Source organism: Cajanus cajan, chromosome 1 (assembly GCF_000230855.2).
Source record: "Cajanus cajan strain Asha chromosome 1, NIPB_CcT2T_4, whole genome shotgun sequence".
NCBI lineage: Eukaryota > Viridiplantae > Streptophyta > Magnoliopsida > Fabales > Fabaceae > Cajanus > Cajanus cajan.
In genome coordinates, this window is record NC_138517.1 from 76,862,846 (window position 1) to 76,934,934 (window position 72,089).

General features: G+C 33.6%; 6 protein-coding genes across 7 annotated transcripts; 1 reads left to right on the forward strand and 5 right to left on the reverse strand.

Annotated features, from left to right (window-relative positions):
* Positions 1-65: 65 nt before the first annotated feature.
* On the reverse strand, positions 66-3,195 carry LOC109809692 (pectinesterase/pectinesterase inhibitor). Its single transcript, XM_020373067.3, has 2 exons — positions 1,992-3,195; positions 66-1,088 (listed from the first exon to the last, which is right to left on the reverse strand). Exons 1-2 carry the CDS (start codon positions 3,010-3,012, stop codon positions 376-378), a joined length of 1,734 nt encoding a protein of 577 aa, XP_020228656.1. The 5' UTR covers positions 3,013-3,195; the 3' UTR covers positions 66-375.
* A 9,496-nt stretch (positions 3,196-12,691) lies between these two features.
* Positions 12,692-20,300, reverse strand: IBR3 (acyl-CoA dehydrogenase-like protein). Its single transcript, XM_020370258.3, has 17 exons — positions 20,041-20,300; positions 19,773-19,910; positions 19,524-19,664; positions 19,128-19,259; positions 18,514-18,699; positions 18,142-18,219; positions 17,791-17,904; positions 16,784-16,882; positions 16,589-16,706; positions 16,185-16,447; positions 15,241-15,435; positions 14,947-15,089; positions 14,682-14,766; positions 14,381-14,590; positions 13,587-13,739; positions 13,182-13,286; positions 12,692-13,085 (listed from the first exon to the last, which is right to left on the reverse strand). Exons 1-17 carry the CDS (start codon positions 20,173-20,175, stop codon positions 12,894-12,896), a joined length of 2,487 nt encoding a protein of 828 aa, XP_020225847.1. The 5' UTR covers positions 20,176-20,300; the 3' UTR covers positions 12,692-12,893.
* Positions 20,301-24,897: 4,597 nt separating this feature from the next.
* LOC109807682 (glutamate decarboxylase 1) lies at positions 24,898-26,456 on the reverse strand. Of its 2 annotated transcripts, none has more exons than XM_083062983.1 (4): positions 26,161-26,456; positions 25,702-25,910; positions 25,295-25,509; positions 24,898-25,179 (listed from the first exon to the last, which is right to left on the reverse strand). In XM_083062983.1, the coding sequence occupies exons 2-4, from the start codon at positions 25,801-25,803 to the stop codon at positions 25,038-25,040; spliced, it is 459 nt and encodes a 152-aa protein (XP_082919109.1). In that variant the 5' UTR covers positions 25,804-25,910; positions 26,161-26,456; the 3' UTR covers positions 24,898-25,037. The 2 variants fall into 2 exon arrangements, with proteins under 2 accessions (XP_082919109.1, XP_082919110.1); XM_083062984.1 differs by having other exon boundaries at positions 25,038-25,179; positions 26,107-26,456.
* Positions 26,457-41,795: 15,339 nt separating this feature from the next.
* LOC109807001 (uncharacterized) lies at positions 41,796-42,272 on the reverse strand. Its single transcript, XM_020369528.2, has one exon. The coding sequence runs from the start codon at positions 42,270-42,272 to the stop codon at positions 41,796-41,798; it is 477 nt and encodes a 158-aa protein (XP_020225117.2).
* Positions 42,273-46,114: 3,842 nt separating this feature from the next.
* Positions 46,115-53,222, reverse strand: LOC109807766 (sucrose synthase 2). The gene is made up of 15 exons (XM_020370382.3): positions 52,966-53,222; positions 52,730-52,862; positions 52,457-52,608; positions 52,090-52,282; positions 51,682-51,800; positions 51,326-51,542; positions 51,082-51,177; positions 50,818-50,991; positions 50,605-50,721; positions 50,287-50,453; positions 49,451-49,675; positions 48,152-48,473; positions 47,405-47,649; positions 47,181-47,319; positions 46,115-46,332 (listed from the first exon to the last, which is right to left on the reverse strand). Exons 1-15 carry the CDS (start codon positions 53,061-53,063, stop codon positions 46,303-46,305), a joined length of 2,427 nt encoding a protein of 808 aa, XP_020225971.3. The 5' UTR covers positions 53,064-53,222; the 3' UTR covers positions 46,115-46,302.
* A 12,992-nt stretch (positions 53,223-66,214) lies between these two features.
* On the forward strand, positions 66,215-69,945 carry LOC109807003 (uncharacterized). The gene is made up of 3 exons (XM_083070825.1): positions 66,215-66,739; positions 66,797-67,769; positions 69,731-69,945. Exons 1-3 carry the CDS (start codon positions 66,215-66,217, stop codon positions 69,943-69,945), a joined length of 1,713 nt encoding a protein of 570 aa, XP_082926951.1.
* The last annotated feature ends 2,144 nt before the right edge of the window (positions 69,946-72,089 follow it).

The window sequence follows — 72,089 nt, forward strand, 5'->3', positions numbered from 1 at the left end:
TTAGTTCGTTTTACTTCTTGCATATTTGATACACTTGTCAAATTTCTAACAAAAGAAAATTAAGATATATAAAATATTAAATGAGGAAATATATCTCATGAATATGTAAAATTGGGTTAGAAGGAATTTTGCTACTCTTCTCTTCCCTCCTAATAAGTGAACCAAACAAAAAAAATTACAAAAAACTCCACCTCCCTACTTTTTATTCTCTCCAATCAAACATTATGTAAGATGGAGATGCACAAAGTAATAATGTATGATCATAATTTTTGTGTAGCTAAGTAGCATGGCTCCTCACTTTTTTTTTTTTTTTTTTTTTCTCTTTCTCATTTATCAAATTCTTACCCTTTAACATTTTCCTATGGGTGTAGAATTTTAGGATCCCATAGAACCAAGAGAGTAGGGTATCTTAGCATCAATAATCCAAGTATCACGGTCAGTTGAATTAGCAAGTTCGAAGAACTTTCCAGGGTAATATTTATTTGCTTCACCAGAGGTTATGCTCTGAACACCTGGCCATTTAACTCTCATAGATGTGTCAGCACAAGGACCCTTATTGTTATACTCGTAATATACACATGTCTCCTTGAATTGAGTTCCCATCCAAGCCATGTACCCTTCTGGCAGAAAGATGTTGTCAATTTGAGATTCCATGATCACCACCTTTGAATATGATTTCCATGGCCTTCCAAGATATGATATCCTGGGTTGCATGTTAACCAATTCGGGTTCCCCTGTGAAGTGGCATTTCTGGAACACTAGGGCACTAGGGCTATCAGATTTGGTTCTGCCACCAGCTGTCACCATGCACTTTTGGTTGGTTAAGGGCTTTCTCACCACTAGTTTGCAGTTTTGGAACATTCCAAATGCATCTCCGAAGACAAAGTCGATGGTGCCACTAACGGTGCAATCACGATAGAATTGGCGTTGGGATTGGACATAAAGGGTGTCTTGGTAACCGTCCATTTGGCAATTGTAGAACACTGCTTGATCTGCTGTTACTCGAAGTGCCACTGCTTGATGTTTCTCGGACCCTGCTGTGTTCTCAAATCCAATATCCTTGGCCATGAAGTTGGCACCATTCACAGCTGTCAATTAATTATTAACTTACAATAAGTTAATCAAATATTAGTCTCACACCCTCAGATGTGTAGAGAGGGGTGATCAAGTAAATCGTACATAGTATATTAATATCAGTATAATTATGGATGAAGAGCCATGGCATTCTTTTTAGGTTACATTTTATCTACGTGTGTTACTTGGATTAAAAAACTCAAGACGAGGCATAAATTGAAAATGAAAACAATAGATGAAGAGAAACATGAAAGGAATATTGAAATGTGAGTGTAAAAAAACATAACTTTATTTGAACATATTGTTGTAATAACAGATATTTAGGATGTCTTTTGGATTATAATATTATATGGTTTAATTCAATGAAAAATTAATTTTTTTAACTTTTACTAATACCATGGGTTAATATGTAAAAACAATGATAATTTTGCGAAACATCAATTACATAAAATAGCTTATAAACCCTAAAATAAAGATAATATAAATTATAATCCAAACATGCAAATTAAATTTCTTGTGTAAAGTGACAAAAGGACTAGCAGAATAATAATAGGTGAACTTTGAATTCAATTCTTTTAGTTGAATAATTTTCAACTACAAATACTTCGTCAGGATAAAAAAAGTCTTAAATTCTCTTTCCCACTTTCTTTACAAACAAACATATCCCTTAAGTAATGGTGTCTTTATTTTTCATGGTTTAGGGTTGATGCATGTTAACTTAAATTTAAAACTTTCAAGGTTATACTCTAATTGTTGGCACAGAGTAGAGGTCTTTTAATCAAAATTCATCTTTTAATCAAAATTCATCAAAAAATTACGAGCAAGGAAGGATGCATGTAATTTATAATGTTTGATTGTATTCCTCTTATTAAGAACACACCTTACTAAATACACAAAAGGGTTTCTGCAACACTTACCAAAGGTAGCAGTTTTGTAAGTTTGCACGCCATCGACAAAGTTCAAATTGCCAGTGAACTTGGTCTTTGTAGGACCATCTCCAACAACTGTGACATGGGTCATCTGCTTGGTCACATCCACATATTCCTTGTACACACCAGCTTTGACATGAATCACAAAAGTTTCAGCATTGTTAGGGGGAACAGTCTTAAGAGCCTCTTGGAGAGAATTAAACTGGCCAGACCCATCTTGTGACACAATTGCATCAATCTTGTTACCTCCAGACCCAGCCTGGAGAAGACGTCTTTGCCCTTCACACATCCACGAAGGTAAACCATCCTTAACTGCTGCATCATCAGAGAGAAGCCTCCTATTGCCAATAGTGCTCATGTTAAGATCCTTGAGTATGTTGGATATCACATTGATCATGTCCAAAGCATTGCTACTAAGCTCCAACGAGGTGTTCATAACCTTGAGCATTGTATCACCAGCTTTTGTGTTCGAGTTCGCGAAACCATCCAAGCATGTATGTTGGTGAGAGAGACTCCCCGCGAACCACACCTTTAGGTCATAAACATATTCACCCAACTTCTTCATATCAAACCTGTCCATTGTGTCAGCAGATTTGTGGATACCATCAACAGCATAGTCAAACACTTCCTTGCAAATATCCATGGCTTGTCTTGTCATGTTGTCTTTTGCCAACTCATGATAAAGGGTGGAGTTGTTAATGTGGTTTATGAGTTCCACCGCTGTGGCGTTGAACGCAGCTTTTATGAGTTCCATTGTGTCTGTGGTTCCGTTTGAGGTTTCCCCTGAGAGGCTTTTTTTGCAGGTTTCTCGGTATTCTGTTGAGCGGCAAAGTACGTCTACGTTGGTCCTTTGAGCACTCGTGATGCGACCTCCGTCATCACTTTCTCCGTCGCGGTTTAAGGTAACACCAACCGCAGCCACCATTGCCACAAGGAGGATTGAAGAGATGCCAAGAAGGGCAAACCTTCTTTGTTGTCCATCTTGGCCATTGTTACGTTCATCACCCATGTCCCTATACTCGCATGTGATTCTACACTTAGGGTTTCCTTTATTCCCCTAACAAGATGAAAAAGAATCAGAAATGCTAAATTTTTTTTGGTTTTTTTTGTTTTTTTTTATTACTTTTTTCCCCTCTAATTCCGAGGAGTGCTTTTGAAAGTTGTAAGGCACTTATTCTTTCCATTTAATTTGAGACCGAGATTTTATTTATACATGCATGCTCTAAATTCTCGGTGAAATCCCTTCATTTGTTAAAATGGAAGGTGGGAATCCCTTGTGAAACGGAGGTTACTTGTAATGTGTGTTCAATACATAAGGCATGTCACGTAATTCCTAAACTTGATGCAGAACATCAATTAAAATATACTACCGATTATTGTCTAATTTTGGGTTGTAGTTGCTGAGAAAATGCTTGTTAAAAAAGGTATATAGTTTAGACTTCAGAGGATCTCCTTGAATCAAGAACTTTAGTGCCAATATCAGATTTTGACGTGTATATATGCTTGCATGGTTTGAAGTTTGTTGTTATTTTGCCATAGTAATATCAACCCTGATTTTTTTAAAAAAATTCTAATTTTACACCTAATATTTCTTTTATTATCATCGTATCTATTATTTTCCTCCCCAGGAGTGGATAATATATTTCCCATGGAAGTATTATAAAAACTTTTATAGTTATTGTACTGGAGAGACCGTATCGGTCACGTGGGTCAACACGTGCCATTTCGTCAGACACTCATGCATAGTAAGCCACGTACAAGCATCACCATCAACGTCGGCTCGGCATGAGGCCGAGAACCGACATCAGTCTGGTTAATGCCAATATGGACCATCGTCACTCATCGAGTCGGTTCGGTCAAGTACCGTTTTGACATAGATCATACCGGAAGTATACAAGCTGCCGTATACGGACTAGACGGTTCGGTCATTTGCCGTTCCGACTAGTATTGAATAGTCGGCTCGGCCTCTTGCCGAAGGGTTAAACAAGTCATAACGGTAATCACAATTAAGAAATGTAAGTACATGATTAAAGCCTAACAACCAATTAGTACCGTATTACCTAATTTGGTAAATATCTGAGAGGGCCCATCACGCTCAGGCCCATGTCAGATGCTATAAATAGGTCACACATAACAAGGTATGTGACTGTTCATTAATTATCCTAGAATATCGTGCTTATCCTGACTTGAGCGTTGGAGTGCCTTTTGCAGGTACCTCCCCCCTCTGAAGAATCCGTTTGAAGTATCCGTTCGGCCCTTCTTACCAAGAAGACTACGAGTGTATCCTTAAGCAGGTACAGTTATTAATTAGCAATTAATTATATAATATTTCACGCAGAAAATGTCAACATATATACTTCATTCCCTTTCCATGTACATAAAATTAGTAGAACATGACAAAATGCTTATTTTATTTTATTTTATTTTTACTTCGTCTAGCTAACCCATCTGATGCCACACCACGCCCTATTCTTCCTTCCCTCCTAGTCTCAGTATTTTACTATTTTTCTATCTTTTTCTCAATGAACTCTGCTATAGAGCAGTAGAAATATAAATTTCCCACCGTTATTTTAGTGTCCAAACATTTTGGTGTCTCATCATTCCTAAGTTAATCAATCCATAATAAGGTTATGGGTGAAAAACATGCGATATCCCTTATACCCATTGGTATATAAATGACATTAATTATCACTTTATTTGGCCGATAAGAAATGAAATTGAAAGGAAAAAACCAGGAAGGAAAGAAATAAAAAAAGATACAATTAAAATGAATTTTAAGTAAATTTTTGTATTGTTTGGTTATATGAAAAGTGGAAGAATAAAAAAGAGAAATATTATAAAAAGACAATTTTATCTCAAATTATTAAATTCAATTTTAAATCAAATATATATATATATATATATATATATATTTAATTCAATAATCTAACAAATATACATAATAATTGCTATATATCCTACATATAAGATCCAAATATATAATTTATCAAGATTTAAAAAAGTAGTTAATCTAATTGATAATACTCTTGTACTATCTTTCTTAATTAATATTTTGTTCTCTTTTAACTAATTAAAGTGTATGTTTTATATTTTTTCTCTCTCATAATTAATACTACTTATTCACGTAATCAATTATAATATATATTTTTTAAAGAGTTTATAATATTTCATTAAACTAAGAGAATATGTTTTAATAAGGAGTATTTTACTCTAAAAATAATAAATATATCAAATATAATGAATTGAGTCTTACATAAGAAATAAATAATTATTATAAATTGAGTCTTATAAATAAGAATGACAATAGTATTTAATCAAGTTTTTAATTCAAATATCTATAAAAAAAATTATTTAAAAACTAATTATTTAACCAAATAAAAATATTTTCACCCCCCAATAGATTCAGTGGCTCTGAATGTGAATGAGAGTAGGATTGGCACACCTAGTAGAGGAGGCTTTGGTGGCTTGTGTCGGGACCATGAAGGACAGTTCCTTTTTGGCTTTTATGACTTTTTGGGGGAGGCTTCTGTTCTTCATACAGAGATCTTAGCTCTTCTCCACGACCTTCGTCTTTGTTGGGATAAAGGGTTTTGAAAGATTGTTTGTTATTCAGACTCTACTTTGGTGGTATCTCTCTTCCAGGGACCTATTCCAATGTTTCATCGCTACGGAAATCAGCTCATGGAGATTCATCAGTTACTCAATTGTGACTAGACTTGCACTGTTGTTCACACTTTACGTGAGGGTAATAGTTGCGTAGATGCTCTAGCTCGAATGGGAGCTTTAAGAAATGATAAGCTAGTTATTTTACAAGAACATCCTATGACTCTTTCTAATTTGTTACTAGCTGACTCTCTGGAGACTGTGTTTCAGAGATGCTAAGTTTTATTTGTATTTTTGTTAGTTTCTTCTTTTTATTTCTCATTCCAATATCAAAAATAAAAAATAATTTTTTTTTCATATATACTCTGATTATATTTTATTTAAATTAAATTCAATCACAAATAAAAATATTATATAACGGAGTTTTATTAAATCTAGAAAGCGTCAACATCAACGTGTTCGGCTCCTCTCCACTTCCTTAAAAAAGTTTGACATTTCCATTTTATTAAACATGTGCCTGACACGTGAATGACATTACTTTCATGCATAGTTTATAAGAATCGGATTCGCCATCAAATAGTTAGGATATTGGATAGTAGATCAAATATTGAATTAATGAATCACTAATTAATTATATGAATCAAATTATTATTATTATTTTTAAAATATTTATTTTAAATATATTTTATATTTATAAATTTTAATAAATTTATATCTTATTTTAAATTTTCATTTTCATTTTATTTAAAATTATTTTTACTTTTATTTTGTATAAAAAAATATATAAAAAAATTACATGTTAAATTATATATTAATATAAATAAAAATATAAAAAATATGTTATATATAATATACTTGCAATTAATATCACAAAATAATATATGTAATATCTACATAGATATTATATTATTAAATATATAATTTAAAATTAATATATTATAAAAGTTATTTAAGTTATATATATTATAAACAAAGACATTAAAACAAGTGGTCATTCCAAGCTAATTTTTAAAACTTTGCTTCTATGGTCCTAATTTAATTTTAATTAATCTATTTAATTTAAGAAATGAAACTAATTTCACATGAATATATAACAAGGTTATTCATGTCATTTACACATCAATTAAAAAAAATTATGTGCTCTCTTTAGTGAAACACGATGTCTTTTATGCAACAAGTAAAAATATTTATTTTACAATTTTCATTTCATTTTTTGGGGGACGTGCAAGTCTTCTCCATTTTTATATTGCTAGTACTTCGTCCAGTTCTCCATAGATGGAAAAACTTTTTTTTGTATTTGATCAATATGATATCTACTCCTTTTTCTTTTACACAAAACATTAAAATTTAATTTTTTTAAAAAACTTTTATGATAATTTCTTACAAGAATGTAAAACATCTTCATCATTTTTACATTACAGGTGCTTTGCTTTTCATAGGTGTTCTACTCTTCGTAACTATAAAGGCTCTTTTACATTTAGAGTAATGTGTATCCATTTTTCTTTAAATTAATTTTAAGTTAACTGAAACATATTTACACTTCTATGGATTCATTTTGACTAAAAATTCATTTCTTCTTTACTTAATAATAGAACATGCATTTGGGATTACATGTTTTTCTTTTTCTTTTTCTATGATATTTAAGATGTTGATTGTATTCTATTTTAGAAAATATAAATGTGTCATCTATTTTGGTAGTTGAAGGTATAGAGAAATGGATCAATAATATTCATGAAAATATTGTGTAAAATGGCCAAGAGTGTGTTGTTGACTATACACCTCACTTGAAAATGAATTTTGAATGAGGTAGCGGCTTATGAGTTTTATAATGAATATAGTAAGAAAGTAGGGTTTGTCGACATTCATCGTGAATATGAAAATAAAAGCAAAAATGATGAAATTTTGACTTCAAGAAAATTTTCTTGCTTCAAAGAGGTAAACAAAGTGTTGACAAATGAGACCATTTGACAAAAGAGGTAAGAGTAGACACTAGAACAAATTGTGGAGCACGTATGGTTAATATTTTAGTTGATTAGGAGATTGAAAAATACAAGGTTATTGACTTTGTAGCTCAACATAATCATCATCTTCAATTGCCATAATATATTCATTTGATTCGCTCTCATTGATGCATTTTTGAGTCACAAGCATCACAAATTATATTAGATGAAGAATCGAGATTAAAACCAAAAGATTTCCTTAAATATGTGTCCAAATAGGCTGGTGAAATAAACACACTTGGTTATACAATGCAAGATCATAAGAATAATCTTCGGACTAAGAGGATGCAATCATTAAGATATGGTGAAGTAGGTGCTTTGTTAATGTATTTTAGACAACAAAGTGAGAATCATTTGTTCTTTTATGACTTTCAAATGGATGTTGAAGAGTGAATAACAAATATATTTTGGGTAGATACACAAATGCTAAATGATTATGGGTACTTCAATGCTGTCATCCCTTTTGACACCACATACAAGACAAATAAGAATTATCGACCATTGAGAGTGTTTGTTGGACTTAATGATCATAGGTAAACAATTGTTGTTGGGGGCTGATAAGTGTCTAATTAGTCTGATGAAATATAAATTTGAGACACTTATCTAGCACAATTTTTGTATATATTGATATAATTTTGGCCAATACACTTAGAATCAAAAAGGGGCTCTTAATTGAAGTCATTATATGGAGTGATGATTTTTCTTATCAAAATTTCCCTTTATTTTGCAGATTTTGAAGATTGGAACAAGAAAAACAATCTAGAGGCAAACGGCTCAGCCATTCTAAAGGGCTGAGCGCTTTCAAGCCAGAGAGCTTAGCAAGTGCAACAGAGGAGAGGCGCTCAGCCGTCCCTAAGCGCTGAGTAGTTTTGGCCCTGGAAAAATGAGTACTCTCTGCTTCCTAGGCGCTCAGCGGATTTCAAGCGTTCAACCCCTTTGCTTGCTTAAGGATGAAGGAGTCTCCCAGGCGCTCAGCCGTTAAAAAGGGCTCAGCCCTTTAGGTTACTTCATGATGAAGGATTCTCCAATCCGCTCAGCCGTTTCCAAGCGCTGAGCGGTTTCTTCTCTTTCTTGCCTACTTTGTTTTAATTCCAGCAACTATAAAAGGGGCAGAGGAGAGAGAAAGCAGGAGGAGAAGTTGCACGAGAGAAAGAACAAAGCGGAGAAAAGGAAACAGAGCACCCTAGAGCTTGTGGGAACGCAGTTCTTCGGATGATCTTGTTCTTCTACCTTTCTTCTTGTTATTTTGTGCTTTCTTCTTCTATGGAGAGCTAAAGCTCTAGGGTTGGGATTAATGTAGTCATCAAACTCCTGAGTATTCCTTTTTGATTCATATATATATATTACATCTATTATTCAGTGCTAGTGATTTGTATTCTGTTCTTAATGCTTAGATAAACTAATCATTTATCTTTGATCTTGAATTTAGAATTTGGTTGGAAAACGTTTTCTGAATCTAGATTTGAAACAAATCACCTATTAATTTTGAAAGTCAGGGATGGTTTTGAAATTAATAGTTGCAACAAGTTCTGATTCTTAATGCGGGATATTTAACTAAATGAAGTGAGGAATCATTCATTGAGTTAAATATCTTAGAAATTCTTATGCCAAGGAATTGGGTTTGAACGAATATAGAGAACTCAATGGCAATGAGTAATAGAATCATTTGCAAGAATCAATAGGAATACATAGGAGGGAGATTGATGAAATTTAATCCCAACTGTTTATCATATCTATTTTCTTAAATTTAATATAACTTTGGTTACTTAAGTTTAAATCACTGCTCATATCAAATATTTAACATGTGTGATTATTCAAGCTTTGAATTTACAAATAACAATTAGTATAATAGAAATCAAAATCTACTTCACAAGTCTCTGAGGACCGAAAACCTTTTTACTATACTACAGAGACTTGGGTGAGCTTACTTAGAGAATCAACAGGGGCAACATTGCTTTATGATGAAACAATCTCTTCTTTTCAATGGTTATTTGAAACTTTTCTAATGGGTGGAAAAAAGCCTCAAACTATTCTAACCAATCAAGATGCAACAATGGCCAAGGCTATTTCTTTAGTCATGCTTGAAACATTTCATGGATTATGCACTTGACATATTAGAGAAAATGCCTTGAGGCATGTAAACTATCTTTATCAAATGAGTTCACAATTTTGCTTAGACTTTGAAGCATGCATTGATCTACATGAAGAGGAAGTTGAATTCCTAAAGGCATGGAAGACTTTACTTGTTGAGCATGATGTTTTTGATGACTTATGGCTACATACAATTTTTCTTGTGAAGGAAAAATAGCCATGGGCATATGTTAGAAAAACTTTATTGCAAGAATGAGATCGACTCAATGAAGTGAGAGCTTTAATGTGATTTGAAGAATCATTTGAAGTCAAATTTCAATTTGGGACAATTTTTTGCACAGTTTGAAAGAGTAGTCAATGGGAAATGGAACAATGAGTCAGTCAAAAGCTGAATATGAGTCAATACATAAGTTCCCTAGGTTGAAATTGAAGAAGGCCCTAATGCTTGTACAAGCTAGAAACATTTACACGCCAAAAATCTTTGAGGAATTTCAAGAGGAATATGAGGAATATTACTTGCATAAAAGAATTGAAAGAAGGGTTGTATGTTGTTACAAATTATGACAATTGTAAGGAGCAACTAGTAACGGGGAATCTTGTTGAATAAAAGGTAAAACACAAAAAAAAATAATAAAAAAAAACAGAGTAAAGGATAGAGTGCAAGACAAACAAACAGTTGACACATGGGCCTATATTATAAAAATGTACTCAATCAACACGTGATTGGTGTAAGGTCAAAGCTAGAAATTTGATTTGAGTAATCAATTTTTTTTAACACTTACATATAAATATTCTAACATCATAAATAATTCAATATCATTTATATTTTTTTGTTTCTTTTTCTATCACATTATATATCAATATTACATATATTTCTCTATTTTTCTTTTTTTAAGTATAAATTAACATGACAAATTTCATCTATCAATCTATAATATTTTTTTTAATAAATTTTAGGGGGCCAAAAAAAATTTTCAAAGTAGTTTTGATATATTTTTGAAAAAAATGGAGGGGACCATGGTCCCTAAAAGTTCCCCCCTCCCTCTTCCCCTGGGTCGGTGGTTGGATGGTTTTTATAATATTATTGACTATTGACAAAATCAAGTACTTAGGTATGCATCTCACTCTCATAACTCCTTATTTTGAGTATTTACTTATGTGTTGAATTTTGATCTCATCCATCCAAAAAATTCCAACACCAATAATGTTACTAGGTATTTAACAAATTACCAATAATATATCAAAATAATGTATATAAGTAAAAAATAAATTTTACATCATGAATTAACGTTTGAAGTTGAATTAGACTTGTACCAAACTTCTGAGTTAGAAACAAAATTTATCTTAATAATTATTGTTGAACTTATTAAGTAATTTACTATAAGTCCTTATCAAATATTTACAAATTTTATTTTCACAAACTTGATCGAGAGAAATGTATGTTGGAATTTCATATTAACAAATGATATAGACATATAGTCAAGATGTTGTATATAAGTAGGGGTGAATCTTTACTCTTGAACGAGTTTTTGAGACTGATCATACTCAAATTCTAAGATGGAGAGCACGTGGAGTCACTACCAATAGAAGCATTTTGGTTCATCAAAATTCTAATCCTCTTGATTTCAAGTAAAGAATAGATAGGAAGTAAGAAAATCACTCCAAACTTAGCTAACTCCAAATTTTCGCTAGTCACCTTAAGTGTATTTAATTATGTTCATTATAACGAGCTAAATCCTACATATAATACGTGCATTTTTTTGTTGATAATTCATAGTTGAAATGCATGCTAGTGTACTATATCCGAATTATAAAATTTGAGTGCCTTATACCAAATCACAGGATTTTCAGTTTTTACTTATAGCTGACCAGACAAAAGTACGAAGGTGGAGCTCGTATTTTTTTTTTTTTATTATTTTTTTTTATGCTGTTTGAAACAGTACACAATCATGGCCTAGTCTATGTTCAATATAGCATAGATATATTTAACCAAATAGTATGAAGCTGATGCTCTCATACATTGCAAATTCAACCAAAATAGTTTAAATGTGTTTGAAAGCACATCCAAAGCTTATAGACATACGTAAATTGTGTTCATTGATGCAAAAATTACAATAGTTTGTGTTCTTACTGTATTCTGTGAATTTCTGGAACTTCTGTCAAGGGTTAGAGACCTTTTCCTCTCAACCTCTTGGGATGGGGTACCTGGCTACCTGCAAAAGGACTACCATGCTCAAGTATGAGGGAGTCTTCAAAGTGTAAATTTTGGACATTTCTTTGTTGAAGATCTTCTATTAATGAGAAGATAATAATTAGTAGATACGATAGACTTTGTTACATACGTGAGATAATTTAGAGAAATATTTGTACAGTTACATGTTGGCAATGATGGATCATCCACCAACATGGGTAAGCCGAGCTAGTTAAAGACATGTTAGCTTCTGAATGTGATTTGTGTTTACCTCGACTGAGGGCAAAGTGAGTTAGTTGGGGGTAACCTGATATCTTAACTAACTTCATGTCAAGGTTGGCCTAGCCAAGCTGTTATTTATCTTGGTCAATTTAAATTGTATAAACTCAAATGCGCATAAAGGGCACAATAGATGTTCCAAACATGCTATAAATTGTTAGGCTATAACGTTGTCACGTGAATATGAAAAGCAAGAAAGATGTCCCTAAGATGCATGCTTTGTATTTAGGTACAAAATTAGAATAAAAGTCTTAATATTTCATTGGAAATTGAAAGTGTAAATTAATAAGTTGTTTTTAAATGCTAAACCTTCAATCACTTGAGTATATATATGCATATTCAAACTTCTTTACTCCCTACATTGGATATCTTAGTATGTGACTCCGTTTACTGTTTATGTTTGTACATGGGAAAAGAATACCGCATCTATTTTTTATGCTCTATACATGCTTATTAAGCTATATGTGCATGCTTTTCCTCACTACTATTTAATAAGGAATTCAAAGTTGCAACTTTCAACCCTGTAATACACAATGAGAAAGCTTATTTTGAATAACCTCATATGCTACATAATGCTTCCAAAAGCATTTTGAAATACAGTTATTTTCATAAGAGTTTTTGTTTTTTTTCCTTGGAACATTTTGTCGATGGAATTTCAATTTCCTGTTTGGCTCAACTTTATTTGATGACTTTTATTTAGCCCTGTGGAGAAAAATGTTCAGGTTCTCAAAGCTTGGCTCTCTGTAGTTCTAACTTGGCTATGGTGCCCAAGTGGACTTCATCTGGACCATCTGCAATTCTTAGTGTCCTTGCAGTAGCCCAGAGATGTGCCAGGACTGTGTCAGATGATACACCAGCTGCTCCATGCACTTGCATTGCCATGTCAAGCACCTTCAGTGCCATGTTTGGGGCGGCTACCTGCTCCCATACCAAGCATAGTTGTGAAAGAAATCAGCATCACAAGTGAAGGATAGGAACTTAATATTGGAAAAGTATGCTGTTACAAACAATTACCTTTGCCATTGCTAATATCCCTCGAGCTTTTTTGTTCCCATGCCTATCGAGTTGGTCAGCTGCTTCCAACACTAACAATCTGGTCCTCTCTAGCTCTATTCGGCACTGAACGACACATGCTATGTTAAAATCTTTGAGTTGTGTTTAGATAACTTTTTCTATAAACACTAAAGAAAATAAGAAGGTAAAATAAATTAAATTTTTCATACAAGTCAAAAGGATGCACTTCAACGTTTATAGAAACTTTCTTATCTAACTTCTCCAAAAGCTGAGGTGCTTAGTTGATTTTGACTTATGGAAGAATTTTAAGTAATTTTGCTTTCTATTTTCTTTTTCTATAAGGATTTATGGAGAAATTTATCTAAATAAGACTTAAATAAAGTCAAACTGAAAGAATCCTAATACCTTGGCCATATCTGAAAGAAATGAACCATGTTGAGCAATCAGCTTCCCAAATGTTCTTCTACTAACAGCTCTTTGAACCATCAAATGCATGCCTCGCTCAGCTGCACCTATCAGTCTCATACAATGGTGCAGCCTTCCAGGACCAAGCCTACCCTGCAAGAATGCAAGTTATCAGCATGCGAAAAGTATACTTTTCAGTACTTCAGCAAACATCTCAAAAAATATAGGAAAGATATAGTGTTTTCTGCTAGAAAGCCCAAATAACTCACACGTATGATAGTGGAATATATTGAAACTATTATAAAAGCGTCCACTTTAAATGATAATTTACACTCAAAGTTGGGCTCATCTAAAATTATTGGGCTGCTAGCTAGATATTTGCCAAAGACAGTGTCAAAGTATGTTGTCCATCAATAATTATGGGTTGACGTAAGGAATAGTCCTCTCTAGACTATTGCCATTGGAATGAGCCTCATGGTTTTGCCCTTATAAGGGTGCCTCATATGGGAAACAGGAACATCTTAATTTACTCATTTCGGGACTCTTGAGTGCTTTAGTATATATGGTGTCAGCATTATTAGTCGCTATGAAAAAAATTAACAATGAAACTTTAAGCAGGCATTACTCTTTAAGGCATTATTATTAACACATGAAAATTGAAGCTATGCAACTATGTAAGCTTTAAAGAAAAATTCAAATTTAATTGTACAAAAGATGTGTAAGCTGGTGGATGTCAGGGTTCAAACCAACATCACATCCCAATATTCAACCTAAGGAAATATTTTTCAACTTACTTGAGCAATCTCAAATCCACGTCCTTCCCCCAGTATTATGTTTTTCGCTGGCACACGAACATTTTCAAATGTTACTTCTGCATGCCCATGAGGAGCATCATCAAAGCCAAACACTGTCAATGGTCTCTTTATACGAACACCAGGAGTTTGGACATCCACTAAGATCATAGATTGCTGTTTATGCTTCGCTGCATTGAAGTCAGTTTTTCCCTGTCCATATATGTTTTGATTACTCTCTGATCTCTACTGACACGAATAGCACATTGACTGTTAGTGCAATAACTTTCAATCAAATACTCACCATGACTATAAGAATTCTACATCTTGGATCCATAGCACCGCTTGTCCACCATTTCGTCCCATTGATAATATATGAATCTCCTTGCCTATAAAAGGAAGAAAAATTAAGAAAATAAGTCATCTATAGTCTCATAAATGTCAAATTGGCTTCTATGAAGAAGCTTCACTCAAACCTATGCATTTTTGGGTAATTTGCTAATGCATTTACACCAGCTAAATGAAAAGACTGAAGGCATGAATTGCTTTAAAATTATGGATAATCCCACCTTTTGATAGAACACTCAATATTGGTTGCATCGGAAGATGCAACACTAGGTTCTGTCATTGCAAATCCAGACCTAATCTCCCCTTGAAGCAAAGGTATTAGCCATTTGTGTAGTTGTTCTTTGTTTCCATAGCGAAGCAACACCTAATACGCAAAGTAATGCTACAACCAGATTAGACAAAAATTCAAGGTAGACAGATAAAGTGAAATGCTAAATATGATCAATCCAGAAGAGAATCCAATTAAATTTGATCAGTTATTGATCAACACAGCATATCTATAAGTTCCATCTTACCTCCATATTACCTGTGTCAGGTGCACCACAATTAAACACTTGAGGAGCCCAAACCGAACGACCCATGATCTCACAAAGGTATCCATATTCGAGATTTGTTAGACCAGCACCCAGCAACAAGTCATTCGCATCACTAGAGAGACCATTATTGCTCCCATCAAAGATAAGATTTTTCGCTCTGGCAGCACTATCAAGCTGCATAAAAGAGACACGTCCAGGGAACTTTATCTCAAAAAAGCAAAGTAATGTTGAGAGGTAATAAAAAAAAGAAGTTAAAAAACAACCATAGATGACAAATGTTTAATAATGCAATATTCCAATTAGCTCTTCAAGCAGAAAATTTTTTAGTTTAGGAGTTATTTCCTATTCCTTATTATATTTCTTGATTCAATACCTTGTTTAATTAGGGTTAGTAGTGTTATTAGTGAGCATAGGCTTGACTATGCAACACCGGCATTGGGTTTGTAAAACTGCAAATAAGACCATTGAGTTTGTATTTGTATCATATTATCACACAAGCCAAATTTCTACATCGGCATTGTAATATTTTAATGAGCAATTTACAAAGCTTGAGCTAAGGTCTATAATATGCAATAACCTGTCTTAAAAAATCCTAAAACCATGAATGTCACATAAGATTGAGTACTTCACAGTGGAAACCTTAAATACAACCTATTCCGAATAGTTTCACTGAAAAAGTGGGTCATAAAAAAATTAGTTAAGAGATTAAGAAAAATCTTGTATAATAGAGTGAACTTTGATGATAGAAAGTAGAAAACAGTGAAAATCCTTATATACAAAGGTCAATAACAAATAAATTCATATCAATTATTGAAGATCAGGAGAAAGCAGTTAAATATCAAAACCTGATGGATGGATAAGCTTCTGAAACCAAAAAAATACAGATAAAATAAAGTACAGAAGAACAGAGCTAAGATGCATACAGGAATCCATAAGTTCCACAAGCCTTCTTTCTTTGCTAGCTCCTTTAACTTTTCCTCTGCTGGGTGAACAGTCCAACGAGATTCTGATTGGGCAAGTTTAGAAAATTCATTTTCCATGGGGTAAATGTGTTCCTCCATGAACTTAATTAATTTGTTCCTCAATGCCAAAACCTTTTGACTAGGAACAAACTTTCCCTGAGTTGGGAGGCCCTGTATATCATTCCCATTCACCAACTCTTTTGAATAGTCTCGTGTATGTGCATCTGATTTGTTAGAGTAAAAATGCCTCAGCTGTTAGTGTAGTATTAACAATCTAGTATTATGATTAGCTTAAAGAATAGAAACAAATTATATTTGAGATACATTACATACGAGAGCCAATAATGTTTAAATGTTATAGCTACCAGAGGGAGGGTGCTGAGGAAGCACGGATTTGCGTTCAATAAATTCCCAGGCAACATCTATAAGGCCATTAGCAAGTACTTCTGTGTATCGAGCACGCTCACCTCCTGATGCATTACCCTATAGCACATAAAGAAGCCACAAAATATAAATCTTAAAATTTTAATGACAACAGCATCTCTAACAAATTTATATACCTTAACCCATCTATTATACACTCCTGCATAAATTGAAGCCGCACGGAAAAAAGAAAAGGCAATATAAAACTTCCATTCAGCAACTGGCCATTTTCTTCCCTGGCATCCAAAACTCCTTTGTTAGATCTTTAATAATAGACAAAAGATATGATACAAAGCAACTGATATAAAGCTACCACTATTTCACTTGACCATTTCTAAAGGCTAGAAGTTGTATATAAGTTGCAAATTTTAGCTACAAACTAAACGATAGATCAACATATCATACAGATGTCAGAAATATGCCAAAAGCATCCCCAGCAAATGTTAATGACCATCAAATACAAAGTTAATAAAAATTTCAAAAAAAAAATCCAAATCTCCATTTATGAGATTAAATGCTGTTAGATATTTTAATCCTAGGTAGACTATAAATTTATAATTGTCACACATTCCTAAAAACTAGTAGGATGTTGAATATTATGGAGCATATATTGGTATAACCCTTTTGTAAATTGTAATTACATTTGTTATTGGGCTGTTACAACTTGCAAGCACTTAACCCATGCGGATTGTGCTGGGTTTTGTGTGCCCTGTGATATGTTTTTCATAATGAATAGGTTCGTTGCATTGATTGACACAAGGAGAAGCCCTTATTGAGCTATGTGATCTTCCACATATATAGAAATGAAGATAGTTTCTCTCCTTCCTATACATGAATCCTTCTTTGTTGTTGCTTTTAGAAACAATTATGGTTTTCATCTCAACTTTCTAGGCAACCCTTTATCCTAATATCTAGATAGATATTATTGTGCGGCCATAATTAGAATGTAATGGATTAGGAATTTCAAATTGTTGCTCATTTTTATTTTGCTTGGATTCTAAATTCCCAAATACCTAATAGTGGAATTTCCAATCCTCAAGAAGTTTTCAGGCAAAGGTAATACATAAATTTCTTTGATGTATATCAGCATATCTAATAAATAATACAAAAACCCAGTTGAGGTATATATAATGACAATACTTACTGACAAAGAGCAGTAATCAGCCAAATATTCTGGTAGTGAAGGAATTCCTTTAGGTAATCCAGCACGTTCCATACCTTCTTGTATTTTATCAAGCCCAATATCTGCAATATAAGGCTTCCAGGAAAAAAAAAATCATGAATTGCACTGGTATCTCAATTAATCAACAGCTTAGGTGATCTGACACAATGATTCTATTTTAACATGAGTTTAAGAAGCCAAAAGAATAAATGAAAATACAAAACATCCCTATCATATAATTAAAATGCATATTCAAAACAACTATGTTGTGTAATAGAACACATCTTTATGTACCTAGATCTCGATTCAGAAAAGTGATTATATACTACATACCAAACAGCTATATGCAACATCACACATTTGGTTACCAAGGGTAGACAGTTCCCAGTCAAGGATTCCAATTACTCGATCCTGCAGCAGAAAGAAAACTTATCAGGCATAACTACTGGGTTCTAAGATGCCAATGAATTATTACACGTCCTAAATACTAATCTTGAGTATTGACACTGTCCAAACTCTAGAGTAAACTAAACATGGCATTGAGAACATAAATTTTTTTCTCTTTTAGCACAACAGTTGCGATACTCTAATTTTGATCATAACCACATAAACAATATATGCATTAATACCAGAACAAAGAAAAAGACTTTCTTTTCATCCAATGGAACTTTAGGAAAGTGAATAATCTTACTATATGCATCTTACCTCTGTGGGATGGAACACGAGATTGTCAATGCGAAAATCTCCATGAACAAGACCTCCTGTTGCTCCTGAAGAATCTTCGGGAGGGATTTGATGTCGTAGCCAATCAATCAGGGCAAACATTTTTGGGTTGCTTGCAGGTTTACCCTCACTGGTTGAGGCAACATATTGCTTAGCCCACCTTTCAATCTAAAACAAACTATCCATCAGTGCTATAGGGTTGACAAAAATAAAACTATTTTGATCCCAACCCCTCTTTAGTGTCATGGTATAATAGCAGGGGTGGTGATAGCCGATAGGACATGGAGGAATGGAACACAAAAATGGGCATGGTGAAAGGAAGGGGTAAGTGCCCCCAATCTAGGATAGATCCTAGGCAACCTGATAGGCTCAAACTTCTCAAAGAACCAAACGGAGCGCTCAAACTTTTGGTCTCCACAACATTCACTTTCACGAATTTATTGTACTTTAATAACTGTTTAATGCATCCGTCTGTGTTCAGCTTTTTGTCCTTATACTATATGTCTCTATGAATCAAAAATAAAAACCATTTCAAGGCATAACACTGACCAAAAACAAGCAGGCAGTTTAACTGTTATTTGTATACAACAATTTACCTGTCTTTTGCAATAATCATTGCGTCGCCCATAATTTCCCAGACCAATCGAATCCACATTAGCAGAATGTAAGGAAGCTAAGGCTTTAGCCGTTCCCCGGTAAATTGCCCTCCTCTTCTCTGGTGCCACACCCTGACTCATTTACACAACACATGTCACCAACCAAACCAATGCAACAAGTAATGATTTCCTCACCCCCTAAACAGTATTCGCACCTGATACACATCTCTCCTTTCTCTCTATCTTTTTCTTTTTGTTTCATCACATTATCAATTATTTATCTTTTCTCTCTTCCTATACGGGGTGTCTACACCCCTTGAGTGTCAACAATCTTTTTCCTTTAACAATCACGAATTTCAGTTGAGAAAACAGAAGCTAACTAGAAACAAATCATACCGGTAACTTGGGGTCAATAAATATGCGCCCCTCCAAATATTCCATGATGTAAAACGCGGTTCCAATAACAGATGGATCATTGCACAAACAGAAAACCTTAGGAACCGGAACATCGGTATGAGCGCCCAATGCCTGGAGAACCTGAGGTTATAAGGGGTGAAAAAAATCAATTTTGTTCTCACTATTATGATTTTTCAAATCCAAAACAAATCAGCATTCAATATCCATGAATGTAACTAAATGAGAAACCTGAAACTCTCTATCGACAGCATGAGCTGAAGCGAGCAATTTCCCCGGAGGCTTCTTTCTGAGAACATAGCGCTTCAGCACAGAGCCATGAGAACCCACTTCCAACAAGTAGGTGGGGTTGGACTGTCCATGCCCAAACTAGAAGAAAAATTCACCACATAACAAATCACACAGAATTTAAATAAAAAAAACCAAAAACAAAAACAAATTTTGATGCAAACCCAGGTGACCCAGAAACAAAAAGTGGCAAAAAAAAGAAGACAAAAACCTGGGAAACGACGAAATGGGTGGGAGGATGAGGGAAGCCAGAAATGTTGGAAGAACAATAGCGGAGGAGAGAGTCAAGGGGGAAGTGCTGAGTCACGTTGAGTTGCGTAACGAGTTCGGCGTTGTTCCTCGCCATATCCGAATTCGATCTGTAAGACTATGACCGATGAAGAAGAGGATTTGCTTTTACAGTTTCTAACCTCACGGCTTTTTCGATAAGTGTCACACCCGAACCCTGTGGGATTCTTGTCTATGATGATAACTACGACGTTGTCGAGTTGCGTGAGAATTTAACCTTTTTTTTTTGGAGAAAATAACGTTGAAAAATAGAGTGAATAGAAATACAAGGAGAAAAATAAGTAAATAAAAATAAAATAAAAAAATTAATTATTTAATTGAAAAAAATAAGTAAAACATATATATAATATATATATATATATATAAAGTAAAGCCTATTGTTTTTTTTAATTTTCAGTTTTTAATTTTTTATCAATTAATTTTTACTATTCTATTTATATATATTTTTTGTTTTCTTTATTTATTTCATCTCAATCAAATAAAATAAAAAGAAAAAAATTATATGAAGAATTAGTTTCATGATGGGGCTTTGGATTAATTTTCCTCTCACAACGAACTGATATGATATCTTCTGATTTATGTATAGAAGTGACACTGACATCCAGGGATGGCAAAAATACCTGCATCCGCAGGTATCTGTGGATAAAATTCGTTACAGATAATAAATGAATAGGTTAATTGGATACCCGCGGATAATGGGGACAGATAATTATTTTACCCGTTTCTAAACGAGGCGAGGGCGAGTATGATGATATCCATACCGCAGGTACCCGTTTAATAATATTTCTTAAATATCATAATTATCCTTGTACCACATAACCCTAAAACTACACTCTTTTATCTTATTTTCTTTTCATAGAATTATGTTGGATGTAATTCGATTAATTTTTTAACTTTGATTGGACCAATAAAATTTATGTATTTTAAGTTGTCTACTTTCATTTGAAATTATGATATTGAATTATTGTAGCTTTGGAGACTTTCACTTACTTGTGTGAGATTGATGTATTTTAAGTTATTAATTATCTTGCATTTTTATTATTATTTCAACAAAATTAACGTTAAATAGAAGTTCAAAATTAACATTAAATTTTTATTTTTAATATTTCAATGACATTAAATATAAACTTAAAATTATTTGTAATATAATTTTTTTTAATTTCTTAAAAATTATAAATATCCACGAATATTTGTGGATATTCAAGAAATTCATAGATACCCGCGCGGATATGAGATGGGTATAGGGCCAAATTTCATCCAACGGGACGGGGACGAGTTTACTATTACCAGCCTTCATGAGGCCCCATTGTCATCCCTACTGACACTTATGGTAACATGCACTGATATATGTGCAAACGTAAGGATTAAAGTTATATATAGTTGTAATATTTTATAATTAAATTTACATAATTATGATATTTTAGACACAAAAATTACATAATTAATTTGTCTCAATTTTTTGTTTTGTAATGATTTTTAATTATCATTTTAAAATTTCAAAATTAAAAATTCACATGCATAACTAAATTTTACAATAAATAATATATACAAATAGTACTATATTTAAAAATATAAATTATAATTAAAATTTGTATCAATAAAAGTTTTAAACATATAAAATTATATTTTTTATTTAATATAAATAATTTATATTATAATATTAAGAAATTATTTATTTATAATTTATTTTGAAAATATTAAATTTTAATTTATAAATAAATATAATAGATAAAATTTCAAATAGTTAAAAATGATGAAAAAAATTAAAAATAATTTCATCAAATTTCTAAAAATATTAATTTATATTTAATATATAACAATTTATTTAGTGTTATTCTTTTATTTATTTATATTTTGTCTTTTTAATTAGTTCAGAGATGGACTAATGTGTAGGGATGGCAACGGGGCCCCATTAGGGCGGGTAATAGTAAATCTGCCCCGTCCCGCTAGATGAAAATTGTCTTCATACCCACCTCATATCCGCGCGGGTATCCATTGAGCGGGTATCCATGAATTCCTTGAATACCCATAGATATCCATGGATATTTATAAAATTTTTAAGAAATTAAAAAAACTATATTACAAATAAGTTTAAGTCTATATTTAATGTCATTGAAATATTAAAAATAAAAATTTAATGTTAATTTTAAAGTTGTATTTAACGTTAATTTTGTTAAAATAATAATAAAAATGTAAGATAATCAATGATTTAAAATACATCAATCTCACTAATTTAAAGTCTCAAAGCTACAATAATTCAATATCATAATTCTAAACGAAAGTAAATAACTTAAAATACATAAATTTTATTGGTCCAATCAAAGCTAGAAAATTAATCAAATTATATCTAACATAATTCTATAACATGCTTAACACATGTTGGTAACTTCATCAACCTCACTTTTGTAAGAAAATAAGACGAGAAAGTGTAATTTTAGGGTTATGTGGTACAAAGATAATTAGGATATTTAAGAAATATTATTAAACGAGTACCCACGGGTATTGATATCATCATACCCGCTCCCGCCCCATTTATAAACGGGTAAAAAATTATCTGTTCACATTATCCGCGGGTACCTAATTAGCTTATTTATTTATTATCTGTAGCAGATTTTACCCGCAGATACCTGCGAGTGCGGGTATTTTTGCCATTCCTACTAATGTGAAATACTAGCATATATTGATGCAGGATGTCAATGTTTCACGTATCAATTATTCGGACTTCCTATTCTATACTTGTTATAAAGGAAATATGTTTTAGTAATCACTCTTTTGGTCTTCACTTTTTAATGGACCTTTATACCCTTAAATATAAAAAAAAATTATATCTTTTACAATTTCTGATATTTATCTGTATATAATTATTAGAGGCATGAAGTGCCTTAGCCCCTCTAGTTAACAATAGTAGAAATTCATTTCGTCCCAAATCATGGTATGTTAATTTTTTTTGGTAAAATATTTAATATAACATTTTTATTTATCTGATTATTTATTATAATTTAAAATTCTTTTTTTTTCTTACTAGTAAATTTTGTTGTATAATTTATTATATAATTATTATCATTCACCAATAAAAATAACAAGACTCACAAGTCACAAAATTTTAAGAATTTTTTCCTTCTCAATTTCCTTTCAAACAAAATAGAGAAGAAAAATGTTAATAACATATTCTCTAAAACACTATTTTAACACACTTTTTAATTTAGTTAAAATTTATTAGAATTATAAAATTTAATAGATCTCACACTTTATTTAATGATGATTCTTTCCTGATATTGTAGTTTAGTTTTTAATAAATTTTAACAAATAAAAATAAATATGTTAAAAAGAATGAATTAAAAATATGTTACTACTTACCGGCACTCTTCAGCAATAGAATACCTAACATCTTTCTTAAATTCCTCCCACCAAAATCATCCAAAACATATGTTAGTAATATATTACTCTCTACGCTCTATTTTAATTATTGGTTTTTTTAGAAAAAAAAATAATTTTATTTATTTATCAGTTTCAAAGTTTAAAACAATATACCAATTATTTTATTTTTGTTAATTATTCATTCTATTGTCAATTATAAGAAAAAGAAAAAAAATCAGATTTAACACATATTAAGAAAATTAAGTCTACATTAAAATTTACTAATCAATATTTTTTTTAAAATTATTTTTGTTATAAATGTCAAAAAAAAATATTATAACTAAAATGTCATGCATTAAAAAAGGAAAGTTATTTTAGGGAGAATATTATTAAATGAGATAAAAGTGGTTGAAGTTTATTTATATTTAAGAATAAAAGATATTTTTTTTCTTTGTTGCTTATAATAGAGAGAAAAAAGTGTATCATATTTAGAAAAAGAAAACAAAAAGAGTATATCCTAGCACCTCCCCCAACTTTAATTAATATGCATTTATTATAAAAATAAAAATAAAAAATAAAAGAAGATATAGTAAAAAATAAAAAAAAAATATTTTATGAAAAATATATAAAACAAAATTGTTATGTTTATTAGTTTACGACTTGAAGGATTATTAAAAGAGAATAGAGGTGATAATAACTAAAATTTGAGCATTTTTAATTACTATAATTTATTATCTTTCTCAACATATACAAACAGAAAAAATATATCAATTGAACTAAAAAAAATGTGTGATTTGTAACAGTTATTTTGACAGTTTCTGATGATTAAAAACTGCCACAAATGGTATTACCGGCGCGTCGGACCCACAGACGCAAAAAATGGTTTGTAGCGTATATTTTGTAAACCCTAATTTTGTGTCAGAAAATTTAATCACTTTACTACCACAAAATGTATCTAAATTTTGTTTGACTCATTATTTCTAGCGGTTTATTTTTTTTTTATTTATTTACACTTTTTCACAGTTTTAAATCGTAAAAAAATATATTTTTTTTACTTTCTCAGGTTTTCTGACAGTTTTAAACCGTTAATTAATGTAGTTTATTCTAAACTATATCGATGCATTTTTATTATTTAAAAAATAGATTTAAAATTATTTTTATTATTATAAATTGAGAAATGATAATCTATATATTATAAGTATTTATCAAATTATTACTTAAAATAATTACTAATTATATGAATTGCTTAAAAGTTGCACATTGGCCTACACATAACAAAAAAATTGGGGAAGCGGGGGCCCCAAAAAAATGAATGCAATGACTTTAACGTATAAATAAAAACTAACTGAGCAAAAATTAAAGACTCAAGGTTCAAGAATTTAAAACATTGACCATGCATGTACTAAATTGGACGTGTAGAAAAGAGACAAGAAACAAAATATTATTCAAATTCTATATCATGAAAAATTTTAAAGGCCTCCAAATGCACATTACCTTAGCCAAGAAAGCACTATGGGCTTCAATATGACAATCAACAGATAGATATAAACAGAGTCCATACCTCTAATTCATCACGTACTTGTGGCCACTAACAATATTTATGCTCTTCACCAATGGGAGTCTGAAATCCCATTCTAGTTCTGGATAAAGGAATGGAGCAATAAAGCCACCACTAGCAGCGTCAACATGGATAGGTGTATCCCATCTATGTAATATGACAAGTAAATTAAGCAAATTAATTAGTTAAGATTCAGGTAAAGGAAAGCAATGTAAAAGAATTTGAATAGGTCAAAAGAGCTAATTAGTGCAATATTACTCACCCAGTTTGCTTGTTTTTCTCTAGAAGTAGATCATTTAGGAGCTTCACATCTTCGAACTCTCCATTGTAAGTTGAACCCAAGATTGCAGCCACACAAATAGTGTTCTCATCAACCAGCTCAACGGCTTTGGCAGGGTCCATCACGTAGTACCCTTCTCTCACCTCCACTTCCCTTAACTCCACCTCAAAATACCTTGCAAACTTCTCCCAACATACCTACATAATATACATTATCATGCAAAACGCATGAGTTATAAATATGTGGCATAAAATAATTATAATTTAAAGGTGGCTGAATATAAGTAGTAGACGCGTAATTAATCCATGTGACATAATATTACGTTCTAAAATATGTGACAATGATAAATGTTTAACAAAGGGAACTAGAAATGAAATATAAATATATACCTGGAAATTGGAACCAGTGACCAAATTGGGCTTATCATAAGGCTTTCCCTCTGCCTTGCGTTTGTTCTGCCACTTCTTCTCGAATGCAAGCCCTGCCAGCATTATGGCCTCTGAATCTCTGATGATCCAACAGTTCCTGCTCCAATTGCATTCTCATTTTCTCCAACTTCAGCATGGAACAAACGTGCTATCATGTTCACGCACCGATTCTGTTAATTTCATAAATTAAAGTACAGCATCAGTGATGAAAAAAAAAAAATTAGGCAGGGATCAAACAGAACAAAAATAATAACATCTCTTTGATATCTCAAAATTCTAAAGAAGATTGAAAAGGAAAATTCATTGTTTCATAAATAGATATATATGAGAAGAAGATGAGGATGAAGGTCAGTGGTGGCAGCATACTATAAAAATAGAGTTGAGAATTGAGACCACAGTCAATCAGTCACATAACAATACCTTGAAGCCACACGAACATTGTATTCCTTTCCAGGATGATAAAATTCAGCAAGACCCCAATCTATCAAGCGAAGTTTACGCAATTCATGATCTATCATAACATTATGAGGCTTGACATCTCTATGCATTATGCCTTGTGAATGGCAGTAATTAAAAGAAGAAGAATCAAATGCAGCAACTTCAGCCCAATTGTACAATGATACATAAGCTCATATTGTGCAGATATTTGTTTAGAGGGTTCTAGATAGGAATGAGGTGTACCACCCTCTGAGTTGTATTTTTTTCTATTATTCTTTTTGTCTTTATCCTTTCGTACATGATAGGTTGTATATATTCAACATTGCTTTCAACAATACAGTGTGAATCATTTTCTCAATCATTTTCCTGAGCCTATTCTCTGCCATTTGTCTTTTTCTCTTTTATGGTATCAGAGCTCTTGGAGCTCTGCTAATACCTTCCTTCACTCATCATGTCCGAAGTTCATTCTCACACTAGTCTTGATGGTGGTGTCCCTAACATCGATCTTAGTCTCAATCCCTCCAGCCCATATCACATTCATCCTAGTGAAGGGCAAAGTTCCGTCACAATCACCCCTGTTCTTACCGGCTCCAACTATCCTAGAGTCTGGATCCCTTGCCTTCTGTTTCCCGTATTTTCTCCATGGTTGTGCAATAGGAGCGTCAACACTCTCCTTCTTTTGTCCAAGAAGAACCAAACGCATTCATCAACTCAAACTTCACCTCTTCCGGCAAGGGACGCATTGTTGGCGATCCTCCTGGCACTCCTTCTGGTAGCAACACACGAAATGCTTCCAACAAAAAGTGCACCTACTACCATCGCAACGAACACACCATCGAAGCTTGCTATGCCAAGCATGGATACCCACCGGGTCATCCACGTTACCTGGGTCGCCCTCGATTTAACCCACGTGATGGCACTGCTTCTGTCAACAATGCAACTCAAGAAACCAACAATAATGGATCCAACACTCCTGTTGAAGGATCTTCTTCTAATGGGTCTGGGTTTCATTTGACCCAAGCCCAATACTAAACCCTAATCAGTCTCCTCCAGCAACAACCTCTTGATACTCATGGTACAAGTTCAGCTCAGTCCTCACGGGCCAACATCACTCAAGTGTCTCCACCAACAGACCCAATACGTTTTTCTAATCCTAATCTTGGTATTTCGTTTATTTTTTACACCACCTCACTTGTGCAGCCCAATAACACTCATTGTTTGTCCAACACACACACTTTCCTTGTCACACACTCACAAAAAGAAATTCCTTGGATTATTGATTCTGGGCAACTGATCATACTGCCTCCTCTTTAGATTTTTTTCTTCATTACTCAAAAAATCAAGCCCGTTCAAATTAATTTGCCCAATGGTGCTATTGTCTTTGCTCACTTTTCAGGTTCTGTCCAATTCTCCCCGTCCTTTATAATTCATGATGTTCTCTATGTACCCAATTTTAATTTTAATTTACTTTCTGTTTCTAAACTTATTTCTTCCCTAAATTAATTTTTAACTTTTTCAAATGCTCACTGTTACATACAAGAAATGGGGTCATTGAAGACGATTGTTTTGGGTTAATTGAAGCAAGGCCTTTATCACTTGGACATCAACAAACATGTGAGTTTATCACCACCCAAAGCCTCCTCTATCAATAACTTCACCACCCCTCCCATTACCACCTCTAACCTTTGGCATTTTCGACTAGGACACCTTTCCGGAAAGCATCTTAATGTTTTGCTCATGAATTTTCCTCTTATTTCTAAACATGTTGATGATAATTGTGATATTTGTCATTTGGCTAAACAAAAACGTTTGTCACACTCTCCAAGTATGAATAGATCTTCCAATTTATTTGACTTAGTCCATATGGATATTTGGGGACCTTTTTCTAAATCCTTTATTCATGGTCATAAATATTTCTTAACTATGTGGATGATTTTAGCCGCTATACATGGATAGTTTTATTAAAATCTAAAGGGGAAGTTCGAACACATGTCCAAAATTTTATTGCTTTAATTGAAAATCAATTTCATTCCACCATTAAGTGTCTTCGATCTGATAATGGGCCTGAATTTTTTCAAAAAGATTATTTTTCATCAAAAGGCATTTTACACCAAACAAGTTGGGTTTATACCCCACAACAAAATGAACATGTGGAGCGAAAACATCAACACATTCTCAATGTGGCTAGGGCACTCATGTTTCAATCTAATCTTCCAAAACACTTTTGGTCTCATGCTATTAAACATGCAGTCTTCTTAATAAATCATGTTCCTTCTCCAATTATTAAAAATAAAACCCCTTTTGAGTTATTGTATAACAAACCTCCATATTTTTCCATAATTAAAATTTTTAGTTGTCTTTGTTATGCCTCCACAAATCCATCTCGCCAAAAATTTGATGCCCGCTCCAGACGTGGGATTTTTTTGGGTTTTCAAGCACGAACTAAAGGCTATGTCATTTTTGATATCAATAACAAAGAAATTTTTGTATCAAGCAATGTTTAATTCAATTGGACGGTTTTTCCTTTTCTACCACCCAATCCAACTTCCCAAACCCACATACACTCCCAACATGATTCTAATACTAGCCCAATCCACATTCAATCAAGCCCAATCCACATTCAATCCCTTCCAGAAACTGAAACAGATTACTTACACCAACCCTCTTCTGAGCCACCCATCTCCCATCAACCCTTTCACATATCTCAACCCACCCTTAGTCCTAATTCATCTTCTCCAAATACCACCACTCCTCCTTCCTCACCCTCTTCGCGCTATCAATCCTCTCCCACACATAGCCATTCCATTACTCCGGTGCCAACTCCAGATCCACCCCCACCACCACATTCCAAACGCATCACAACTCGTCCAAGCTACCTTAATGATTATTACTGTCACACTCTTTCCAGTGATTTGGCTCTTGTTCCAAAGGACTCCAACCAATCTTCTTCAAAGGTCCTGTATCCTATTTAATCTGTCCTTGATTACACTTTTGTGTCTCCCTCTCACTCTCATTTCCTAATGTGTCTCCATTCTAAGCAAGAACCAAAATCGTATCATGAGGCCATCAATAAGCCTTGCTAGCAGGAGGCGATGCAAGTTGAAATGACATCTTTAATGAAGAACCAAACTTGGGACATCATAGCCACACCTCCCACTGTCAAACCCATCGGTTGCAAATGGGTTTTCAAGATCAAACGAAGGCCTAAAAAATCTGTTGAACGCTACAAAGCTCGCCTAGTAGCGAAAGGTTACTCGCAAATTGAAGGCATTGACTACCTTGAAACTTTCTCTCCCATTGTAAATGGCTACAGTTCGAGTCGTTCTTGCTTTGGCATCCATTCACAATTGGGACTTGCAACAACTTGATGTTAGTAATGCTTTCCTCCACGGAGACATTTCAAAAGATGTTTATATGATGATACCTCCAGAACTCACTAGCCATCCCTCCAACCATTGCTGTAAACTCAAAAAGTCACTCTACGGCTTGAAGCAAGCAAGCCGAAAATGGTATGAGAAATTATCCCTTTTACTGTTGTCTTGTGGATATGTTCAAGCACATGCTGATCATAGTTTATTCATCAAAGTCACTGAATATGCCTTCACTGCTCTCATTGTTTATGTTGATGATATCGTGCTTACTGGAAACTGTGTTTCTGAGATTACTATAATTAAAATCACTCTTCACTCTCATTTCCACATAAAAGATCTTGGTCAATTAAAATATTTTTTGGGCATAGAAGTGGCTCATTCAAACAAAGGAATATCCATATGTCAACGCAAATACTGTCTGGATTTGATCAAAGATTTTGGACTCATGGGGTGTAAACCCTCTTCCACTCCAATGGACAATTCCATACGCCTTCATCAAGACTCTAGTGAACCTTTGAATGATCCCTTATCATATAGAAGCTTAGTGGGTCGCCTCATCTATTTAACAAGCACAAGGCCTTATATAGTTTTTGCTACCCAGCAGCTTAGTCAATTCATGGTAGCACCAACTCAAACTTATCTTCAAGTTGCCTTAAGAGTGATCCGTTATCTCAAGGGGTGTCCTAGAAAAGGTCTATTTCTCAGCCGCAAGTCCTCCACACATCTTCTTGGATTCAGTGATGCCGAATGGGCTACATATGTTGATACACGTCGCTCCATCACAAGTTATTTTTTTATTGGTAATTCTCTAGTGTCCTGGAAAGCTAAGAAGCAATCTACTGTTTCTCGGTCTTCAGCAAAAGCAGAATATAGAGCCCTTGCCTCTGCAACCTGTGAGCTCCAATGGCTTTGTTTCCTACTTGCAGATTTGAGAATTCCTTTTACCAAGCGCCTTGTACATTGCCGCCAACCCAGTTTTTAACGAAAGAACAAAGCATTTGGAGATTGATTGCCATGTTGTCCGTGAAAAATTGCTTACTGGTCTCATGCATCTTCTACCAGTTTCTTCATCACATCAACTAGCAGATATCTTCACTAAGGCTCTTCCTCAACGACTGTTTCACTCAAATTTTTCCAAGTTGGAGCTTCTTGACATTTTCAAACCTCCAACTTGTGAGGGGCTAAAAGAAGAAGAACAAAATGCAACAACTTCAGCCCAATTGTATAATGATACATAAGCCCATATTGTGCAGATATTTGTTCAGAGGATTCTAGATAGGAATGAGTTGTACCACCCTCTAAGCTATATTTTGTTCCTATTATTCCTTTTGTCTTTATCCTTTCGTACATGATAAGTTGTATATATTCAACATTGCTTTCAGCAATACAGTGTGAATCATTTTCTCAATCATTTTCCTGAGCCTTTTCTTTGCCATTTGTCTTTTTCTCTATTAGTAATCTAAAGCCTGCAAATCAAAACTAAAGCATTCATGTAACAAGAAAAGGCCTCCACACAAAATTATACAAATTAATTAATTTCCATGATGCATAAGGAAAAGCCAATACACATGAACCAAATGCAAAATTGATATCAGTTATCCAAGAAAAAGATACTCCAGTTACTTTTAAGGAATAATATATTCACTATGGAGATGACACGGAGAGTATCAGTCTATGTATACCATGAGTATGAAGAATCATATTACCTTAAGAAGCTCATATATGTAATAGCGTATGTCATAATCAGTCAAGGTTGGATACAACACTTTAAAATCTGTATTGTTGACATACTCAAATATTAAGCTAGGAGTTTTAGAGTGCTGATCTCTGACAAATCAAGAAGCTTGAAAATATTTGGGCCCCCACAAAGGTTCTGAAGTATTTTTATCTCTCTTTTAATCGGCAATATGATGTCGAAGATCTCAGAACTCAGATAGTAAGATAAAATATTCGTGTGGTATTAAATTGATGTTTGTGTGAGTAACACTATCTAACATTTACTTTGTCACATTTAATTCCATAAAAAATAGTAATTTTTTTTATTATTGATGTGTTATCACTATAAGAAAATTGTCCTATAGTGACATAATACGTGTCACTAAAAATTACTTTTACCCACACAATAAATATAATACATGTTGGTATATTGTTAAAAAGTGTGGATATAAACTATAGTGACACAAAATATATTGTTAAATCTCATTTAAAATCAACACTAAAATTATATGTAACTATATGTTAAATAGATATATACCTATATATATTGTACTTATAGTGACACTTTTTGTATATCACTATATGTAACATTTCTTGTAGTGTATGTTTTATTTTACTTATTAAAAAAATGTAATTTTTAATTTTTAAGATAATTTTATTTTTAATACAAATATTTTAGTATTTTCATAGGTGGTTTACTAAATTTAGATAATGTTACTCTTGAATATTGTTAGTGTTCTTACTAAAATCAACAAGTGCACCAACGACAAGAATGATGTCCTTTGTGTTCCAATATCAACGGTGGTGAAAGGCATTTTGATGCTCAAGTTAGAGGAGAGTTTGGATAAGTGTAGAATTAGAATTAGAATGATATATGGTGCTCCATATATAGGTGATTGATCATATCTCTAGACTTGGAGATGATTTTGCATGATTTTAGAAGATATTGTTCTTAATAATGTGATCCCAGATTCTAGGAGAAATATATGTAGCATGGAAATATGCTTGTAGTCATTGTGGATGAATCACCTAGGGTTTCATCTTGTGGTGCTAATGGACTAAGGGGCCTAATATGGGCAAGTTTGTGCCTAACTCGGCTCATTTGAGTTAGGCATGAGGATAGTTTGGTTTAACTGATTTGGATGATATATAAGCCGTCGATCCCTAGTGAGGGCAAGGTGTAAAGGTTAGATCATGCTTCTACTAGCTCTATGAAGAATTCGTTGCGAAAGGTTGGTTGATCTAGTTCAAACTTCTACTAGACCAACATACTTAGCAATTTTGACAAGGATTTGATGAAATTTGTTGGTCCCGTGGAGGGTTTGGATTTTGTTGAGGTGATGCTAACTCTTTCATTAGCGATCATGATAGTTAAGACGCAACAGTTCACAAGCTCAAAAATTGTGCAAGAGCTTGAAAGCTCATAATGTTCAAGTCATGAGAGCTTAGAAGCTTAAAATCACGCAAAAGCTAGAAAACTAGTAATCTTCAGAGACACGAAAGCATGGAAGCTTAGAATCATGCAAGAGCTCGGGAGCTCATAATTTTCAAGACACAAGAGCTTGAAAGCTCAAAATCACGCAAGAGCTCTAAAGCTCTTAATCTTCAAGACGAGAGAGCTTAGAAGCTTGTGACTTGATGGTAAGCTTAGAAGCTTGGCCTTGTTTGCTATAAGCATTAATGTATATAGTTTTCTACAATTTTCTTTGAAAATATAAAAACATGACTATTCTTTATAAATGAATTAGCAAAGCAAATTTTGCATAGAAAGGAAAAGAGCTTAAAGGATAGGTAGTATCCCTTTAGTGATAAATTAAAGGTGATAAGTGACCTTTGCATTTGGGGTAGTTAACATGTTGATGATAGGAATTTCATACATTATATGTAGAGGCTTTTAACTATAATATAGTTGGTCTGATCTAGAGGACTTGCCCTTGGTACTGGTGGAAGATTGGATCTTGCGTTGATTAACCTCATGCTCCTCCATTTTGATGAAGTTGGTGATGCGTGTTCTTAGCTCATTCATGCCAACAAGCTTGTCTGAATACAGGTCGTTGGAGAAGGGTCCCACCTTCAATGCATTCAACATGGCACTAAGGGTGACCTAGGGATGAAGATTTTGTATATTTTTGGCTAAGGTTGAAAATCTCTCCATTAAGGCTCAAAGTGGCTCGTTGTTGTCTTATTTGAGGTTGAGTAGGGCCAGAGTTGATGTTTCATGAGGTTAGCTTGTGACGAAGTGCACGTTGAATTGTTGCCTTAGAATGATAAAGTTAGGTATACTTATTGGGGGTCACTACTAGATTTTAATCCTTTAGCAACATTTTCTTATTTACATTTGTTAAAATGTTACTATATATTAAATAAATATGTTATTTTCTAACACTTTTTTGAAAAATATCATTATAGATAGAGTAACATTTTTTATTTCAATATTATTCTTTTCAATTTTTTTCAAAATCAAAGTCCCATATCGAGTAAATTTTTTTTTACATAAGTTATTTTGCAACATTTTTTTTGAAAAATGTTACTATAATTGCTTCTAAAATCAAAGTCTCACATCGAGTCAAAAAAATATATTTCTCTTATATCTAATTGTAACCCATAATTAAAGTTTCACATCGAATAGATTAATGACTCATAAAGAGTATATATATTCATATAGTTATATTTAAGATAAATGAAATTTGATATTCTATATATAACTAGTGGTAACTAACTAAAAATGTATTTCCCTAAAAACTTAAGGAACTCCTAGAAGTTTAGGAGACATAAAAATATAATAATGATAGTAATATTTAAATTAAAATTAATTATTATTTTATAAAATTAACAAAATCTTGACAACATCATTAAAATGTTACAAAAATACTACTTTGATAACATTTAAAAAATGTTACCTAATTATGCAAAAATATTATTAAAAGTCTTTAGCAACATGAACTATATACAACATTTGATAATATGTTGCTAAAACAAATTAACAACATTTATACATAATTAAGTAACATTTTTCAAATGTTGCTAAATACCATTTGTGTTATAGTGGGTAGATGAGTGTACCATAATAGGGTAGGACCCTCAAGCATTGTTGGGAAGACCTTGCACGGGACAACCTCGTCATGTGTGTATAGATGCATCCTAGTCACGTACGCGGTGAGGTGCTTGTCTAAGCATGTTGACCCATCATAAGCCTTCATGGTGATGTATTTCCATTCTCAAGGGTGCAACATATTAATCACATCATTGGCGAAAGGGTGACTATGACCTTTTCCTACATATTGCATTGGCCTGATCAAATGGTGAGCTTGGAACTCCTGACTAACTTGGGAGCCTTGCGCGATATGGGTGTCTCTGGTGGATTGGGAGGCCATGTATTCCTCTAGTATGGAGACACTCATTTTTGTATGAGTGTTACTGTTCTTCTGGCACAAGGCTTAGAGCTCCCACTTATATTGTGCACGACCGACCTCGTGCTACTGGTGAAGGGTTGTCAAGGCTTCCTCGTTGTGCTTTTAATTGACTTCCATGCATTACAAAAGTTAAGTGATAGACGACACAAAAAATGGCACTATGGGTGTGGCAGATAGTGCCGTGAGCGCATATATAGTGCTATAGTTGAGATGGATGGTGTTGCCCACGATAGTACTTGGATTAGAATGGGGTTTCTACTTGTGAGACTATTATTGCATTGTTGTTCATTATTTGGTTCTAAGTGGAAACCATGTATTGTTGGAGGATAATTTCACTCCAATCCCAGGTGGAGCGCCAAATATTCTTATTTGAACTTAATGTCCTTTGCACTCTAATATCAATGTTGGTGAGGAGCACCTACAAAAACATTCCAACGCTAAGTTAGAAGAAAGTCTAGGTAAGTGTAGAATTAAGATTAGAATGATATTCGATGTTTCATATATAAGTGATTGATCTTATCTCTAAACTTAGAGATAAATGTTGCATGATAAATTTTAGGAAATATTGTTTTTGATAATGTGATTTCGGATTTTGAAAGATAAATTTAAGCATATAGACTAATACCCATAGTTTTAAAAATTGGACCGGTCATCAAAATAGTTAAGGTACTGGGTTAGTGGATCAAAGGTTGAATTATTGAGTTATTAAATGAATCACATGACTCGATTTTTAATAATTTTTTTTAAAAAATATTCATGTTAAATATATTTTATACTTATAAATTTCAATAAATTCATATCTTATTTTCAATTTCAATTTCCATCTGTTCCGGCCAAAGGGTGGACTAAGGTTTCTTCCTAGGTCAAGCCTCAAAGTCAGAGCATTCAAGAGTGTAATTTGTTGTCTTAACTCTAGGGTTTTAGTTTTATATTTTCTTGTTTGCGGGCCTCATGGGTGTAGTAACCCAATTTCGTCTGGGAAATGTCAATTTTGTTTAAAAAAAATAGCAAAAAAGGTATATACAAGAAAGAATAAAAAAGACAAAAATATGGAAGCCAATTGTAACGCCTCATTTTTTATATTTTTATGGGGGGGGGGGTAATTTAGTAATTTTTGTATGATTTCAGAAGTCTAGAACGGGTCGTTCCAAAACTGGAACGGGCCGTTCCAACCTTTCAAAAAGACATAAAATTTCAAGCCTAGAACGGGCCGTTCCAACATTCCAAAAAACCTTAAAATTTCTAGTCCAGAACGGGCCGTTCCAAAACTGGAATGGGCCGTTCCAACCTTACAAAAAGCCCTGAAATTTCTAGTCCAGAACGGGCTGTTCCCAGAAACTGGAATGGCCCGTTCCCAAACTGGAACGGGCCGTTCAAACCTTAAAAAAGGACCTGTAATTTTTAGCCCAGAATGGGTCGTTCTCGAACTACCAAAATACCTAAAAATTTTAGTCCAGAACGGGCCGTTCCGAAATTGGAACAGCCCGTTCCGAAAATGGTCGTTGTGAGTAAAATTGCAACCCCAGAATGGGTCGTTCCGGTCCTTCCTGAAAGTCTATAAATAGCGGCCCTTCCCCTTCCCAAAGGCACCCACACACACATCTCTACCTTGGACCTGGGGGATCCCAGAGGAAGAGACCAGCAAGTTACCGCTACTGTAGCGAAGAATTGTGAGTATATTAAACTCACTTCTTTTTATTTTTTTATTTTTTTCATTAGTCCTTATTTAAATTCAAAATGTGATCAAATATAGTGTTACAATATTTAAAGTAAATATTTGAATTTATTGTATTAAAAATTTTATTTGGAGGAATGGTTAATTAGATGTGACATCTTTTTAACCTTTGAATTTAAAGTACAAGTTGTGATAGCTTATCTTTAAATTTTTTCTCCAAAAACAAAAATGTTCAATCAATAAATTTTTTAACATCATAACATCTCTAGTAATAATTATAATTAAAATTTTATTGAATTGACTTTGGTGTACACCTTAGTCAATTTTATATTTTTAGGGTGAATGAGCTGAGACAGTTCAAGAATCCTATATTTAACAAAAAATAAAATTTAATTAAAAAATATCAACACACAAACATTTTTTACAAAGAACTACGTGACTCTGATTCTTCATTACACATGAAGATACGTAGGAGCAAGAAATAAATCTTGTCGAGCCAAAAAATAAAAAATATTATTTTCCTTTTTATATATCAATAATAATTTTAACTCTTTTATATATATATATACAATGATAGTTTAGTTAAATAAAATATATTTGATCATTTTAGTGAGATAAATATTTTATAAATTATTAATAATTAGTTTAATTAATTAAAGGTAATCGTCTTACGACGAACGTTGTGAGGTGCTAATACCTTCCTCACACGTAATCGACTCCCGAACTCAAAAATTTGGTTTTCGTAGACTATTTTCTATTTTATGGTTTTTCCTTAAAAACAACATTGGTGGCGACTCCTCTTTTTCAATTTATTTTTCGCCGTCCCGTCGCGACCGAGGTTGCTACAATGGGCCCCGAGAATGAGGGGATTTCCTTAACCGTTTTCATAGAGAACATTTGATTATTAGAAATAAGATTTCTATCCTTAATTCTCGGATCAACGTGAAAAGTGAGGCTTGTTCGGATACTGGCCGATACCATCCAGGCCGAGTCCATACTGGCCGATACCAACCTGGCCGAGTCCTTTCTGGCCGATACCAACCAGGCCGAGTCCATCCTGGCCGATACCAATCAGGCCGAGTTCACTAGCGTGACCGATATGGGATCGGGCTTTTATCGAGATCACCATCGTTGGGGGGGTATCAGGTTAAATTCTGATTACTTCTACGCATGGGCCAGAACCAGGTCGGCCGTATTCCGACTCCTCCCTTGACCGTATCGGAAACATACCGAGACGGTACACTTGCCTTCTAGCCCTGAGCATTATAGGCGAAAGGGCTTGGCTAGTCGGTTGTTTTTCGATGCCTCCGTTGAACGTATCGGAACCATACCGAGACGGTACACTTGCCTTCCAGCCCTAAGCATTATAGGCGAAAGGGCTTGGCTAGTCGGTTGTTTTTCGACTCCTCCCTTGATCATATCGTGAATTTCGAGTTGGTGGATCCTCCCGAGGATGATTGAGCTTTACTTTAGAATGTTGTGTTTTTCTTTATGTCTTCGTGTTTTTGCTAATTGTTGTCAAGAACTATTGTGATCTTCTTTTTCGAGTCCTATATGAACTTTGCGCGTTGCTCTTGATATTATTTGAACGACTTTATGTGTGTGTGGAGTAATTGCCGAGATGTTGATTATTGTAAAATCATGATGAAAATTCTAAGTTAAAATTTTTTCCAAGTAATCATCCAAATGCCGACTCAAATTTTAAGTGTAAAATTTCCCAAGTAAAATGAAATTTTGACTAGCGAATCGTCCAAGTACCGATTCAGGTTTTTAATGGAAAATTTTTCAAGTTAAAATGAAATTTTGGCAAAACCAGTCTCCCAAATTCCGACTGGTATAATGAGTGGAAAATTTTCTATGTTAAAATGAAATTTTGGCAAAACCAGTCTCCCAAATTCCGACTCGTATAACGAGTGGAAAATTTTCTAGGTTAAAATGAAATTTTGGCAAAACCAGTCTCCCGAATTCCGACTGGTATAACGAGTGGAAATTTTTCTAAGTTAAAATGAAATTTTGAAAAGCCAATCTCCAAAATTCTGACTGGTATAGCGAGTGGAAAATTTTCTAAGTTAAAATGAAATTTTGAAAAGCCAATCTCCCAAATTCCGACTGGTATAACGAGTGGAAAATTTTCTAAGTTAAAATGAAATTTTGGCAAAATCAGTCTCCCAAATTCCGACTGGTATAACGAGTGGAAAATTTTCTAAGTTAAAATGAAATTTTGGCAAAATCAGTCTCCCAAATTTTGACTGATATAACGAGTGGAAAATTTTCTAAGTTAAAATGAAATTTTGGCAAAACCAGTCTCCCAAATTCCGACTGATATAACGAGTGGAAAATTTTCTAAGTTAAAATGAAATTTTGAAAAACCAATCTCCCAAATTCCGACTCGTATAACGAGTGGAAAATTTTCTAACTTAAAATGAAATTTTGGCAAAACCGGTCTCCCAAATTCCAACTGGTATAACGAGTGGAAAATTTTCTAAGTTAAAATGAAATTTTGGCAAAACCAATCTCCCAAATTCCGACTCGTATAACGAGTGGAAAATTTTCTAAGTTAAAATGAAATTTTGAAAAGCCAATCTCCCAAATTCCAACTGGTATAGCGAGTGGAAAATTTTCTAAGTTAAAATGAAATTTTGAAAAGCCAATCTCCCAAATTCCGACTGGTATAACGAGTGGAAAATTTTCTAAGTTAAAATGAAATTTTGAAAAACCAATCTCCCAAATTCTGACTGGTATAACGAGTGGAAAATTTTCTAAGTTAAAATGAAAATTTGAAAAGCCAATCTCCCAAATTCCGACTCGTATAACGAGTGGAAAATTTTCTAAGTTAAAATGAAATTTTGGCAAAACCGGTCTCCCAAATTCTGACTGGTATAACGAGTGGAAAATTTTCTAAGTTAAAATGAAATTTTGAAAAGCCAATCTCCCAAATTCCGTCTGGTATAACGAGTGGAAAATTTTCTAAGTTAAAATGAAATTTTGAAAAACCAATCTCCCAAATTCTGACTCGTATAACGAGTGGAAAATTTTCTAAGTTAAAATGAAATTTTGGCAAAACCGGTCTCCCAAATTCCAACTGGTATAACGAGTGGAAAATTTTCTAAGTTAAAATGAAATTTTGGCAAAACCAATCTCCCAAATTCCGACTCGTATAACGAGTGGAAAATTTTCTAAGTTAAAATGAAATTTTGAAAAGCCAATCTCCCAAATTCCAACTGGTATAGCGAGTGGAAAATTTTCTAAGTTAAAATGAAATTTTGAAAAGCCAATCTCCCAAATTCCGACTGGTATAACGAGTGGAAAATTTTCTAAGTTAAAATGAAATTTTGAAAAACCAATCTCCCAAATTCTGACTGGTATAACGAGTGGAAAATTTTCTAAGTTAAAATGAAAATTTGAAGAGCCAATCTCCCAAATTCCGACTCGTATAACGAGTGGAAAATTTTCTAAGTTAAAATGAAATTTTGGCAAAACCGGTCTCCCAAATTCTGACTGGTATAACGAGTGGAAAATTTTCTAAGTTAAAATGAAATTTTGAAAAGCCAATCTCCCAAATTCTGACTCGTATAACGAGTGGAAAATTTTCTAAGTTAAAATGAAATTTTGGCAAAATCAGTCTCCCAAATTTTGACTGGTATAACGAGTGGAAAATTTTCTAAGTTAAAATGAAATTTTTGCAAAATCAGTCTCCCAAATTTTGACTGGTATAACGAGTGGAAAATTTTCTAAGTTAAAATGAAATTTTGGCAAAACCAGTCTCCCAAATTCCAACTGGTATAACGAGTGGAAAATTTTCTAAGTTAAAATGAAATTTTGAAAAGCCAATCTCCCAAATTCCGACTGGTATAACGAGTGGAAAATTTTCTAAGTTAAAATGAAATTTTGAAAAACCAATCTCCCAAATTCTGACTGGTATAACGAGTGGAAAATTTTCTAAGTTAAAATGAAATTTTGAAATGCCAATCTCCCAAATTTCGACTCGTTTAACGAGTGGAAAATTTTCTGACTTAAAATGAAATTTTGGCAAAACCGGTCTCCCAAATTCTGACTGGTATAACGAGTGGAAAATTTTCTAAGTTAAAATGAAATTTTGGCAAAACCAGTCTCCCAAATTCCGACTGGTATAACGAGTGGAAAATTTTCTAAGTTAAAATGAAATTTTGAAAAGCCAATCTTCCAAATTTCGACTGGTATAGCGAGTGGAAAATTTTCTAAGTTAAAATGAAATTTTGAAAAGCCAATCTCCCAAATTCCGTCTGGTATAACGAGTGGAAAATTTTCTAAGTTAAAATGAAATTTTGAAAAGCCAATCTCCCAAATTCTGGCTCGTATAACGAGTGGAAAATTTTCTAAGTTAAAATGAAATTTTGGCAAAACCAGTCTCCCAAATTCCGACTGGTATAACGAGTGGAAAATTTTCTAAGTTAAAATAAAATTTTGGCAAAACCAGTCTCCCAAATTCCGACTGGTATAACGGTGAGAAAATTAAGCTGTGATTACGAAAGCTCTGACTCAGAGATGGAAGTGCAATATTTTGTTAAAATCAATAACCAAGATAGGAGATAAAGGAGATTAACCCAGCTTGAAAATCAATCGTATGCATAAGTCTTTCAAAAACCCGACTCACCTTAAGGAGAAAATGACTGGGTTAAAGATTCCCTTTCGAATACTGAGAGTCGTTCGGATACCGATTTCAAGAGTTTGATGGGGGTGAGCGAGCCTTTTTGATTTATACTCGCCCAGTCGGATTTTTATTGATCCATCACGAGTTTGGTCTTCGAGTTATTTATACTCGCCCAGTCGGAATGTTACCGATCAATCACGAGTTTTGGTCTTCGAGTTATTTATACTCGCCCAGTCATATTTTTACCGATCAATCACGAGTTTGGTCTTCGAGTTATTTATACTCGCCCAGTCGGATTTTTACCGATCAATCACGAGTTTGGTCTTCTAGTTATTTATACTCGCCCAGTTGGAATGTTACCGATCAATCACGAGTTTTGGTCTTCGAGTTATTTATACTCGCCCAGTCGGATTTTTACCGATCAATCATGAGTTTGGTCTTCGAGTTATTTATACTCGCCCAGTCGGATTTTTACCGATCAATCACGAGTTTGGTCTCCGAGTTATTTATACTCGCCCAGTCGGATTTTTACCGATCAATCACGGGTTTGGTCTTCAAGTTATTTATACTCGCCCAGTTGGATTTTTACCGATCAATCACGAGTTTGGTCTTTGAGTTATTTATACTCGCCTAGTCGGATTTTTACCGATCAATCACGAGTTTGGTCTTCGAGTTATTTATACTCGCCCAGTCGGATTTTTACCGATCAATCACGAGTTTGGTACCTTTAAAACAACACACCTGTCGATCATGGAAAGATAAAAGAGATGGTATTTAATAAAATGGGAATTATTGGTTAGTCTTTCACATTTTTATAAGGAATAAAAATCTCTTGGGATGACCCCAGCTTCTTGGCTTTCAGCTGCCCTTTTGTTGATTTGTCCTTCCTCCGTCTTGATGTGACTTAGGGCGAAAGCTCTCACCTCTGACATCGTTTGGTAATTTGCTCTCTCTAGCGCGATGTCGAAAGCACCAGACCTTAACCCCTTTTGAAACGCAATGACCGCCATCCTTTTATCCAAAGACGCTATCCTTAAAGCAACCTCGTTGAACCTTTGCAAAAAATCTTTCAACAACTCCTCGCGTTGTTGTTTGAGATCAAACAAGTCTGACGTGATCGGCGATTTCTTTTTGTTGGCTGCGAACTGCGCCATGAAAAGCCGACTAAAGACGTCGAAGTCGGTGATTGATCGGTCAGGAAGACCACTAAACCAATCAAGGGCTACTTTTTTGAGCGTGCCCATGAACAGCTTGCAGCGAATTTCCATGCTCCCACCACAAATCAGCATTTGTGCTCGGAAATCCGTCAAGTGTTGACTAGGATCCTAGGTTCCGTCAAAAGGTTCCACCTGGGGGACCCGATGATCCCTCAGGATGATCTCGGTCTCTATAGCCTCCGAGAAAGGTCGGAAATCCCTAGGAACTTCCATCATGACATCTTCCTCCGCCGTTCGGGTATTGACCATTATCATAGCCTGCATCTCATCCGCTCGCCTCCTGATCTCCTCGTTTTCTCGCTGGATGGCCTCCTCCCTTTCTCTGGATCGTGCATTCTCCTCTCTCAAGCCATTGATCAATGCCATCATCTCCTCCATGGTAGGGTGTTGTGGGTCGTTGTTCGATGTGCCGCCTCTCGCCATGGTAAAGTGCAGGTTCTTCTATATGATTTGGGGCGCAGGAAAAGTTTTACCGTAGCCCCATGGTAGGCGCCAAAATGTTCCGGCCAAAGGGTGGACTAGGGTTTCTTCCTAGGTCAAGCCTCAAAGCCAGAACATTCAAGAGTGTAATCTGCCGTTTTAACTCTAGGGTTTTAGGTTTTATATTTTCTTGTTTGCGAGCCTCATGGGCCCCGAGAATGAGGGGATTTCCTTAACCGTTTTCATAGAGAACATTTGATTATTAGAAGTAAGATTTCTATCCTTAATTCTCGGATCAACGTGAAAAGTGAGGCTTGTTTGGATACTGGCCGATACCATCCAGGCCGAGTCCATACTGGCCGATACCAACCAGGCCGAGTCCATCCTGGCCGATGCCAACCAGGCCGAGTCCATCCTGGCCGATGCCAACCAGGCCGAGTTCACCAGCGTGACCGATATGGGATCGGGCTTTTACCGAGATCACCATCGTTGGGGGGGTATCAGGTTAAATTCTGATTGCTCCTACGCATGGGCCAAAAACCAGGTCGGCCGTATTCCGACTCCTCCCTTGACCGTATCGGAAACATACCGAGACGGTACACCATCTTATTTAAAATTATCTTTATTTTTATTTTGTATAAAGAAATACATTACAAAAAATTACATGTTAAACTATATATTAATACAAATTAAAAATATAAATAATATGTACATATATAATATGCTTGCAATTGATATCACAAAATATTAATATCTACATAGATATTATATCATTAAATATATAATTTAAAATTAATAATATACTATAAAAGTTATTTAAGTTGCATATATTACAAATAAATACATTAGAACAAGATGTTTAATAAGACTTTTTGCTTTTCCATTAAAAGATTCAATTCTCATTATTATTTTTGTGGTTTGCGGTTCCTTAAAAAAATAAAAAAAATTTGTAATTGAACCGGTTTGACCCGCCAGTTTACTGGTCGAACCGAAAAATTGATTGGTTCAATCTAATTTAAAACAGGTCAAATGCATAACCGATCTAACTTAAGATTTGGACCGACTGAACCACCAATTCTCGGTTCAACTGGTCTGACTGATCGGTTCGATCTGATTTTTAAAACACTACTAATACCAATAAACCAAACGTAGTTACACTACAAATAGTAAAATATATGATCTCGCTTTGCATTTGAAGGGGAAGAGTTTATGAAGATATAAAATGTTGTCTAATGCTATGGTTCTACATCTAATGAAGACATGTACATCACTATAATCTATATCTAAATGCATGTTTGAACATTGTGTTTGTTCAAATAATTTATTTTATATACACTTCTAGAAAGAAAAATAAATAAGAAAAAAATAATTTTAAAAAAGAAAATAATTAATTATATAAAAATTAATTTATAAAAAATTTCTTTTATTATCTTTTTAAAAATTAATTTTTATTTATAAAAAAATAATTGCGATTTTTTTAGTTATTATACTTAATTACAGTTTACTCTTCCTAATTAATTAAGTGCAGGGAAAATTTTGGTCCTTTTATTTGTTCAAATTTAATCCGTAATTTTAATAAATACGCAATTTTAATTCTACTACCATTAACTTTTCATCCAATTTGTAAAAGATGTTAATGACATGACAAATATAATAAGATGATTTTTTTTTCAACCTATACAACTTGTACCACATAAGCGTCTAACACTTACACGACACTAATTATTTTTTTTATAAGCCAAATTAAATCGCACAGTAAAAATAAGACAATATTCGTACAATGGTCTATCAATCCCTTTAATCACTTCGTCACTTTAATTAACTCACAATTGAATAAAAGAAAAGAATATTCAGCAATTCTTGTTTGCAGAAATATGACGAAGACTAATTATTTTTTTTCTTTTCATGTGTTTTCATTATATGGTTCTCTATTTATTATTTCTCTGTTACACAATATTAGTTTGGCATAAAAAAATTTAATTAGTGTCATATTAGATTTTTAAGTGATACAAATTGTCCACATTAAAAAAAAAAAATCTCACTAGATTCCCCATGTCATTAATTAACATCTGTTAGAAATTGAAAGAGAAATTAATATTAGGAGTAAAATTTGTTACTTTTAATTTTGTGGATAAAATTGAGCGATTAAAATTTCGAAGATCCAAATTGTTGGTACACTAAATTAAGAAGACGAGAACTGCAATTAAGCCTAGTTATTATATCTGACTTTAACGATTTTTTTTTAATATTTGACGTGAAAATAGCTGCCAAGGTAAGTTCATAATGCGTGTCCAAACACGATATATACATAAAGTTTAAATATCTTTTTTATCCTTTGAAAATTACTCTATTTAATTTTAATCACATTTTTTTTAATTTTAATCCTTTAAATTATTTTTTAAATACTATTATTATTTTTATTAAAATAGACCACCTCAACATTTAAATCATCATTAATTTTATAGACATGAAATTTTTTTAATTTGAAATATTAATTATTTTAGAATTAAGTTAGATTTTAAGGTAAGCTAATTTTACACTTAAATTTTTTTTATCATTCACTCTCAAAGGTAGGTATGAAAGTTCTAATGATTCATTTTTTTACTTAATCAAAGAGCCCCGGTAAACTCAAATATAATTCTCTAACAAACTTAAAACAAGATTTTTTTCTTCATTGTCATCACCATATACTTAAATGTTCAATTTCATGTCTTCGCCAATATTCGCTAAGTTATAAATTCTCAATTTTTAACAACACTTTTTCACTTTTAACGGTTCTCGAAGTCTTTAACACGTGAATTATTTTAAACAACACTTATTTTTCTCTCTCCCTAAGACGTTGTCTTTCAAAGATGGGAGGCCTTTGACTTCCTTCGATGAAGATGCAATCAAAATAAAGAAATAAAAAATAAAACAGAGCACTTTTGAAACTCTCATGCCTAGGTATGAGAGTGAATAATGAAAAATTTTAAGTGTAAAATTAGTTTTTATCTTAAAAACTTAATTTAATCTTAACGTAATTTATATTTCAAATTAAAAAGTTACATATTAGTAAAACTAATGATAATTTAGATGTTGAGATGACTTATTTTAACAAGAATTAACAGTATTTAAAAAAATTAAAGACAAGTATTATATAAACTTGAAGAACTAAAATCAATTTTTTAAAGCACTAAAATTAAATAAAGTCAATTTTTAAAAAATTAAAAACATATTTAATCCTATAAAAAAATTAATCTTAGAGTGGAACATGATTCTATTATGTGATGTGAATACCTTCATAGAACCAACATGCATTGTCTTTCGTAAATGAATAGATCAATATGGTCTATTCATAATCTATTCCATACATTTCTTTAAATACACATGTGAATAAAGATAGTAAATGATTATTAAGAGATTTTAAAATAAAAACTTATATATCAATTTTTTTTTATCTTTATTAATTATTATTATGCAATTTTTTAAAAGTTAAAATTATGGATTATAATAAGTTCACTAAAATAAGAAATTCTCTTTATATACATGTATATATAAAATTAAATGTATAAAGTAACAAAAGAAAATCAAAACAAAGTACATCTACAAACATACATATATAGCATTCTCTTCTGTTCTACAAGTAAACTCATGAGTGAACATCAAGCAGAAAAACTCCATCAACGAAGTCTAAAGATGCTAATTAATTGACTGCCAGTGGAACTGATTTTACCTGAAAAAGCACCAAGTAGTGAGTGAAATTCATTCTAGATGGAATTTCAGGAATTCCTAGTGGTTATATATGAAAACAAAGCAGTACTGAAAGTAAGAAACACATGTCCATTTCATTTAGTCACAGCTTCAAATAAAAATTGTTTTGAAGGCACAAGACACACTTCTAAACGAGAGAAATTATTACATGATCCGTCATTAATTACGTGAAATGTTATTAATTCTTTCATAAATTAAAAAAAAATATGGTCACATTCACATAATCACATAGCAAGTGGAAATAATTTCTCACTGAAAGGGTGCATTTCCCATACCATTATCGATTTTATTACTGGCAAAGCGGCTATAATAAAAGGAAAAACACGTGGCAATTTTTCTAAGGTGAAAGGCATAAAGATTGAACACAAAAACAGTAGTTGCACTTAGTGAACAGACCCCTCCTAATACAGTTATTAATTTTGGTTCTTTTACAACTGATGTAGATCAACCAACATAGAAAATTGATCATTGGTACTTCAGTTTTTACGTAAAAAAAAATACTTTTTTCCACGAGTATTGTCTTAACCGACGTAGAAATCAATTAAAACAATAATCGATGTAGTATAAATCATTTTCTACACTAATTATTACAACTTTTTATGTTGATTAAGATAATAATTCATGTGAAATAAGTCACTTTGTATATCACTTGATGTAATAGTCGGTGTACAAAATGATTTTTCTACATCAGTTAATATCTTAACAGGTGTAAACTAACTAACTTTAAAACAAAATTATTCCGATTCAATCATATTACAATATCAACAACATATAACATATAAAATTAGAATTGCATTAAAATAAGCTTACCATATCCCGGAACATGAGAATGTAAAACATCTCCAAGTACCGCCTAGTTTCTCGCCTCTCAAGCTTAGACACATGCTTCCAAAAGCCATACACACCAGCTAAAGTCAGGAGCCTCTCAGAGTATATCTTCCATGTATACCTACAAAGTTAAAACACAAAATAAAATTCAGTTTCTAAGTAGAGGAAGATAAATCTCTTGAAATGTCCACCTAGCAAAAATAGACCTCTCATGAATGCGCTTAAACCCTGCATCAGAAATCTTGTTCCAGTAGCCAGGATCATGCTGGCATTGCTCAAAAAAGTTTATTAACATTGCAGCAACATGATCAGGGTGATGAGGCTCAATATGGAATCCACAAATGCCATGCTCAATTATCTCAGCAGGGCCACCATGACAGGTGGCAAACGTAGGAAGACCACAAGACATAGCTTCCACAATTGTTAGGCCAAACCCTTCATAAAAAGCAGGCTGCAACAAGTAACAAGAACATGGTGGAACTTTAATAATATATATACATATATAACCATTAACCGCCAAACATTTGAGGACGTTTGTAACATGGAATGATATTGTACTATCAAGAATCACAGTTCCATATCATATAAACTGAAATGTTATTCTCGAGAATATTTCAAAATACATATGTATGTTTAAATTTAAACATTCTAAAGAATATTTTAAGATTGAAAACAATAAAAGTAGAAAATAAAAGTTAGAAGAAAAATTATACTTGAGTTATCTCGCATATTTTAGGAAATATAACTTTTTTCACCTCTCACCATGAGAATCAAAATAGTTTAAATCATGATATAACTTACTTTCTCATGAATAAACAATATCAAAAAATATATTTTTCAAATTTTTTAACTTGAGAATTCTGCATTCCAAGTTTATGTTCCCATTAATGGTGTTTTAATTGTGAAACAAACACCCAATTAAACTTCAAAATGAATCCTTATCTTTCTCCTACCTGCACAAAAGCACCTTTCACATCAGCAATACAACGGTATAGCTCCCCATTACGAGCACGGTTCATTTGGGCCTTTATCCAACGAAATTGGCCGTGTAAGTTGTATTTTTCTATGAGGCTGTGCATTTTCTCTATCTCCCCCATTTCTTCTTTGTCCCTAGACTTGTGTACATCAATGTGACCACCAACTACCACAAGATTCACAAGCTCTCTCAGCTTGGAGCTTTTACCAAAGCATTCAACAAGCCCCGTCACATTTTTCACTTCATCAAGTTTTGCCATTGAAAAGATAATTGGTTTTGATCTATCATTCAACAAGCCACTGCATAAGCCAAAAAAAAAAGAGATGTTAAACAAAATTCTTATCTGCAAATAGTGTTATAACTTGCAAGTGGAATAGAGGAATCGCAAAAGATGCTTTGACTTAATTCATAAGAAAATGCACTCCAGAAACACAATCTGCTCTACTCAGCCAGGGAAATTTTCACTGAGTAAAGATAAAAGCCACATGTTCAAATTTTGAAACTATAAACCAGTAAATTTCTTATTCTCTAGATATGTTATCATACAAGTTGTTAAAAACAGGGAAATTTAACGAGATTCGACGATATATTTACGTCCTCGAGTGAGGAGCTTGCAAAATTTCCCCTATCTGCTAGCCCATAACAATATATGAGCCATGCACATCAATAATTATCAAATTAGGAGAGTAAAACAGATCCAGTTAGAAGCTGCATGACAATGAAACAAATTAAATTTTGGTATTAACATTGGTTGATACAAATGCTATTAACTTGTGTTGTTTAATTAAGTTATTTTAAGTTTAAATCTTGATTTTAGATATAAAATAAAGATGAAAAATACTTATCTCATATATAGTTACGGTTGAGGTTATTCACTATTTCCAGTAGTGGGCACTTCTTACCATTATCATATTTATCGACATAGGAGTGATCCACTTATGCTAAAAATAATTTTCAATAGAATACTTTCTCTACAACTCATGATATAGATTGAATTTTAATTTGAATTTAGAAAAGAAAACTTCTTATAATATGGAAAAAGCGATATTAATTTGTGCATTATTTGTACAATCCTATGTTTTAAAGAGGCTGAAATAATGTTTATTAAGGTTAGTTCACTAGATAGTAACGATGTGACTCTGTCAATTTGATCTTTAAATCTCCAACCTTGATGTATGTCTAACTATGCCAATCCGAAAAAGTAAATTTGAAAAGAAGAAAACAAAAGCATGCCTTTTTTACCATGCAAACATTTATCCTGTTGAAAAATACTCACATGTGCTCTTCATTCTGTTCAGCACCATATACCAGCTTTTCAATCGAACCATGTAGAGAAGTTAGTCTCTTTTCTGTGTCGGAGTATGGAAAATACATGCGCATGTCTGCACCAGGAGACACGATATTAAACTTTGGATCGAAAACATCTATGCCATGAACTACACGATATAGTCCTGGAAGAGTGAAGGCAGTGTAGCTCTCGTATTGTCCAACATTATTCTTGCTGAGGGAAAGTAATAAACGATGTTAGGCGATAATGTGATATGTAAATCAAACAGTATATTTTGAAAATCACATATAACCAACTGAAGAAAAAAGTGCAACGCGCTAATGCATCAAATGCTACACAACAAATATGTCAAAGAACCAGCTTAAATACTTATATATATCATTCGAGTACTTTTTGATGAAATCTTATATATTAACTCCAAGTTAGATTAGAAATTCTCATTGTGTGACCATGACTAAAAATTATGAAAAGTGGATAACAGAAAGTTTCCACATCGATATTTCTTAAATCCAACATTTCTTTAGAGTCCAACAAAAGTTGGCGGGGAATTCAATATGCATGATCATGAATGCTTATATAGTTATATTGCTCTGTGCATGCCTGTATGTTTTGGAGGATAGAGTAAGAGACAAAAAGAGAAATTGTTAGATTGTGGCAGGAAGATCCAACTTAGGTCAACATACAAAACATCACATGATTATGTAAAATCTAATGTGACATTTGTCTTAAACTGAAATGAATCTTTTGAACATTGATTACCAGTGTGATGAAAACAATAATCGAACTTTCATTTTAAGTATATGTTTCTCTACAAAAGAGCATACCTTCCTGCAATTTCTTGGTATGTACTAGTGATTATAAAATCCGCATTGTTCATTGCAATAAGGTCAGCTGTGAATTGACAAGTAAAATGGTACTTGTCTTCATATTTTTTCCAATATATATCGGAATCAGGATACTTAGTTTTCTCCAATGCATGAGCTATGTTGCACTACACGGAAAGTTCAGTAAAGAAAACATTAGTAAAAGATGGAGCAGTCTTGGCATCCTTCCAGGCCCAAAAAAGGAGTGATAATGCATTTATAAGTTGTTTGAACTTTGCATTTGACAATAACTTGATGTTGAAATGTTAGCAAGCGCACCTGTGTGATTCCTAGCTTATACGATAACAAGGTTGCAACAAGATTTCCATTACTGTAGTTTCCTATTATCAGATCAGGAATTCCTTGTAACTCAGCTGCAATTTCGTGTGATGCATCCTTTATATCGAGTAAGAGACAATCATTTTCCAAAACCCAGAAATGGCATTAGACTATGCAGACAAGACAAAAGATTATACATCAGCTGATACTTACCTCAGCAAATGTCTCTAGATAAGGCCACATGTCAAACTTTGAAATCCATTTTCTCAAAATTCCATTCTTAGTTCTGAAAGGTACTCGCAATATATATGTGTGCTCAGTTCCACTAACTCTTTCCAGTCTCTGATTGCATGTTGTCCCTTTTGCCTCTGGTATCAATCTTGTAACCTGGAAGCACCACAAGGGTTTCACTAAAATGTGATACAAATATTTCTTTTGCCATACCTAGAAATGCCAGAGGACTTTGGAATCACATACGATCAGAATTTTCGGAGACACATCAAGTCCTTGTTTTTGAATTTTGTCAAGCATCTCATTTTCCAAGGCACGCACTTGATCAAGTATATATATAGTCTGTCCATCATGAGTGACATTAAGCACAAGGAAATATAGTTCTTTATAAAGTATTATAACATGTCAACATCATAAGCACAATAACCAATCGTTTGATTTCAGTTGTACTTAATGTCATGTAGAATTCATAAAACTTATGAAACAATACCTGCCCACCAGTATCAGGCAAACCCAGAATATTTGCTTGGCCAAAGTAACCATGTGGTGATACAACTACGACATTGAACACCATAGGAATTCTTCCTAGAAATGTCTCTAAGGTGTTTGGATCAGGAGCTTGAAGGATGTCTAATAGAAGATGCACCATTTCTGACACCCTCTCTGCTGTATCACCCCAACCTCTCTCAAATCCCAATCCTTGTAGTCTACACTCAAATGATGAAGAAAAAAAGAAATCTAATTTCAGTGTATCCACTATCCATTAGTTACCTCTAGATGTAATTAGTTAGCTTCAAAACTACTGAAATTTCAGAAATACAACAGTTTTTAGAGATCCTTTCTTACTCATATTCAAAGTCAGAATATGGTGTATTGGGTATGAGCCTAGAAAGGACTTCTTCTGCCTTTGCCAAAGAAGACTGGAGCTTGGATATGTTACGGATGCGGTCATTTAGCATCATTGCCTGCATAATATATTTGTAAAAATTTACAAAATTACAGCCAGTCTTGAAGGTTATCTAATCCACTTAGTTGGAAGCAACACTGACATAATTCATCAACTATGATAAATGAGGAAGGTAAAATAAGAATAGCACTATAATTTAATATGTTCACACTAAAAGAACAAATCTTCACCATCGAACGAATATATCTTTATATTGATATTTTAAGATTTCTGGGCATCAGTCAAAATTTCTACAAATAAATATCACTGTTTCTAAATGATTGAATGATGCTTTTAGACAAACTTACATGGCCATCATATTTGTGTGCGCGAAGAAAAGCAAGGAGAGGTTCCAAACTTTCTTTGTTACGAAACATGAATGATGATAGATGACGGTTGAGAAATTGAACCCCATTACCAATAGAGGATGATCGAGTTGGTCCAGGGAATGTTGCATTAAATGGCTCAAAATCTAGTTCAAGCACGTTTTTGCCATTGCACCTGGATCAAAATTTCAAAAATCATCATGTAATAATTTCATTTCTCCTTGAAGCCAAACTGAAACCATAGAATGCCACGCAATTCATTTATTTCATTCAACACTTTGGGGGATGGTAAAGAATAAATTCAAAACGTAGTGAAGAAAATAATTCACATAACAAAGATAACCCTTACTCTCCATCTACAAGTTCTTCTTTGAATCGTAGATATTCTGCAACACTCAGATTATCCACATTGAGTTCAAATGCATTAACACGAGCATACTCCCAAACACCAGGTCTTGGACGCAAAGCCATTGACACAAAAGGAGGTATAACTATGGCTTCCTGTGGCAACAACAGGAACAAAAGCTTTTTAAAAACTGCAATGACAAGGAAAACTCGAGAAAATTCAACTATTGTATGTCATTTATCAAAGCTATAACTTACAAAAATATACTTAGCTAACCTTTGCAGATTCTAGCTCTTTGACAAAGGGGCTATCTTTGAGTTTCCACATCCCTTCATCCTCTTCAAGAATCTTTTCTACCTCGTGCCTCAGGTCATGTGATTGTAGTATTCCTTTGCCCCCAGCAACATACCTTTGCAACAAAAATAGTAGTTATTTACTCATCACACACATACTTATCATTCACGAAGAATCTAAGAATACCCGGTTGCCAAAATCACAACTCTAACTTTCACCTGGAGAGAAGAGAGATCAACTCGTTGCGGTGACTAGAGAGGGTGTCTTGCACCCTCTCTCTCACGCCAGAAGCTTTATCGAATCTGGAAGAGAACATGATCAACTGGAAATGGCAAAAACAGTGTGAAGCATTAGAAAAAAGAGAGAAAGTACAAAAGAGTGCGTGAAAGAGAGAAAGGAAGAGGAAGACATTGGGGATGAGGTTAAGGTTTATATATAGGGGAAGAGAAAAGAGGAGGAAGCAAGGGATAAGGCAAGTAAGGGAAAGAAAATGAAGAGAGTGTAGAAATTGAAGTGGCATTGTTGTTTGCACTTGGCACTTAGGAGGAAGAGGTGGCTGCATGCATGCACTTGTCACCCCACAACACAAACTGCATGCGGATGTTCCATTCCCTCTTGATTTAAATTCTCAAACGGTGGATTTGTTTTTTTGTGGTTTCGATTTTACAATTCTGCAACCGAACCAAACAGACATAGAATTTCCCTCCAAAAAATATTCACTACTTTAAGCGTCGAAATATTATTTTGCAACTAATAACCCGTGTTCAAGTTCTCTCACTCATGCCACAAAGGTGCAGCACCGAAAGGAAATCTCGTGACTTTATAGTGTGTTTGGAGGAAGAATTTTACAAATTTAAAGAATTTTAAATTCTTGGTATTTGAATTACTTTGATTTTAATTTCTATCATTCTTAAAATATTTTGTTTGGATGAATCAATTCAAATTTCTTAAATTTTAAATTGTTAGGTTGAATATGATAATTTGATTCCACCATAATAAAATTGATTTTAAAAATATATTTATATGTTGAGATTTTAAAATTAAATTTTATAAAAATAAATATTAATCTATTTTTAAATATTTAAAAAATTTAAAAATTAATATTAGATAATATTTAATAATTTTAAAAATATTTTTGAATATCCAATAATTAAAAGAATGAAGAGATAAGATAAAATATATAGGTGAAATAAGAAAACAAATATGAGGAATTTCAAATTCTCCCATTTTTGGGAAAATTTAAAATTCTACTATTTGAAAGAATTTCCCAAATGCTTGAATTTCAAATTCTTTTTAAATTCTTCATCCAAACAAAACATTTCACTTCAAGAAATTTGAAATTCTTCAAATAAATGAATTATCCTATATAAATTTTCCATTCAAACAAATCATTAGAGTGCGTTTGTTTTAAGTTATACAAAATTATTCAAAGAACGTAAGTTCGATGAAGGGCTTTTTACCCAAGTAGGCTAATTATTAGACATATTATAATATTATATAAAGGAGACTCTTAGAACTTTTTACTATTTTAGGGTGTGTAGACGTTGATCAACACAATATATGTAATTTTTATATATAAAAAAAAATGGTGCAATAGTGAAGTCGGAGTCTTCTACGTCAATACTGGTTAGTATGTAGTTAAACAAGCGTCGCTAGCCAAGTAGAGGATCCAATTTTTTTTTTTTTTTTTTTTTTATAATAATTGGTGTTGCTAGAACTAGTTGTTGTAATTTTTTTTTCTTGTGTTGCTGTTCCAAGTGTGGGATCTATTTATTTTAAATAATCGGTATCGTTATTTTCGATGATAACTAGCTTTTATAATTTATTTTCCTTTTAGTATTGCTGTTTCAAGTAGAGATCAATTTTTTTAATATTTTTTAATAATTGGTGCTTTTGGTGTGAGCAACACCATCATAATAATAATAATAATAATATTTTTTTAATAATTAAAAATATAATTAATAAATAAATATTTTCTGGACTTATTTATTTTCAGAAAGTTAAATTACATATATTTTTCTTCTTTCTATTCTCATGTGAAGCAATGGAAATGTTATATTTCCATGAAAATGAAAGTTATTTTCTTACATAACTTTTTTATTTTTATTCTACCTCCTTTTTTTGAATTCTTATTTTTGCATTGAAATGAATTTAAAATATTTCAGGAATGATAAATATTTAGGAAAGAATATTCTTAGTATTAATAGTACTCCAAAAAATTCTCATTATCAGAAATATAATTAAATTCACGAAACAATGCAAACACCCCTTAACAGACATAGAGCACACTTTTAAGTCAATATATATCAGTTAAAGGTTATTCAATGTCAGCGGCATATATTGTACAACTACTTCTTTAAAAATTTAAATAAATTTTATATGTTAATCTTTATTATATATAAAAAATTTAATAATCAAAATTTGGATTCCCCACTTTCCTATATAGAAATGTCTTTCGGAAAGCAAAGGAATATGCAACCCATCTAAAGGCAGTAATGTATTCACTACAGATTCTTGTGATCCATAAGACAGGAATATGCAAATGCAACTTCGTTCTTGAATAACATTTGAAATTGTAATAGAAGCCACTAGTGGGAATCAAATTGTTGCCACAAGGTTGCATTCAAGACTATAAAACTGTGTAGCAACAATTAATACCATGCTTTCTCTCAAATTTTGCCGCGAACCACTTCTGGTTGTTGTTATTGTAATCTTTGGACCGAATTCATGGACTTATTTGCCATGTAAATAAAAATTATATATAGCGTGTAATTTCTTGAAGTACATGGTTGCATCACTTTAAAAGGGGTGCATGATAGACAGCATCCTTAACACTTTGTTTGCATTAATAGAAAGATGAAAGAAGAAAAAGGAATGAGAGGAATACACATTTTTCTAAATAATTTTCTTTGTTTGATACATGTGAAAATGAGAGAGGGACTAAAAAAATATGTGGATTCCATGCAAAAATTCTTTCTTTCTAATTTGGAAAAACAATAAAAATAAATAAATAAATTTAAATTACTATTATATCCTTAATAATTACACTACATCAAAATTATTATATCTCAATTTTATTAAGTCATTTATGTCTTTTAAAATATATATTTCTTTCTTTTCTTTAATTCTTTTCTCCTGTAACAAATGACTTAATAATTATTTCATTTTTCATTTATTTCTTTATTTCTTTATTTTTTTCACTTTATTTTCTTTTACCTTTCTTCCGTAAACCAAACAAACCGTAACTTCATTTTTCATCTTCCCTTTGGGTAACCATTGAATTTTATATATTGACAGTAGCTAGTTTATTCATATATAGTACTCCGTACATGAGAAGTTTAAACGTAATTTGTTTAGTTGTTGTGTATTCTATAGATGTTTTAAATTTAAATAAAATCTATACATAAAATGTCATTATTACTAAATAATAGTAAAATTTCATATTTTAAATAAAAGATAGTATAATTCAGGAAGAAGTTATTTATCAAATAGGAATAATTAAATTAAAGATAAGAGTTTTAATTTTTTTAAGAAGAAATAATAAAAATAAATAAATTATTTGAATTATATACTACTTTATGTTTATTAATTTTTTTTTTTGGTTCATCTCTGGAGTATCCAGGGCCGATAGCGGTGACTAATCTCCTCGCTACGAGGGAGGCACCTCAAAGGGTGGGATAGCTGGTCCCAAGATTTAACGCGGCTGCATACACAAGGCAGGATTCGAATTCCTGACCTTGCTTAAGCGTGGATTAACCCCTACCGTTGAACCACACGCTTGAGGTTTTATGTTTATTAATTTGATATGATATATTGGAATTTAAATTTTAAATTTAATTAATGAGATTTAAATAATAGTATTTGAAAAGAATAAAATGTATAAAAATCAAACCTATGATACTTGATGTAAATAATAATATAAAAAAAAAGTCTCAAGTGACCCACTAAAAAAATAAATCCTTTTTTTTTTCGTTCAAGAGTTATTATTCACATTTACAACATAAAAGTATCATTTTAAAGTAAACGTAAGATGGAATAACCAAGAAATATCGGCATCGACCTAGTTATAGATATGTATAAAAATGAATACTTGGTGATCTTTATTCCAGCTGCTGTTAATGGTAATATAGTCTATCGAATAAAAAAAATAGAATAATATATACAACCAATAAAAGTACAATTTAATTATAGGGATCAGATGGGACTTAGATTATCCATGAATCATGATTGATCTATCTGGAGCAATTCGATTTTAAATAAATAACAAAAGATAGCCGAATTAGATAGATTTAGGACGCATTTTTTTTTTACTGAAAGGACACATTATGCTTGTTTCTCGTGATTTAATTTATTTTTTATAGAAGTGAATTTATAATGGAATAGCTTTAGTGCGAACTAGAATCTCCTTCTCCACGTCCTTTATCATGATCGATTAATTAAAACTAATTAAGACTGGATGGCTACACCAACTCTAAGTTGAAAATTTCCGCCATAGAATCACAAATTATTACACCGTATAAAATTTGTCACTATATATTTATAACATAGATATAAATTTATTTAATATTATATATTTTAATATTAATTTTAAATAAAATTTAATATATATTATGAGTAGTTATAATTTATACTTATATTTTTTAATAATATATCAATATATATTAATTGAAGTATTTTTTTTTTAAGTGTCTGACGGCTCCTATTCTGGTTGCTGTGGTCTTCATCGACTCAAACAAGTGTAGCTAATAGTTTACCTGAATCATATCTGATAGCCGTCCAAAACACCAAATTCCATATCTGTTAGTGCTATTAATTTGAAAATATCCTGTAACGAATCAAACTTAAAACCGAACCATATCAGAATAGAAATCACATAAAAATTATTGTTTATACTGTAGTGTATAATTATTCAATATCTACATCCGTATAATTAATGGGGGATCAAGATAATATAGCCTTTCACAGATTCGACAAAAAGATACCGAGATATTTAATTTGTAACCACATAAAAAAAAGGCTTCATATATATGAATATCATAAAGTACAATCCAAAGAAGTGTCTATATTTTATAAAAGCATTAGTCTTGCTTCCCTTGTAATTTTTGACATGTAATGTGTGGTTCATTCGTACATGTATATCACAATATTCTGCAAGATATATTAATTAATAAAAAGCCACTTTTTCAATCTATATAAGGAGCTTTGGGTTTCCTACATTTTGAGCAAGAAACCAGATAACCCCAAGAGCAACTTCATTACAATTTTTTTACAATGTGTCCAAAGGCATCTCCAAACCTTCACAAAATAGGTTCTGAAGGCTTTGATCTGATAGAGAAGCACTATGGTCGATTCAGAAGGCCTCAAGTTCCCACAGTACATGAAGTGCCTGTGATTGTCAATAGCAATAACGCAGTTGATCTATTTGGTGGGGTTAATATTGACAATATTGAAAAGCCAAAACCACCACGTCGAAATTGGGCTGGTAGATCATTGGTTTCGTTAAATATATAGTGTCAACTAGTGTGTATGTAATTCTACTTAGGTTTGCTCTTCTGTTTTTCTTTCCCCTTTATTACATACTTGCAAGAAGTATGAAAGTACTGAAAGAGCTTGCGGTAGTGTCACTAGCTAGTGTGCATAAGTTTTTTGTGTAGCTGAAAGATGATATGTATATGATTGCCTTGTAGCGGATATGCAATAGGGTTGTCTTGTATGTATTGATATTTGAAATTTACATTTTCTCCTTTTGTTTGGTCAATAATTCACCTGCCATTGTCAAATATCCTATTATATATATATGTTTCGTATGTACCAGCCAGCTGTTAATGTGAGAGTGATCATTGTGGTGAATCATTGATTCAAATACTGGTTAACATAGATGTTCTACTAATCGGTTTAACATTTAAAAATTATAAATTGATTTTGAGTTGAAGTAACTATAGACAATTATTGCATTGGATAACAAATTTTATGCTGGATCTTACTAGTGACATACTTTTAAAATAAAAACTTTGTAAATAGAAATTATATCACTTAAAACTTATTTTATTTAAAATTATTTTTTCAAATGTTGGGCCTAACAACCCACTTAATTTAAAGGAATCCAAATCGTAAACTTGATTTTGATATATCATTTGTTGAATAAATGAAGTACTAATTAATTATGACAATTGACAAGAACAATACAGAGCTTGGAAGTTTTATGGGATTCTCTCCTTCAGTTTGTGGAAGCGGAAGGAGAAAACAACCCAACAATAACCATGATTCCATTGGGATTTTTCACTTTTTGGCCAATTCCACTTTATCACTTATGCTTTTACTTTAAGATTTCGTGGTGTGGCTTGGTGGTTGGAAAGACTTCGGCTTAACTAATTCACATGGTATGTGTAAGCGAGAGAAGAATGGATAGAAAAATGGTCATGTATATGTTTACCAGGAAATTATTATATATACGGTCCGCACTACCATGTATTTTATAGTTTAATTAACTTTTACTTAACATATAAATAATATTTTTAACTTAAAAGAAAATTAGTAACACCGAATTACATGTCACCGAAAGATAGTATGGTAACAATTTTGGACCATGTAATAATTTCTGAATTGAAGGCCCTAAGGCTGGGGAGGGGTATTTGAATGACCAAGAAAGAAAAATATATATCTTTTTCACTATGATTCAGGTTGATGATCATTGTAAACATATGACTTTATCAAATAGAAACTACTTGCTGCAAATTTACTTCTGATCAAATCTAAATTTATGTTTATAAAAGTTAAATCGAATGGATTGGGAAAAAGGTCATGCTGAAGGAAACATTTTCAGTTTGGAAAGAGCTGAATGATTGGAATGATTTGAGAGAGGGTGGAATTCGAATTCGGTTCAAAGATTGAAATTAGACTACGTAAAGAAGAGGGGGAGGTTAAAATTTGCTCCAACTATGATTTATATTATATTTGTAAAATAAAGCATTATGTAGTTTGAGTACAACCATAGATCAAACCAGACCCTACTCGTTGTATTCCCCGGCTTCAGTTGGAAACCCTCTTCCAGCCACAATAATGCCTTCCTCAAAGAATTCCAAACAGGTGAACCTTTCTTTTGAGTTTTGACCCGCCAGAAACAGATATTCCATACAAATACTTATGGACTAAAACTTCAGAGTTTTGGACTATCTTGTAAAATCTCCCAGACTAGCTTCCCTAACAATGACACATTCTTCAGCCTAGACCCAATCATTGACCGAGATCCATTTTGCAATTTGCTATATTTCTTATAAATATTGAATTCACAATTTTGAGTTGACCCTTTAATTTTTAATTATGCAATTTTGGTCTCTTGTTGAATGTTCATTCATAAACTTATTTTACTTAATAACTCATGTTCTACATTAAATTTTAAATAATTTAATTATTAAATTAAAAGTTATTGATGTGTAGACAAAGTCTACAAAGTTTTAAAAATTTGAAAATCTTATGATATTTCGTTTTATTAATTGAAATCGACAAATGATGATAAAAATATTTTGTACGTTGTCTTCTATGAAGCATATCGCTAATTTTGTTAACAAAAAATTCACCGATTCATTAATTAAAAGCATGTCATCTAAATCGATTCATCCCTAGATAATGTGCTTTTATTTCTCTTCTATCAAACAATGTCAATTCTTTAAATGAAAAGTCCACCAATTCATTTATTAAAAGCATGCCATCTAAAAATTAGTAAAAGCATACCATCTAAAAATCAGTGGTGCTTGGTAGAAGAGAAATATATATTTCTCTTCTACCAAGCATCGCCAATTCTTCGAACGAAAAGTCCACTAGTTCAATATTTATTAACACATTATCTAAAATTTGGTGGTTTTATAAGACAAGAAACACTCTTTGGAAGTTTGGCACGGTATTCCTAAACCATTTAACATTTCTTTGCTAGAATGTGAAATGAAAGCCATCAAGTTATAAGTTCTTGTTCCCTTTACACTCTTTGGAAGTTTCGCATGGTATTCCTAAACCATTTAACATTTCTTTGATAGAATGTGAAATTAAAGCCATCAAGGTACAAGTTTGTTCCCTTTTCACACCGGATCATATAGATGTAAATAAGCTATTATAAGAAAGTTATTTATTAACTTTATTGAAAGTTAGTTTTCGTTGGAAAATTTAATTGACCCTTTTTAATAGAATCTTTCATCAATCCTAGTCATATATTTTTTTTTATTTATAAAACTTGAATCTATAACTTTACTTAAAAAAATCAAGTTATAGAACTTTAGTACAACATCGTTCGAACCAACTAATTGTTAGTATTGATATCTTGAATGGTGAAACTACTTAGATTTATTATTTTTCTCTTATTTGAACAACTCTTTTGCCATAGTTAAATTAAATCTAGTGTTTCCTTAAATAGACAATATCAATTGCCGTAGATTTGTTCTAGGTCGATTTGTGGTCTTGAACTTTAGTTTAAGCTAAGGAGAATTGTTCATGTTCTAGTGTTTTTTAGTCCATTTTTCTAATAAAGATATATTAATTGGCGTAGAATTGTTATAGGTATATACTTGTATTTAATATTTAATTTTTTATTATCATTTATAATAATTTTACTTAATTTGAATAAATTTATCTTTTATAAAATACTTGTAGTGTCTAGTTTTTATTTTTATTTTTATTAATGTGTACACTTGGTCAAATGCACAAACTTGATCTCGATATATAATAATAAAAAATATTAAAAAAATATGCCATTGATATTTTATAAAATGAAATTCACTATTTAATTATATTATCGCCTACAATATATATCGTAAGATTTAAAATTTTATTATTGTAAAAAAATGTTCTCATTAATTAAGACCGCCTTTGATTAAGGGTTAGGAATCACACCAACACTTAGATATAGTATTATATTATATTCATTTTTATACTCGTTCTTTAAAGAAAAGAAAATACTCATCTTCAAATGTATAGTCATATGTGGCTAATAACTTTAGTTTTCATTCCTATGTATTATACGTATCTAAATATTTATATCCAAACTCTACCGTTAAACTAAATTAATAAAATTGTTATTTCATATATCCAGCCTTGTTTCTAAGTATAGTGGACAAGGTAAAATTCGTAAAATTCAAGTTTACAAATGTAATATTAGTTTTCTTATTTTAATTTGAATAGAGTTGCGCAAGCTATAATGGCTAGTAAAGTATTTATATCTGTATTTTTATAACTTTTTTTGGGGATATATATGTAAATAAAATATATTATTTATTTTTAATAATTTAAAGTAGGTTGGTGTACTTTTACAGATTTCATGTCATTATTATTATATTATGCATTTGAGTAAGTTCGCATTTTATAGGGATAGGGGATAGGAGATAGGGATGCCGATACTACTAAGAAATCTAACTACGTCATGGAGTTTACGTCAGTAATAAAGAGGGTAAGAGAATCTTTGCATTTGACACTTTGACTATGTTTGGGTGGCATTTCCAACAAGAATATTTGAATGTAAAAAATTGCAAGAACATAATGCAAAATAATCTTTACACCGACCTGCATAAAAGAGACTCTCATGTTTATGTTAGCAAGTATTCGGATGAAAGAAGTGCTACGGTACCATCAAAATTGAAGGGTTTTGGTACATCACATTATATGAACAAATAAATTTTAAAAAATAAATTTAAAATAATATAAATTTTAGATTAAAAATTTATATAAAATAAATTAATCAAAAAGACTAATTCAAGAAAATAATCAAAAGGTTAATTTTCATAACAAATTTTATTTATATGTGATAGAATTAAAAAATTAAAGACAAAAAATATAATAATAATATAAAAATATTAAAATAAGAAAAAAATAATAAATAATATAATTGAAAAACTAATTTATACTATAAATTAAAAAATTAACTCCAAAAAAATTAAAACGTATTAGCAACATATTAATATTAAATTATTTAATTATAATAGATGTTACATTAAGATAAAAGTTAAAAAATAAAAAAATAATTTAAAGATATAAAATTTTTTATAAAGATAAATTATTAAAAATAATAAATAAAAATAAAAATAAAACAAGTAATTACAATAAATTAGAAAAAAAATATTCAACTGTTCCGGTACCCATGGGTACCGTAGAGTTTTCCTTCGGACGATCGCGTATATTGTATATGTGATGTATTTTATGAAAGTTTGATATATGTATATTTATAAATAAAAAAATGTTATCGTTTGAAGATCTAATCTTTAAATGTATTTGTACTATCCTAGCTACAGGGCCGAGATGACCATAATATTACTTTTACTGTAAAGGCTAATGAATGCCACCTCGGAATCTCGACACCTCGGCATAAGGTACTATGTCCATCTCGGCATACAAATATCATTGAACACATTGGCATATAGATAACTTAACCGCAATTAACCGACCACAGGTAACGGTACAACAGTTACAAGAGGTAACCGTAAACGATATGCAATAAGATAGACATTAGGAGAGATAGAAAGATAGACTAACTTGATCGTCAGAGTCCTTTTTGCAGGTACATCCGAGGAGCAAGAAGAAAGGAGATCGGACATCGTGAAGAACAACCACTTACGTGAAGAGACGAGACTTACGTGAGGAGACGAGTTGACATCGGTAAGAACATTTGGCGCTAGAAGGAGGGCTTGGTAAAATTCTCCCTCCGACTACCATATGGTTTCAACTCGGAGTCAAACCAACAACATGGAAGACAACGCCACTTTAAGGCGGTTACTTGAACAAATCGAATTGATGCAGCAACAACATGCAGCAGCGATGGAGACCATGCGCAAACAACATGAGGATGTTTTGCAACAGTTACGTGCCGAGAATGCATCCTTTCGAGCCCATGGGCAACAACATCGTTCCCCATCGCCACCACCTCGGTCTAGCCATGTTCCAACGGCAACCGAAGAGCATCATTCCACGTCAGATCCCACTTACGCTTCAGAATCCTTCCGAACTCACCGTTCTACACATACCCATGCTAGTCGTGCAACATACGATCATCATTCTACTCGGTGTCATCCCTTCGTGGATGGCATCATGGAAGTTCCCCTACCACCGACATGGAAACCATTGAACATCGAGCGTTACGATGGAACAACTGATCCTGATGAACACATCGACGCCTACGTCACTCAAGTCAACTTGTACACAAACGAAGACGCCATCCTCTGTCGTGTCTTCCCAACCTCACTTAAAGGAGCCGCACTTAGTTGGTATACCTAACTTCCACCCCGTTCTGTCAACAACTTTGACACTCTGGTACGACTTTTTTTCAGCACAATACGCTACAAGCCGACCTCATCATATAACATCTGCGACACTTTCCAACCTACGACAACGAGATGACGAATCTTTAAGGTGTTTTATGGAACGTTTTGCCAATGTCTCCATCAAGATCCGTCATCTTAACCCCGAAGTCGCCCTCCATTCCATGTTGATGGCGTTAAAACCTGGACCTTTTGTGGACAGCCTTTGTCGACATCAAGCAAATATGGACGAGCTTCGAGCCCGTGCAGCAGGATATATTCAGATGGAAGAACATGTTAAATTCCGCAATAATATCCGAGATAGTCTCTCTAACAAGGGTGAATCTAGTGGTGGTGGCAAAGAGAAGTCCAAACCTTATCCTACTGACCCAAAATCCAAAAAACCACGTCACATGCGTGGTCCCAGGTATGACTTCTATACACCTCTTAATGCCCCTCGTGTTAATATTTTGGAAGAGGCTAACCATGCAGATTTAATATCTTTACCTCCCCCGGCACACAATCCGCCCAATGCCGATAAAAGCAAACACTGCTGCTTTCACCGAAATCATGGGCACACTACGGAAGAATGTTGGACTCTTAAGGACCGAATTGAAGAACTTATTCAAGCAGGACAACTCGAACAGTATGTTCAACGCAGTCAAAATTACCGAGGAGGCTTTCGAGGCCGGGGACGAGGTCGTGGACGATATCAAGGCTACCAAGGTCGAGTTGAGAGCAATCATTACAATCATCCAAATCAACGTGAGGAGGGCAAACCGAGTTCCAACAGTACTGATCCACAGCGTACAGAAAAACCCCCCGAGGAACACACTATACGTGGCATGATCAATACTATAGCCGGAGGTTTTGCTGGAGGAGGGAGTTCTAATTCGGCCCGCAAACGCCATCTTCGTACTATTCATAACATAAACAACTGTGGCAACGCTGAGTCGAAACCGGCAACCTCAACTCCTCCTATTGTTTTCACCAACGAGGATTATGAGGGCATAAGTTTAAACCAAGATGACCCAATGGTCATCTTAGTCGAAGTTGAAAATTGGGAAGTTCACAAAACTTTAATCAATTAAGGAAGTTCTGCTGATGTCTTGTACTGGCCAACCTTCCTTAAGCTTGATCTCCCGCACGACTTAATTCAACCATACTCGGAACTCCTCGTTGGTTTCGCAGGTGAGCGAGTTCATACTCGTGGTTTCATTGAACTATTGACCTCTTTTGGTACAACAAAAAATTCCAAATGTGTCTTAGTCAAATATCTGCTAGTGGATGTTGTCACTTCATATAATATACTCATCGGGAGACCCACGTTAAATCAACTTGGAGCAGTTGTATCTACTCCTCACCTATCCATGAAGTTTCCAGGGATGAATGGGCACATAGTGACTATTAAAGCCAATCAACAAATAGCACGAAAGTGTTATGCTGAAAGTCTGAAGATCTACCCTGCCACGACCCAACCTGCAATGTCCAGCTCTACCATGATTGCTCATGTTAAAATGGCAGCAACAACCGAGTTAGATCCTCGAGTTGACATGCATGATCATCGCCCAAATCCTATTGATGAGTTGATCAAATTTCAGATCGGCAGTAAAGCGACTCAATGCACCAGAATTGGCCACTGCATGGATCCAAATATCCAAGGTAAAATCATGGCAATCCTTACTGACAATGCTGACCTTTTTGCTTGGACTAGCGCAAATATGCCGGGGATCAATCCCAACTTCATTTGTCATAAGTTGGCGATTTACAAGGAAGCAAAGCCTGTATCACAGAAGCAAAGGAAACTCGCAGTGAAAGGCGAGAAGCAGTGCAACTTGAAACTCAAAAGCTTCTAGCCGCCAAATTCATCAGGGAGATTAAATATACCACTTGGTTAGCCAATGTTGTTATGGTTAAAAAATCTAATGGCAAATGGCGTATGTGTGTTGATTATACAAATTTAAATAGAGCTTGCCCCAAAGATTCATACCCACTCCCCAGCATTGACAGATTAGTTGATGGAGCTTCAGGTTATGGTATGCTTAGTTTTCTTGACTCATATTCAGGTTACAACCAAATTTTAATGTATCCCCCGGATGAAGACCATACTGCATTTATCACTGAGCGTGCCAATTACTGTTATTGAGTTATGCCTTTTGGACTCAAGAATGCGGGAGCAACTTACCAACGATTAATGGATAAGGTGTTCGCCAAGCAAATTGGACGTAACCTTGAGGTCTATGTTGATGACATGGTAATTAAAACCAAGTCACCTGCGGATCATGTCCAAGACATAGAGGAGATTTTTCAACAAATCCGGCGCCACAATATGAGATTAAATCCCGAGAAATGTGTTTTTGGTGTCCAAGGTGGAAAATTCTTAGGATTTATGATAACTTGCAGGGGGATCGAGGTGAACCCCGATAAATGCCAAGCTCTGATTAATATGCGCAGTCCACAAAATCACAAGGAGGTGCAAAGGTTGGCAGGCCGACTTGCCTCATTATCTTGGTTCATTCCCAAGATGGCAGAGAAAGCCAAACCTATTTTCTCTCTACTCAAAAAGCCAAAAGATTTCCAGTGGGACGACCAATGTGAACGAGCCTTTGCCGATTTCAAGGAATTCTTGTCTGCTCCCCCCATCTTGTCTAAGCCAAGCAACCAAGCTCAACTTTTATTATACCTGGTTGTAGCTGATAATGCTCTTAGCGCAACTCTTGTACAAGAAGATGGTAAAAAATAGATTCTCATTTATTTCATCAGTCGTGTTTTGCAGGATACCGAGAAAAGATATCAAACAATTGAGAAGCTGGCGTTGGCGCTGGTGACCTCGGCTCGCCGACTTCGTCCTTACTTCCAAAGTCACCAAATTGTGGTCAAGACCGATTATCCTATCAAGCAAATACTCAGAAAGCTTGATCTAGCTGGTCGAATGACAGCTTGGTCAATTGAATTATCCGAGTACGATATCAGATATGAAAGTCGAGGACCCCTCAAGGCCCAATGTCTTGCCGACTTCATTGCAGAGCTCACACCCACCGTCCAAATTGAAAATCCAACCTGGATTTTGCATGTAGATGGATCGTCCACTGTTAAAGGAAGTGGTGCGGGCATAATTCTTGAAGGACCCAACAATATGATGCTGGAATTAGCCATCAAATTTGATTTTCAAGCCACCAACAACCAAGCTGAATACGAAGCACTCCTAACAGGTTTGAGGTTGGCTAAGAATGTCGGTGTTAAAAGATTGATGTGCTGTAGTGATTCAAAGTTGATCACGAAACAAGTGGGAGGAAGCTACCAAACAAAGGAGCCACAACTCCAAAGGTACAATTTAATGGTATCCCACCTAACTTCTTCCTTTGATGATTTTCAGATCAAACATATTCCTAGGGAACAAAATGTACGAGCTAATCTGTTATCCAAACTTGCGTCCACCAAACGCCCTGGGCAACACAAAACAAACATACAAGAAACAATTGGTGCCCCAAGCCAAGATCTAATGGCAATATCCACTGACAGCCAAGGACAACCAACTTGGATGTTTGACATCTGGAAATATCTCACAGACGGAACTTTGCCAGACAACAAAGCTGAAGCATCCAAGATCAAAATTAAGTCTGCTCACTTCATAATTGAGGCTGGTGACTTGTTCAAGAAAGGTTTCTCAACTCCCCTTCTTAAATGCTTAGATCTAGAGCAAGCTCAGTACGTAATGGACGAGATACATCGTGGTATTTACGGAATGTGTAACAACCCGGCTGGCCACTACACTCACAACCACAGCGCACTGGAAACACTAGACAGAATAGAACGAGTATATAAATATAGGATCTAGAATGTAAATATATACAATGTCCCAATCCGACTAGAGTTAGGGTGTACAATACAAAAATACATCCAAAACCACTATATCAAGCGGCTGAAACAAACAAAACATCAAAAGGAGTCAGCTTCGCCTGCCAGCTACAGACTCACCACTAGTCACCACCTATCCCTGCTCTGCTCCCATACATAGTATGATCATCGCAGTCCAACCACATGGAAACAACAAAAGGGTAAGCTAGCATAAAAAAGAACAACATATAGGAAGATTTAAGTAATATGAACAAATACAACTATCAACACATCATCAACATACATTTCGTCGGTTTTACAGCATAATCATCAGCTTAACAAAATCAGCTTAAAATACCACAACATTCAGCAATAATAGCACATATCTCACATCATCAGCATACAACTCATCAACCATACAACATAACAACAATAAAACATATAATGCGTCGTCATGCATATCAACTCGGAGATCTCCTACAACAACTCAACCTTTCGGCCTACAACAACTCAGCCTTTCGGCCTACAACAACTCAGCCTTTCGGCCTACATCACCTCAGCCTTTCGGCCTACAACACCTCAGCCTTTCGGCCTACATCACCTCAGCCTTTCGACCTACAATACCTCAGCCTTTCAGCCTACAACACCTCAGCCTTTCGGCCTACAACACCTCAGCCTTTCGGCCTACATCATCCAATATCAACACACAGTTCAACACAACTGTACAGCTCAACATATCAACTTACAACAATATACAACTAATACAACTCAACATATCAACTTATAACAGTATACCACTGATACAGCTCAACATATCAACTTACAACAATATACAACTGGTACAACTCAACATATCAACTTACAACAATATACAACTGGTACAACTCAACATATCAACTTACAACAATATACAACTGGTACAACTCAACATCAACAAGCAGTGTTAACCACAAGTCATCACATTATAATCAACAACCTCTACTTAATCTCAACATAAACAACCTCTAACATCCATCTTGTTTACAACTCATCTATCTTGCCAAATTACTCACCCAAACAACACCAATCAACCTAAGCACCTAAAATAACTCTCAACTTAACCAAATCACTAAATGTGAAATGGCAACCTTCACAGAAAATGGCGCATCAAGAGTTATACTACTCCTACCATGCTCATCCTTATCTCATATGAAAGATAAGAAGATTTCCTAAAACTCTCAAGAAGACACCAAGTCTTAATTCCTTCATATATCTTGTTAAAAATGATAAAATCCGCAACAGCTATCAACAAAACTAGCAGCTCGACCCCTCTTCACTAAAACAACCATATCTAGAGTTCTAAAACTCCTTTTTGGGTGATTCCAGCGCCATTGGAAAGCTAACATCCAAGGCTACAACTTTAATGAATACTATAAAGTCAAATTCTGAAAATCAAATTCACGACCGGCGCATTAAAATAGCGCCCGGCTCAATTCTCAACCAGAGATCTATAGAGGTCTATTGCGCCCGGCTCACTCATCCTGCGCCCGGCGCCGTATCAGTAACAAAAACAAAATTCAAATCTGATAGTGCACCCGGCTTGGTTCTCCCCACGCCCGGCGTGATTCACCCGGGGATTCCCAATTTCAAATCACGCCCGGCGCGAAGAACTGAGCCCGACGCAAATTCAAACAATAACTCTCACCAGTTTGAAAATTTCAACCAAAACCTGCAAATCAGGCCATCCAAACACATGCAACCTAGCCAAAATACCACATTTTCATCAAAGAGTTCAAAAACATCATCTTTTTCAACATGCAACCATCAAAGAAGAAAAACCCAAATTTCGCCTGAAACCCTGAAAACCTGAAAACTAATTTTTCTTCAATCTCAGCCAAAGATCATCCATCATCAAACAACAATGAGCTTCTAGAACTCATCTTCAGCCAACAATCTACAAAAAAAACTAGCTTCCCTTACCTCCGGTGCGAGAATCCGAGCTCCGGGAAGAAAACAAGCTTGAACGGAGAAGAAAAGGGGAAGAAGGAGAAGCTTGAGGAAGCTCTGCACGGCTCAGCAAGAAACCCAACACCACTACTCAGCTCCTAAGATCCACCACAGCCACCCATGATCAGAGAAAAGGAAAATGGGGAAGAAGAGAGTGAAAATGAGGAGTGAGTGAGAGAAGTGAGTGAAAGAGAGTCAGGGAGAGAAAAATAAGGAAAGGGGTCTCACAGAATGCATTCTGGAGCTCGGTCCATGGCAACTCGTGTCGTCCGTGCTGGCTATTATTGGCCCACAATGAGATCGGATTGTAAAGCATATGTGCAGAAATACAGAGCTTGCCAAGAATTTGGTAACTTACACCAATTACCCGCAACAGCACTGCATTCCATGCAATCAGCCTGGCCATTCGCATGGTGGGGAATGGACATACTTGGTCCTTTCCCAATTGCCAAGAACCAATTGAAATTCCTACTTGTAGGAATTGATTACTTTACAAAGTGGATTGAAGCAGAACCTCTTGCAAAAATCACAACAGCCAATGTCCAGAAATTTACATGGAAGAAAATCATCTGTAGATATGGTCTGCCCCAAGCAATTACCACTGACAATGGCAAGCAGTTTGTGGACAAAAACTTTGAACATTTCTTGAAACAACTTGGGATTAACCACAAAGTAAGCTCAGTTGAACACCTGCAAACAAATGGACAAGCTGAAACAGCTAATAAAGTTATTCTTAGGGAACTTCGAAAAAGGTTGGGCACAGCAAAGGGAGAATGGGTGGAAGAGTTGACCAGCATCCTATGGGCATATCATTGCACCCCACAGACCACCACTCAGGAAACCCCATACAAATTGACCTACGGATCTGATGCTATGATCTCGGTCGAGGTTGGTGAACTGAGCCACAGGCGATTAACTTTCAATGAAACTCAGAATGAGGAGCAGCTCAGATTAAATCTTGACTTACTTGATGAAACTCGGGAATGCGCCAAGATACAAGAAGAGGCTTGTAAGCTCCGCGCTGCAAGAAGATATAACTCGAAGTTGAAGCCGAGGTCATTCCGGGAAGGCGACCTTGTATGGAGAGCTACAGGAGAAGCCAGAAAGAATACATCAGTAGGAAAATTTGCAGCGAATTGGGAAGGGCCTTTTCGCATTTCAGAATGCTTGCAAAATGGGGCATATCGGTTAGCCGAGTTGAGTGGTAAAGTCCTTCCTAGAACTTGGAATGCCACTCATCTGAAATTTTATTATAGCTGAAGCATGTGAATCCAGGCACTGTACTCTTTTTCCTACTCTGGTCTTTTTTCCCTATTTAAAAACACATAAGGGTTTTGGCCAGATAGGTTTTAACGAGGCATGCCTGTAGTACGTTAAGGGATGTAATTGAATGATAAATATATCAAGTTTCCCTTTTTTACTATGGTTCTTATATGTATCTATTGTTTTATTGTCTTTTAAATTAGCCACATTCGAATCTTTTAAATTAGCCACGTTCGAATCAAATTCGTGAGACTTTAATCAAATTGGCCAAGTTTGAGCCTTTTGAAAATAAGTTGGCCAAGTCTGAGCCAAATCATGCAAATTATCCACATTGGCCGAGTTCGAGCTAAGTTTATGAAACTTTAATTAAATTGGCCAAGTTTGATCCTTTCGAAAATAAGTTGGCCAAGTTTGAGCCAAATCATGCAAATTATCCAAATTGGCCGAGTTCGAGCCAAGTTTATGAAATTTTAATTAAATTGGCCAAGTTTGAGCCTTTCGAAAATAAGTTGGCCAAGTCTGAGCCAAATCATGCAAATTATCCAAATTGGCCGAGTTCGAGCCAAGTTTATGAAACTTTAATTAAATTGGCCAAGTTTGAGCCTTTCGAAAATAAGTTGGCCATGTCTGAGCCCAATCATGCAAATTATCCACATTGGCCGAGTTTGAGCCAAGTTTATGAAACTTTAATCAAATTGGCCAAGTTTGAGCCTTACGAAAATAAGTTGGCCAAGTTTGAGCCAAATCATGTAAATTATCCAAATTGGCCGAATTCGAGCTAATTTTATTAATTTTTTCAAATTGATAACAGTTTGATTATAATACTTGAAACACACACTTAAAATATCAATGTCTCAAAATGCCCAAATATTCATTCATATTACTCAAAGAAAGTTCACACTACAGTGAAGAAAATTTCAAAGATCCCATAAAGATTTTATAACTAGATCGCTACATATGCCTATTCATTATTTTCCTCACTA

Excerpts from the sequence above, each read along its gene's own strand:
- LOC109807766 (XM_020370382.3), bottom strand. The coding sequence starts at position 53,063 with ATGTTCTCTTCCAGATTCGATAAAGCTTCTGGCGTGAGAGAGAGGGTG. Across the intron at positions 51,801-52,089 it reads CACACAAATATGATGGCCAT|GCAATGATGCTAAATGACCG; the intron begins GTAAGTTTGTCT and ends TATATTATGCAG. Across the intron at positions 51,543-51,681 it reads TATTCTGACTTTGAATATGA|ACTACAAGGATTGGGATTTG; the intron begins GTAAGAAAGGAT and ends ATTTGAGTGTAG.
- LOC109809692 (XM_020373067.3), bottom strand. The coding sequence starts at position 3,012 with ATGGGTGATGAACGTAACAATGGCCAAGATGGACAACAAAGAAGGTTT. Across the intron at positions 1,089-1,991 it reads TTACAAAACTGCTACCTTTG|CTGTGAATGGTGCCAACTTC; the intron begins GTAAGTGTTGCA and ends ATTAATTGACAG.
- LOC109807001 (XM_020369528.2), bottom strand. The coding sequence starts at position 42,272 with ATGCTGATTTGTGGTGGGAGCATGGAAATTCGCTGCAAGCTGTTCATG.
- IBR3 (XM_020370258.3), bottom strand. The coding sequence starts at position 20,175 with ATGGCGAGGAACAACGCCGAACTCGTTACGCAACTCAACGTGACTCAG. Across the intron at positions 19,260-19,523 it reads TTATTGACCCCAAGTTACCG|GGTGTGGCACCAGAGAAGAG; the intron begins GTATGATTTGTT and ends TAAATGAGTCAG. Across the intron at positions 17,905-18,141 it reads ATGTTGCATATAGCTGTTTG|CCTTATATTGCAGATATTGG; the intron begins GTATGTAGTATA and ends TTTTCCTGGAAG.
- LOC109807003 (XM_083070825.1), top strand. The coding sequence starts at position 66,215 with ATGGATAAGGTGTTCGCCAAGCAAATTGGACGTAACCTTGAGGTCTAT. Across the intron at positions 66,740-66,796 it reads ATGCTCTTAGCGCAACTCTT|GATACCGAGAAAAGATATCA; the intron begins GTACAAGAAGAT and ends CGTGTTTTGCAG. Across the intron at positions 67,770-69,730 it reads TCGTGGTATTTACGGAATGT|CCAAAGATCATCCATCATCA; the intron begins GTAACAACCCGG and ends CTTCAATCTCAG.
- LOC109807682 (XM_083062983.1), bottom strand. The coding sequence starts at position 25,803 with ATGCTGGCAGGGCTTGCATTCGAGAAGAAGTGGCAGAACAAACGCAAG. Across the intron at positions 25,510-25,701 it reads TCACTGGTTCCAATTTCCAG|GTATGTTGGGAGAAGTTTGC; the intron begins GTATATATTTAT and ends TATATTATGTAG. Across the intron at positions 25,180-25,294 it reads GAGAAAAACAAGCAAACTGG|ATGGGATACACCTATCCATG; the intron begins GTGAGTAATATT and ends CATATTACATAG.